Source organism: Gastrolobium bilobum, unplaced genomic scaffold (assembly GCF_033153095.1).
Source record: "Gastrolobium bilobum isolate Gb01-03AN ecotype WA unplaced genomic scaffold, APGP_CSIRO_Gbil_v1 utg26319, whole genome shotgun sequence".
NCBI lineage: Eukaryota > Viridiplantae > Streptophyta > Magnoliopsida > Fabales > Fabaceae > Gastrolobium > Gastrolobium bilobum.
Genome location: NW_026898644.1, coordinates 390238 through 462326, shown reverse-complemented (window position 1 = coordinate 462326; position 72089 = coordinate 390238). Strand labels below are relative to the sequence as shown.

The window sequence follows — 72089 nt, the reverse complement described above, 5'->3', positions numbered from 1 at the left end:
AGTTGTTGTGATACTGTTACGATAGTTTAGCAATAGTTTAGGCTTTCTTTGTTATTGGCTGTTATCAGCCTTTGCATCAGCCTTTGCTTTGTAACAGCAAGTCTTGTAACGTTAGCCTATTTAAAAGAGGCAGCGCACATATCTAAAAGAATATCAGTGTTAATATCAAGTTTATTTTGGTATCAGAACCATCCGTTTTTTGTTTTTTTTCCGCAAATACACAGAGCGTGAAAGCTAGCCATGGCTAACAGTGATGCTTCCTTGCCGCCGTCTGACCCCGATTCCCCTTACTATCTGGGAGGATCTGATAATCCAGGGGCTATGCTCACAACGGTGCTGCTTCGGGGGGAAGCCAATTACGACAATTGGTCTAAGTTAATGAAAAACGCGCTCAAGTCTAAAAATAAGCTCGTGTTTGTAACTGGAGCTATGAAAAAACCAGTCAACGAAACTGGAGCTGAATGGCGAGCATGGGAACGGTGTAATTCCATGATTAACGGGTGGATTCATAATACAATCGACCCCAAGCTTCAGCCGTTCATTAAGTGTTTTGATCAAGTGAAAGACCTATGGGAAGACCTGAAGGAAAGATATGCGGTGCAGAATTTTTCCAGACAGTATCAACTCAGGGCTAGTCTTGCTACTATCCGACAACAAGGCAGCAGTGTCAGTGACTACTATACCAAGCTACGCGCCATCTGGGACGAGCTTGAATCCAGTAAGACGTACCGGGCTTGTGTATACGCTGGTGATTGTCTGTATGCCAAGGAGGTTGACGATGATCGTGAGCATGTTCGGGTGTACCAATTCCTGATGGGATTGGATGAAAGTATGTTTGGCAATTTACGTTCGCAAATTTTGAATACTACACTGTTACCAAACGTGAACAAGGTGTATGCCATTGTCACTCAAGAGGAAACTCATCGCAGCATTTCTCGCGGTCAAGATGAACGTGGTCAGGTAGTGGGATATGCAGCCCAAACGGAGTCCATGCAGCGTCCAGAAGTTCCCTTGCAGCAACGTATGCATCCAGATAAACCACAAGAACGGAGTCCATGTCCTCATTGCGGTCGAACTAATCACGACCCTTCCAAATGCTGGAATATTCTTGGTTTTCCGCCCAACAGGTTTCCTTCTCGTGGTCGTGGAAGGGGCGGACGATCAGGAGGACGTAACACACAGGCTCATGCGACGCTGGCAGGCTCACATCCAGTCGTGGCTGGTTCGTTTTCGGCTGTTCCTCCTACAGGTTCTCAAGTTGCTGCACATTCTATCTTGACTCCGGATATTGTGAACAAGTTGTTGACATTGGTAGACCAGCCTCAGGCACATGAAAAATTATCTGGTAAGAGTATTCAATCTAAATGGCTTGTTGATAGTGGGGCCTCACGTCATATGACGGGTAATTTAGCTTTATTAGCTGAGGTTACATCTCTTTCTCCTCTACCTGTGACTCTACCAAATGGTTCTATTACTTATGCCACCAAACAAGGCTCGTTGGTGTTTGATGCAAATCTCAAATTATCAGAAGTTTTATATGTGCCCAATTTACGTTGCAATCTCATTTCTGTTTCCCAATTGCTCCGTTCCAAGAACAACAGTGTCATATTTACTAATAAAAATTGCATTTTGCAGGACCCAGTGCTGAGGAGGGAGATTGGTTTGGGTGAACTTCATGACGGAGTGTATGTGTTTCAGCCTTTAAGTATTTCTGCTTCAGCAGCTCAGGCAGAAGACTCAATCGAATTATGGCACAACAGGCTAGGGCATGCATCCTATGATATTTTGTCTTTAATTCCAGAATTTAAAGTCCTGAAGAATAAAGTTGCATGTAAGGCATGTGACGTTTGTCATCGTGCCAAGCAAACTAGATCGTTGTTTCCTGTAAGTTTTTCTCGTAGCAAAGAGTGCTTCGATTTAATCCATTGTGATACTTGGGGTCCATATAAAATTTCTTCTTCTTCTGGTGCACGTTATTTTTTAACTATTGTCGATGACTATAGTAGGCATGTGTGGGTATATATGTTGGCAGATAAAAGTGAAACTTATGATCGTATGTGCAAATTTATGGCCATGATTTTTAATCAATTCAGTAAGACCGTAAAGATAATAAGGTCTGATAATGGGACGGAATTCAAATCAAATAATATGATGAAGCTTTTGAATGAAAAAGGCATTTTGCAACAAACAACATGTGTTTATACGCCCGAACAGAATGGGAGAGTAGAAAGAAGACACAGGCACATCCTTAATGTGTCGCGTGCTTTGATGTTCCATGCAAACCTTCCGATTGATTTTTGGGAAGAAAGTATTCTTGCGGCTGTTCATGTAATTAATAAAACACCTACAAGAATCCTCCAAGGAAGGTCACCACATGAAGAATTATTTGGAGTTAAGCCGGATTATACATACTTGCGCACATTTGGTTGTCTATCTTTTGCTAACACCAGACCAAAACCGACCGACAAATTTGCCTCTCGTTCAAGAAAATGTGTGTTCATTGGTTATGCAATAGGGCAGAAAGGTTGGAAATTGTATGATATAGATGCGCACCAAAGTTTTGTATCCAGAGATGTAAAATTCTTTGAAAACATCCTCCCATTTCGTGAAAAATCTTTTCAGCCGATTCATGTACAAACCACTCATAGGCCAGGGACGCAAGAATTCTTCGATGTGGATGAATCTGGCCATAGTGCGCGTCCTGGTCAATATGTTCCTGCTCCTCCTGATGCACGTGACGTTATGAACGATAGGGGGAGTACTCTTGACTCCTCGTTGATGCAAACTCCTATGCTGGAACAGCGTCCTCCTATGTCGCAAATCGAGCAGCCCTCTTCGCTGGAAAATGACCAGCGCTCATTTCCGTCAAGTTCAACTGATGGTGTGTCTTCACAACAGCAGCAGGAACATAATCAAGGTAATGATCTTGTTCGAGTACAGCGCACCAGAAAGCCTCCAGGTTACTTGAAGGATTACGCATGCCAAGTAGCTGAAACACATACTCCTTCGTCTATCTCCACTCAAACCAATGTCACCTCAGGTACTCGGTATCCTATGTGCAATTATATTAGTTTTAATAATTTTTCTAAGCAACACCAAGAGTTTGTTGCAGCTATTGATGCAGGCAATGAGCCAAGAAAATTTCAAGACGCTATACGTGATCCACGATGGGTTGAAGCCATGAGGGCAGAAATTACAGCTCTAGAAGATAATCATACTTGGCGTATCATGGACTTGCCTCCAGGAAAGCATGTTCTTCCAAGTAAATGGGTGTTTAAAATAAAATATCGTTCAGATGGAACAGTAGAACGGTATAAGGCGAGACTAGTGATCGCAGGCAATTATCAGATAGCTGGAGAAGATTACGGTGAGACTTATGCACCAGTGGCAAAAATGGTGAGCGTACGCACATTATTAGCAGTAGCTGCAGCAAGAAACTGGGAGTTGCACCAACTTGACGTTCATAACGCATTTTTAAATGGAGAAATAAGTGAGGAAGTTTATATGCGTTTTCCTCCTGGATTCAGTAATGGTTCTAAAGATAAAGTGTGTCGTCTTACAAAGTCACTGTATGGTCTACGACAATCGCCAAGGAATTGGTTTTCCAAACTCAGTAGCTCATTGACAGCATATGGATTTATTCAGTCAAAAGCTGATTACACGCTTTTTACTATGCAGAAAGGTGATGAGTTCCTTGCACTTTTGGTTATGTAGACGACATCATTTTAACAGGTAATAATTCGCAAGCATGTTTTGCAGTCAAGGCATATTTGAACCAGTGTTTTAAAATAAAAGATCTGGGCAATCTGAAGTATTTTTTGGGGATTGAAATTGCTCGCAGTAAGAAAGGAATATTTTTGTGTCAACGAAAATATGCACTAGATATTCTTTCTGATTCTGGACTCAGTGGATGTAAACCTGCTATTTCTCCTATAGAACAAAATCATCATCTTGCATTGGATGAAGGACCAGAATATGAGAACCCGGAACGGTATAGAAGGTTAATTGGTAAGTTGATCTACCTCACTATCACAAGACCTGATCTAAGTTATGTTGTTCATATCTTGTCTCAATTCATGCACTCCCCACGCCTTGCTCACTATGAGGCTGTCCTTCGTGTTTTACGGTATATAAAAAGAGATCCTGGTCAAGGCCTTCTTCTCAAAGCAGATTGTGATCTAAAGATCCATGCCTATTGTGATTCAGATTGGGCATCTTGCCCTCTTACTCGACGTTCCCTCACTGGTTTCTTTGTTATGTTGGGTTCATCACCAGTGTCATGGAAGACTAAGAAACAAGTCACGGTGTCGCGCTCCTCAGCAGAAGCAGAGTATAGATCAATGGCTGCAGCTACAGCAGAGATTGTATGGCTTAAAACATTTCTCACTTCCCTTGGTGTCACGCATCTAAGTCCTATGGAGTTGTTTTGTGACAACCAAGCAGCGTTACACATTGCAGCAAATCCGGTGTTTCACGAGCGTACTAAGCACATTGAGTTAGATTGTCACTTTGTACGCGAACAAATCCAGTCCAATAATATTGCTACAGCTCACGTACCGTCTCGTTCCCAACTTGCAGACTTGTTCACTAAAGCCTTGGGACAACGTGAGCTCCTTGGTTTTCTTCCCAAGTTGGGCATTTCATCCTTACATGCTCCAACTTGAGGGGGAGTATTGGAGATTTATGTGTAACAAAATATTATTTATTCTGATTTGTTATTTGTATGTTAGTTGTTAGCTCCTAGTTGTTGTGATACTGTTACGATAGTTTAGCAATAGTTTAGGCTTTCTTTGTTATTGGCTGTTATCAGCCTTTGCTTTGTAACATCAAGTCTTGTAACGTTAGCCTATTTAAAAGAGGCAGCGCACATATCTAAAAGAATATCAGTGTTAATATCAAGTTTATTTCTAACAATTGTGCAGATTTTCTTGCACACTTTCCCTGTAACTTAGAGGATGGCTTGTTAATCCATCAATCCCCTCCCCCCACTATGGAGGGGATGCTGGCCCACGATTGTGGGAATTGCTATAGCTAGTTTCGTTTCTATTTTTTTTTTGGGCAGTTGCCCCTATTATCTACTAAAAAAAAAAGATTCAGAGTAGATAAGGCGCCAATCAACTCTTAGGTGCAGATTTTAGGTTTGCTTTTGTTGGTATGTTGATGTATATATCATTGTAATGAATTTCCTATAAATGATATGGACATGGGGTCCAGCGACATGATATTAAAATTTGTATTTGAGTTGATCTGCAAAAAAAACTTGTGTTGTGTTTAAAAAAATGATATGCAAAAAATTCACGTCATGTCACGTGTTGTGTCAATACGAATTTGACCTTTATTTTTTTTATTTTTTTTTCATTTTGACCCATTTTTTTGGTCAATTACTGTTTTGATCCATAGTTTGCGTGTTATTCCTGTCGTATCATGTCAACCTATAAAAAAAATTTGTCGTATTCATGTTAAAGATTCTGACACGAATAAAAATTTGTATAATATTCGTGTTACATATATTCGTGTTGTATCATGTTGTGTCGACCTATTTTGATACATTTATATGGGTTAAAGATTTGTGAAAGAGTCATTATGTGTGTCTCAAAAAAAAGATTGAGAGAGTGGAATAGTGTTAAGGGCACATTAAATATATATTTTTGCATATTAATATCTCATAAAAGTAATAAAAACAATATGTTCTTTCAATTATTGAAGAGGATATGTATAGGTGAGAAAATATTAATGACGAGAATAAAATCATTACTATTTTACCCAATAGGCCCAATTATTGGTTGTGCCCCAGATAGCACACTTCCAAACAATGTATGAGATGAGTTGGGTAAGAAGTGAAAGACTTTTTATAATGAGAGTCTAAAAATCTATTTTTTTAGGAAAAGAAAAACCCAAACCCGGAAATGAACCTACGTGGATCAGCCTATAAAATTGGGTTGACTAGGGTGGTTCGCAACACATCGATTATAATTTGACCAATTGGTAAGTCCCTCTGTCACACACAAGCACAAGCCGAATACGAATTCGACTCATTTTTTATTTTTTTTGTTAATTAATTTTTATCCATAGTTTACTTGTTATTCGTGTTATGTTATATTAATTCGTAAAAAATTTATGTCATATTTATTTTAAAAAATTTGACACATAAAAAATTATATGATATTCATGTTACCTATATTTATGTCATGTCAATTTCATATTGAGTGGCAAGTGACCCATTTTAACATCCTTAATTGCCCAATCCTATATATATTAGAGTAATACATCTTTATTTTATTTTTATTAAGAAAAGAAAAAATCAATATTGATGCGAGCAATTCTTTAATATAGAATCGCCGAGAAAAATGGCTTTATTTAAAGGATGGGCAGAAAGGCCATGTCTAGTTAACCAGATTGCTGAAGCATTAATGGTGTAAGTGGTAGGGTTGGTCAAAAGCTTCCACTTCTGCAGCAACGACTGAATGTTATTAATTGAAACAAACTTTAACAGAAAGAAAAACTGCGGCTTGATACATAAGGAATTTGTATAAAGAAACATTATTTCCTTCGTAGAAAATAGAAATAGACTAAGATTCGATATAACTGGAAATTGCAAGCTATGATGCACTGCCACTTTAAAATATCTAACGTATCATATCTGATGTTTTTTGACACTTTCTGATATTTTGATACTTTTCGACACTCGATCACACATTGCAGAGATTCAAAAAAAGGCTCGAAGGTTGCTATGTTGCGTTTTTAGTTTTAACTATTAGATTTGTTAGATTACGATTACCATTATATTGAGTTTAATATAAATATATGAGATATCTTATATTTATTTGTAAAATTAATAGATATTATAAGTTTAGCTTTATTTTTTGTTAAATTATTGAATATTAAATATAATATACACTACATAAATTAAAAATATTATGCAATATCAAAACGTGTCGAAATTTAGCATTTTTTAGAATTAACATGTCGGAATATCGTGTCGTGTCGTATCTTGTGTCCCGTGTCGGAGTCGGTGCAATATAGATTGCAACTATATTCGTATTCCACCCTCCTTGTTCCATTGCAATACTTGCCTCCATATAATTTTATAAATTACATATATATATGGGATTATCGTTTCTCAAGCTGCTTGAGATAATCTTATCTCCGGCTACTAAATCATAACCGTACAAAGATGGATCAATGGTGATAAAGGAAGAGAGAAAAAGGGAATAATAACCATTCAAAGGTGAATCAATTAATATAAGTAAATAAATAAATAAAACGACGTAGTTTTGGGATAGCCGGAGATAAACTTAGCTCAAGCTGCTTGAGAAATATTTTTCCCTATATATATATATATAAAGGCTTTAATATTTATACAGTGAATGTAGATAAGTTATCTACATTTGTTCCCAAAATGACGTCATTTTGGGCTGAAAAATGAAAAAAAAAATATAATGAAAAAGACTATTGTAATCATAAAATAAATTACAATTACAAAAATACTTTGATTTACGCCTCAAAATGATGTCGTTTTGTGCTCAATTTAAATAAATTATCTACATTGACTGTAGAAAAAGTGAACTTGTATATAAATATAGAAAAGATTCTTTGAAACCAAATCCTAATCATTGATTTTGATTAATCTAATGGGAATTTATCCTCTTAAATGACACAACTTATATCTTTTCACTCTCACAAAGAGGTGGACCCACACCTTTAATTTTTTTTGTCAACTCTCTTTTCTCCTTTATCTATCTCTTTCTCTCTCTTAAAATGACACAACTTTTGTTATCAAAAAAAAAAAAAAATGACACAACTTTACATCTTTTAGAATGATACACACTTTTCCCTAATCTAATAGTTATAATTTATTATATCATATAATATATTAATTGAGAAAACTTCACAAATCTTCCTGTAATTTTTTCTCATAATCATTTATCCCCTGATTTAAAGTGTTTTTTTATCATTTATCCCCTGAAGTGAGGGGGTAAGTGATAAAGATATTTTAAGTCATGGAGTAAGTGATAAAAAAAATTTAAATAAAGATATAAATGATTCAAAAAAATTGTGAGAGGGTAAGGGAAATTTTTGAAGTTTTCCCTTATTAATTAGGGTTTGTTTTTTGTAAAGTTATTTTAGATAACTTTATCTAATGTTCACTAAAATTGGGGCGAAAATCATGGTATATTTATAATTTTAATTTATTTCATGGTTATAATAGTCTTTATCATTCTAATTTTTTTTTTTTTCAACCCCAAACGACGTCGTTTCAATGAATATTAGACAAAGTTATCCAAAGTAACATTAAATATTTTTTTCCTATTAATTATTAATAAATTATAAGTTATAATAGTTAAATTAATAGAAATCAACGATTTAGATAATTATGCTATATAAGCTATATAGCATAATTAATTAATTAATAAATTATAATGTCAAATGGACAAAAATTAATGGTTTAGATATAAATTAAGATTTCTTAATATTATACCCAAGTCAAAATATCATCCCCATATCGCCCCTCTCTCTCTATAGTATTCATATAGAAAATTATGCCAAAGGCAGAAACTATTGTTTATACTTTTTTACGTCAATAATTTAAAAAATATTATTATTCTTATTATATATACATATTATTTAATTAAATCTTATTAATTTGGACAAATTTCTTAGTTACTTTATTTTGTATTGGGAGACTTCTTTTATATGGTTAATTAATTAACTCATACATATTTGGCGACGGTAATGAACCTGCAACTTGAAGGTTGCGTAGCTATTAAGCTCAGAAGCATTTTCTGTCAGAAACTTTGTGTATACACTAGACAATAAGTTTTCTTGTCTCTGACAAATGCCCTTTGGTTTGCTACGCTCAACTAAAAAGAATCCCTCAGCATCACTAACTGGGTTTGTTGAAAGAAAAATATTCTTCCACCTTGGGCACTTTGAAAAGGTTTCGCAAAAATTATCTGGAACAGGTTATATTTACAAATTTTTTTGTTTACAAACTCTTACAAATTACACTAAATACGACCGGTTATACTTTAATCATGCAGTGTACGATCGGTCGTACTTAATGTAATTTGTAAAAAAAAATTGTAAACGGATCTTATTCCAAATTATTTTACTCAACCACCAACGTATTAATTTTGTGACTATCATTAGAAAATAATATCTCTGATGGATTGAGTTTTTTATTCTATTACAAGGACAACCTGAAGAAAGAGATGATGGGTCTTTTATGGCAAAAAAATCACATTTTGAAAAGTTCAAATTCCCTGTTGGAACACTTGTTTCAAACTTTTGACCAAAATGAGAAAGTATTCTTCTTCACACAGTCCTTAAATCAGTCCTCCAGTACTTAACTCGCAGTTAACTTCTTTATTCTTTCCTTCGGCCAGCATTGAAAAGTCTTAATTATTTTATTTTTTGAAAAAAGGAAAAGAAATCTCACATTCCATTAGGAAAATTTTGAAGTTAAAATTGACACTTTTTTTAATTGATTGATTAATTATTCAACTAATTCGATTTGAGTTGAATAGGAATAAAATGGTAGTAAAACTCTTATATAGTTTTTAATAAATCTGGATACCCCGAATTTGAACTTGAAATCACTAGTAAAGCTTAGGACTAATGTCTAAATCAAAAGATTTGTGCATGTACGCGAATGTAGATTATTCAGAAAGAATAGAGACAAGTTAAAATTGGGCTATTCAAGTGTGATAGAGTTTTACATTTGGTTGGTAATGAGCTAAGTGAAGACTATATAAGTGAAATGACCCATAAACTCAATACCTTAAGATTTTGCGTTGAGCTTTTTTGTCGGACCCACTTGAATCTGAAATGAAAAAATATGACACTTGAGTTTACTTTCTTTTACTTTAATAAATAAGAAATGAACTAGATCTTCTTGTCAAAAAAAAGGCAAGAATTAGGGTTATTGAGATCAATTTTTTACGATCTGGAAGAGGAAGAAAGCTCTATTCTTTGAGGAGGAGGAAAAGGAAGGGACGAAGCTTCATCGTGGAGATCATCTTTCAAGTTCTTTTATGGATTTCTATTTTCTTTCATCTTTTACTTTAGTTTTCCTGACTATGTCAGTCTAGGTTTCTTTGTAGTTAGGTTTATATGGGACCTTTTGAATCTTGATGTTATTTTCTCATTCCTTTCAATTTAATATTCAATCTTTCATGTTATGCAATTATTCTGTCTTTCATTCTTAATTCTTTTGTGAACTGATCTTTCATATAAGGATACTTGAGTTATGTATGACAATAGAGATATTGATGTATGATTCTGATCTGATTAATTGCTAGATTTTATTTGATCTAAGGATAGACTTATGAAACCTATGACTCTTTTGTTCATTGTTCTTAATGCTTGCCCAAGGCGAGATCACTAAGGGATTAGGAATCTTAATAGATCAAAGAATTGAAATATCAAGGGGTTGAGTTTTAATTAATTTGAGAAGAATTGTCAATAACATTGGTTTGAATATTGATTGAGGGAAAATGTAGATTCATTGGGAGAAAATTGGGGGAATCGAAATCCTAGCTACGCTTTGCATTATTAGTTTTTATTCTGATCTTCAGTTTGCGTTATTGTTCTTGTTAATCATTCGTTAGCTTTAGGTTCAGTTTTATATCATAATCAGATTTTCAAAAACCCTTTACAATTAATCCAAATTTGATTGCGTAGTGAAATTAGTGTTTTATAGATCAATCCTCGTGGAAACGATACTCTACTCACTTACTTTATTACTCTATGATCGGTATACTTATTGTGATTGCAACAAATTTTTGGTGTCGTTGCCGGTGATTGAGCGCTACAACATTAAGAGTATCTATTACATCGTAGATTAGATCTTTTCTTTTTATTTTTGTAATTGAGTTGGACTCACTTTTCTTAGTTTCTTTGGTTTATAGTGATGCATTGTTGACGCCAACGCCTTACAGTATGAGCCAGAGTTAAGAAGACTTGAGAGGACCAACAGAAAGCGTGTTCACACTAAGAGGGAATAAGAGGCATCTACTTCTGATATTACAAAGCAATTAATTATGTTTGAAAATCTAAATCCTCTAGAGGAGCTGATGGGTCAATGTTTGAATCCTAATTTCTCTCATCCTGTTGCAAGCATCGTGAGACCATAGATTCATGCTAATAATTTTGAGATCAAGGCTTCATTTCTAAACTTGATTTAACATAGTCAATTTGAAGGGAGTCTGTCAGAAGATCCAAATCAGCATATCACGACTTTCTTGTAGATGTTTGATCTGATTAAGGCTAACAGGGTAACTCTTGAAGCAATCCGTGACATTATTTCCATTCTCTATGAAAGGAATGGCAATGAGTTGGCTAGATCTGCAACCCCAGGTAATATTGCTTAGTGGGATGACTTGATTGTTAAGTTTCAAAAGAAAATTTTTCCACTTTCCAGATTCTCCGAGCTGAAAGAACAGATTAACACCTTCAAACAACTGGAGGGAGAGTCTTTATATGTTGGTTAGGGGAGATTCAAAGAGTTGATAAGGAGATTCAAATGAGATGCGATAAACTAAACTAGTTTAACAGATTAACTAGCCTTAACAGAAAGTACACCTAATCACCAAAAACCTCGGAACTAATTAACTGAGTACACGTAAGCTACATGCATCTTATACAACTACATCACATACTCATCAGCCTTATGTTGATCACATATGTAATCACTTGTAAACTTTAACAACTCGCCACAAGTTAGGCTGTGGATATCTCGAAGCCCTAGCTTGGAAACAATAGCAAAAAAGGAAGAAGGATGCGATGCTTTGGTGAAGAGATCCGTGAGCTGGTTAGAGGAAGCAAAAGGGAACATGCGCAACAAACCAACTTGGAGCTTTTCTCTGGTAAGATGAATGTTGATCTCAATATGTTTAGATTGTTCACATACTGTGGGATTCTTGGCAAGATAAATTGCAGAAACATTATCACAATCAACGTGGGTAGCTGTGGAATAAGGCACATGAAGATCTCTAAGAAAAAAAATGATCCACTAAAGATCATAAGTCATAGAGGCAAAAGCCTTGTACTCCGCTTCACTAGATGATTGAGACACTGTTGTTTGCTTTTTGGAACACCAAGTAATGAGTGAAGAATCAAGAAACACACATAAACCGTTTACTAATCTCCTTGTATATGAGCAACAAGTCTAGTCAAAATCAATAAACTAACTCAATTGAAGAGAGTTCTGAGTGGAGAAGAAAAAACTAGCTACAAGAGAACCTTTAATGTTCCAAATATCACATGTTGCTACTGCATAGTGGTCCAAAGTAGAAGCATTGACAAACTGACTAAGCTGTTGAACGGGAAAACAAATGTCTGGGCGAGTAGTGGTTAAATATAGCAAACGACTAACGAGACGCTTATAAGAAGAAGTTTCTAACTCATAAAGATGAGCCCTACCATTGCGAGAAAGGAGAATAAAAGGAACCATAGGAGTTGAAGAAGGTTTAGCATCCAAAAAGCCAGTATCAGACAAAATCTCCAAAGCATATTTTCTTTGGTTGATAGCAATTCCGATCTTATTGCGTGAAATCTCAAGACCTAGAAAAAACCTCAACGGACCCAAATCTTTTATCCAGAATTGGCGATCCAAAGCAGCCTTCACACGTTGTATCTCAGCAGGACTATCTCCAGTTAGAACAATATTATCAACATATATAAGAAGCACTGTGAAAGAATCAGCACCACACTTAATAAACAAGGAATGATCAGTTGTGGATTGAGTATAGCCGAGAGACACCAATGAAGCAGATAGCTTGGAGTGTTAGCTTGCTTCAAGCCATAAAGAGATTTTTCTCAATTGACATACTTTTCGTGGAGAAGCTTGAACACCAGGGGGCAAAGCCATAAATGCTTCCTAAATTAAGTCCTTGTGCAAAAAAGCATTACTTACATCCAACTGCTTTAGCACCCAATTTTGAGTTGTTGCAATAAAAAAACACTAGTCTGGTGGTAGTCATTTTAGCAACCAGACTAAAAGAATCAAATAGACCACCTCTTTCAATTGGGTGTACACTTTGGCAACTAAACATGCCGTATAGTGTTCTATGGTCCTATATGCTTTATACTTCACCTTATAAACCCACTTACACCCTATAATATGTTTCTTAGGTGGTAGATCAACAAGATCCCATGTATGATTTTAAATCCAATACAGACAACTCAGTTGCCATAACATCCTGCCTGCAAGGAAGCTTAGAAGCTTTAGCATCTAACTTTGGTTCAACAGTATTGGTAAATTAAAATATAAACGACTATATGAAGGTGAACATGTTGTATATGACAAAAAATGATAAAAAGAAGAAGTAATGTGATCAGTTGTGCCAATATCGGTGATCCAACACAACTAATTACCTAGAACAATTTTATTTGCTTCTACACTTAGTGCGGATGTGAACACAAGGTTAGCATGAGTATTGGTTTCTGCATTTGTTGCCGATGTTGACACACGATTGGTATGAAAAGAATCTTTTGAGGATTGTAAGGCTTGCACAAGGTCACAGAACTGCTGAGTGGACAAAGTCATAGCTGAAGCATCTTTTCTCTTATATGTATATATGTTGGGACCTCACGGCAAGTGCACCGATCGTACAAGTAATAAAGTGTTCGAGTAAGAGATCGCTCCCACGAGAATTATATTTCAAGCACTAATTCACTATCTCCGCTTAAGTTGGACAATCAAAATAGAATTTGGAACACGATTTGAATTTGAAATTTAAAATATTAAAACTAATTAATCGCAAGAATTAAAAGTAAGAAATTAAAGATTTGAATTAACTAATGTAAAAGAAACGTAGCTAGGGTTTCGATTTCCTTCAATCTCTCTATTACGTTTGAATTCCTTCTTTACATTAATTGTCCTTAATATCAATCTATCAATTCCTTCTTATGTAATTAGGGCTAAATCCCTTGTTATCCTAAACCTTTACAATCTTGCAAGAACTCTAGTCCCCAGTTATTCCCCAAGAAAGTAAGCATTAAATTCAAGAATCATAAAGATTACGCAAACCCTATGTCTATCCCTAGAATCATAAAGTTTACGATAAAATTATCATATATGGATCACACACCAACATTCCTATTGTCATGCATTTACCTCAGATCAATATATAAGATTCAAACTCATATAAAGCATTAAAAAAATAGATAATTTAATTCATGATAAAAAGGAAAATTAACATAGCAAATTGTTCAAAACATAATAAATTGATTGCATTCCATCTAACCCTAACTACTTAAAGAATTAGTCGGACATAGCAAGATCAAGAATGAAAGAAAATAGAAAAGCTTCCCCAAACTCCATAGTTGATTGGTGAATCTTCAATATCTCCAGTGCAAACTTGATTTCGATCCGTCTCTGCCGTTCACGAACATGAAGTGTGGGTTTCTCTGCGTTCCCTCTGCCTCCAAGTACCAAGAACTCTCTAAGAATGTGAAAAAATTCTTAATTCTGACCCAAAATGTGTTTTTAAGGGCAAAGAATTTGTGACCAGGTGGATACTTCAAGTGGACCTAAGTTGGGTCTTTCGGGGTGCTTAAGCCTGCTGAGATTTGTATGCAGAATTAACATGGCGCACTTAAGCGCGCTCTTCGACTCAGAACTTTCTTCTTGCAACGCGCTTAAGCCCAAAATTGGGGGCTTAAGCTTCTAGAGGCAGTGGCTTTTGCTCTGTGATTGGGATTTCTGGAATTTTAGGGGGCTTAATCCTCAAAATGGGGGCTTAAGCCTCCTCTTTAACAACTTGATTATCTTTATTTTTTTTAGATAGATCATAATATCTTCTAGTTTTGATCTTCATCTATCCAATCTTCATCTTTGACTTCATTTATCATCAAATCCCTTCAAAATAGCAAATATAATTTATTTATTCATAAATCAAGAAGTTCATGTATTTTATATCAAAACCTTAGTTTTTACTCATTTAACTTGATAATTCATATTATTTTAGTCCATAAAAACAAGATAAACTAACGGTTTATCAATATTCAACTTGCATTGCACTATTAGCAGCTTGGACATTTGTTCCTTTGTAGCCTGAGGGAAAACCATGCTTAAAATAGCATGTTTCCACAATGTGTGGTTACCCATTTTGCAGTGAGTGCAAAATCTTGATTCATGTCCTTATCCTCTACCTCTTCTATAGTTGGAACATCCTCTGCCTTTGCCTGAAGTGAAATTTCTTCTACTCTCATCTGATTCACTAATGAAAACCTTCGAAGTTTCATCAACAACGAGATTAAGGTGAAATTCTCGTTCCTGCTAAGCTAGCATCGAACAAACATCAGGCAAGGAATTTATCAACATGATTTGAAATCGTATATGAGTATATTGCTCATTAATCCCTTCAAAAACCTTATTGTATGATCCTAATCTCTTTGGACTCGAATTTCAAGCAAGACAGGACAATTACATACCATAGCACATTGACATCTCAAGCTTTCTAACTCATCACACAAACTTTTCAAATGCATGAAGGATTCACTAATACTTTTGTCTCCTTGTCTCAGCTTGTAAATAGCTTCCTGCAAGTCTGATTCTAAAAGTATAAGCTTGTGAGAACCTCTCATTTAGATCTTTCCAAGCATCTTCTGCTTGATCTATCCAGAAAATCTATTGCATAATTGATGGAGAAATGGAGTGGTGGATCTAAGAAACACGGTAGTGTCACAACGTTGCCATGCAATAAATGAAGGATCTATGCTTCTAGGCGGTTGTAAACTTTCATTGATGAAACCAATTTTTTTCTTCAATAACAACGCCATAGACATGGCTCTTAACCAGGTGTGATAGTTTTTTCCATCAAGCAGCACAGAAACCAACACCTATGAAGGGCTCTCGCTTAGATGGAGAAAATACGAGTGAGAAGGATTTGTGATGAAATCAAACGCTAAGCTCTGATTCGCCATTGTTGAAATCAAAGAATGAAGAAAGGTATCTTTTGAAACGATGAAAAGAGAATGGAGAATCAGAGCTTCTTGAGAAGCTCTAATACCATCTAATGAGAGAGACTTTTCTTTTTTCTTTTTTTGTATAAATGAGAGAGAGAGAGACTTTTCTAATATTTCATATTATGTGAAAATCTAAGTTCATTGTTGTACATTAGCTACAACAAGCTAGTACATATATAGCTAATGAGAAATAAGGCGCAATGAACTAAACTAGCTTAACGTATTAACTAGCTTAATAAGTACACCTAATCACCGAAAATCTAGGAACTAATTAACTGAATACACATCAGCTACATGCATCTTATACAACTACATCTCAGACTCATCAGCCTTGGGTTGATCACGTGCGTTATTACTTGTACACTTTAACAGCAAGAGTTGTTAAAAGTTAAGAAATTCAGCTTCTTCTTTTCTTATTTGTCCATAAATAGGGATAATTTGAAAGGGTAGATTTGAAGAGCACATTTTCGTTTGTGGGATATATTGGTTATTGTCCAAACATACAATAACAAGATGTTTTCTAGTTTTAGATGCCATTTTGGCTATTATTTGAGTAAGTTTTGTCTTATTGGAATGAAATTTTTAAATAAATTTTTTTTGGAGTTAAACAAAAGGGGAAAAAGTATCTAATGTTACTGTAGATAACTTTGTCTAATGTTCATCAAAACGACGTCGTTTTGTGATTGAAAAATTAAAAAATTAGAATGATAAAGACTATTATAACCCTGAAATAAATTAAAATTACAAAAACACCATGATTTCTGTCCCAAAACGACGTCGTTTCGGTGAACATTAGATAAAGTTATCTAAAGTACTTTAGAAAACACAAACCCTAAACAAAATATATATGCAGGGATAAGGATACACATTAAAATTTAGTGTTAAAATAGCATATTTCATAATATCGTTATTATATCTTAGCCTATTTTAGAATATCTTACATTATCTCTTATGAGTATTTTTATATTTCATGATTTATTTCCCCGAGTAATTAAGATTTAAAGTCTGGTATTAATATAAAAAGAGTTAGTACTTGGCTTTTGTATCATATCTTATAACCTTATTCTACATATATAAAATAATATTATTTAGAGTCTTTATTTTATTTTATTTTACTTTCTCCTTCTACACTTAAAACCCTATAAATTCAACATGATATTCGAGTCATTGTATCCATAATGGTATCTCCTTATAGTTGTGTAGAGTTCATAGTACTACCAAACCAATATTTTGTGTTTTTATTTGCTCCGCATCTCTCCTTTGTGACTTTATTGTATTGAGTTTAGTCTCAAGTTCTTGTTTCATTACAAGTACCGTTTCAATTTTGTATTACAGTCCTCCCAATGCCTTTCTTCCGAAACCCTTGCCACATTTGGCTAACTTTTGGCGATCTTTTGCCCAGTCTTTGTCAATTGGATTCGCGGCTAAGCATGGTCCAGTGTATTTCTCCTTTAGTTCGCTCTCCTGCTCCTCCAAAGCCCTGCATCAAAGTATTTGTGAGAGCCCAATAATAATCAATGTAAAATAGTTTTCTCATTTTACATGAGAAAATTCTCATGCTACACTCTCATTACATGAGTGAGTCTCATCTAGACTTTTTTATCTTCTCATCTTTTTGTGGACCCTACTCATGTATTGTGAATGCAGCATGAGAAAATTTTCTCATGTAAAATAAGAAAATTAATTTCCATAATCAATTTAATTTGAAAACTTAAACGGGGCAAGTTATTTTCATATCGACGTAAGAAAAAGAAATCTTACACTCAATTTCAGTAATTAATTTATTTGCATCTAACGGCTCACTTATGTTTATAATAAACCAGAGCCGTCAGATATAAATAGAATCAATGATTAAAATTAAGAGTGTATCTTACATTGATATAAAATGATACTGATTAATTAATGTAATATTAATTTAAAAATATGCTAAAACTATATTAATATTGAGAATTAATCTTCTCATACAAATATTTCACATGATAAATTAAAAAATCGTCACAACTCACAAGAGAATGATGGTTAATAATACCTCTGAACATGCATATTGAGCTCAGTTTTAATGTTTTCAGGGTTGGGTATGTAGGACTTTAAAGCAATTTCGTGGGCAATGTCGGCTTGCTTTTTGAGAAAATCGTCAAAAACAGCAATGCCAGCCTCAAGGCATGGAATAGTAATGGCAAAAGTAACCAAGAGGACAAAGATAACCTTACTTCCTGCCATTATTTTTCCAATGCCTGTATGTCCTTTTTTGTTGTTGGAGTTTTTGCTGGTTTTGCTTGGGATTCTAAAACTTTTTTTTTTCTTGGTTTTCAAAGGCAAAGGTGGCCAAGGTCTTTGTGCTGATTGAGAATAAATGCACAAGGAAAAGACCTTAGCAAGCCAATACCAATAAAAACCAAGTACTATTGGCCCTCCCGCATATATAGTGCTTCGAGTGAGTTATTAGGATAAGCAGAGCTTATATGGTGATGGCAAACCTTGGAGATGGAAAGAATGTAGTTCTATATTTAGGAGCGAAAAATGTGGTCAACCGTTCTGTTTCGTCAGGTGTTTCTGTTACATTGGACATGGTTAAAAAAAGGATCTCACGGGTCTAAACTAGAAAATTGGCTTAAAAAAGCAATGACTTCGGCTTTGTTTGAACACTCTTTTCAAAAACAGTTTTTTAATTTTTAGAAAAAAAAAAAACAAAAAAACTCGTTTGGTAAGGTCTGTTTTGTAAACAAAGTTTTAAAAACTGTAACTGTTTTTTTGTTTTTAGAATCAAATTTAGAGAACATGTCTGAGTTGTTTTTGTTTTTTGTTTTGGTTTTTAACTTTCAAAATAAAAAAAATATAGAAAACAACTGTTTCCATAATTATTCTACAAAACAGTTTTAAAAAAAAAAAAATCAAAACACAATGAAATAGAACCTTCTACTCCGTTTACTTAGCCAGGACCTTCTCATCGACCACTATTAACTCGTGACTACATTATTTGCTTCAATTTTGTCCAAGTGAATAGCAATTTGTCAAATTTGCTAAGTCTGGCCGTACCTAAAAGTCAGCGTTATATATGGATCAACGTACATTTCAAGAAGGGTAGATCTTACTAGCCTTGTTTTAGCTGTATTTCAAAAATGGTACAATATGATTAAGGAGGGTTATATTGATAATTTTTTTTTTTATAAACTTATAAATTATATTATGTTTTATCGATAAGATTTCACTCAAGAATATTTTATTCATAAAATATAATATTATTTGTAAGAGTTTGTAAATAAAAAATTTGTAAATATAATTTTTCTGAATATGATAATATAAAATAGAGTTGTATATACATGTATCAATTTGTTCTAATTATAACGTGGTGAAAGTATTTATTTGTCTTTTTAAAAAAAAGTACTTAAAAAAATTCTCGGAATATGATAAGAAATTTTTGTCCTCGGATAAGTTACAAAAAGGTGTTTGGGAGGCAAAAAAATTTTCGGGAAAGTCAAGTTATTTTTACTAATGCTTTGTTTGGTTAATGGTAAAATATTGATAAGAATGTGTAATGAAATTACAAAATTATTCATTATAGACTTTTTCAGACAAGTTGTACTTGATATAGACTTTTTGAGGGCATTTTTGTCTACAAATAGTAAAAGGTGTTTCTCTATTCTTGGATTAAAAAAATATCACACTTCAAATGACAATTTTTTTCCATTGCGTAGTTCAAAACAAAAGTCATGAGAAAAACAATATACCAGTTTTTTATAACTTCAAGATATACCAAACATGATTAATATATTTTATCTACCCTACTTTTCTAACATTCCTATTAAATTCTCCCTAGCAATAAAAACTACTATAGCTAACCACACCTTCATATATATTCTCAAAAAAAAAAGCCACACCTTCATATGTATATATATATATATATATATATAGAGGTAGGATCCTTTGACACCAGTGTCAAATTTGAAATTTGACACCTCATCTGAGAGCCGTTAAATCAAAAAAGATCAATGGCTTTGATTTGTAAGCATGTGGCACCATTGATCTTTTTTGATCTAATGGCTCTCAGATGAAGTGTCAAATTTCAAATTTGACACTGGTGTCAAAGGATCCTACCTCATATATGGTTTTACCTCCATGTTTTGTTTTGGACAATAACACTTAATTTATTTTTATGAAATATTTTACTTCTAAAGGTATTTTAGTAACTTAGGATTTTCAAATTTTATGACAAAAGAAAATGTTGAAGGCCAACTTTAACGAAGAAAGAGAATGCTTAGTTTTAATGATGAGAGAGAATTTGATTATTCTCATTAAATTAAAGGAAGAAAACACTAATTTTTATAAATATAATTTTTAATAATTTACTTGAGCAATAAGTATAATGAAAATTAGCTAATATCTAACAAGTTATATTCTTTTAAATTTAAAGTGTTTTAATTATTTTATATTCTGTATTTTTTATCTTTTTTATTTGTATTGGTCACATTAATTTATATATTAAATATATAACTTGATTTTAATATATTATTAAATTTTTTAAAATTAACAAATGATAATAAACAGAGTTAATAATAAACTAAATTAACAAATGATAATAAACAGAGTTAATAATAAACTCATTTTCTTTGTCTTCATTAAAAGAAAACACAAGTATTTTATTTTCTTAATAAAACCATGCAAACACTTCTAAGTTTCATTTCACCGTAATCAGAGACAAAAATTAAAGTATTTATTGGTTTTATCTAATACGGAAGTATCATTCAAAGTTGTCCATATATTTTATGTTCAATTATAGAGTTTAATAATCAAAATATTATTTTACTTTTTGTGTTTTTTTATTTATTTAACATATATGCAATTTACTTGTAATTAATATGAGGTGACTTTATATTCAATTATATGTCGATTTAGTTGGTACAACATGACATCTCTGAACAATATTTATACGTATATATTACTTTTCACATAAAAATTATATTTCTAATTTCTTTATAATATATGAGTAATGTTTTATTAAAAGAAGGGAAAACTTTAAAAATTCCCCTACAAAAACCCTCAAAATCACTTAACCCCATCTCTGAAATTTTTAATCCTTTACACCTTTACTTAAAATTTCTTTATCACTTACCCCCTAATTTGATTTTCCATTCAAAATTTTGTTAACAGAGTTAATTTTTTTTAAAATACCAAAATTACCCTTAATAAAAAAAGGAAAAACACAATTTCCTCACAGATGCAGTTTTAGACGAACTCACGGAGTTTTTTTTTAAGGTAGCCTTGTTAGAATTAATAACTATTAAAATTGTTTCCTGCAAATCTCATTGCCATTAAACACCCACTCACAATTGTTGGTGTCGTTGTTCAAATAAAATGATTAAAGAGGCATCATCTCAGCAGGTTTAGATCTTCTCTTTTCTGTTATAAGTTTTTCTGCTATTATATGACCAACAAATCTGACTTTATAAATTTATTCAGAGCCGCGCTTTATTTTACTTGCACAACTACTGAAAAGCTTTGCGTTCTGTACTTCATATATGCCTTGTTTTTTCTTTAATCATATGATATTACCAAGCAAACATGCCGAAGGTGCTATTTCGTTGTTTTCTGTGTCGTTGAGAGTAGAGGGAGGATTCAATCGTTGATTTACATTCATGTCTTGCTTACGTGAGTTTATCTAAAACTGTGTTTGTGAGGAAATTATGTTTTTCTTTTTTCTATTAAGGGTAATTTTGGTATTTTTAAAAAAAAGTTAACTTTATTAACAAAATTTTGGATGGAAAATCAAATTGGAGGGATAAATGATAAAGAAATTTTAAGTAGAGGGATAAATGATTAAAAATTTCGAGGAGGGGGTTAAGTAATTTTGAAGAAACTTGTAGGGGGATTTTTGAAATTTTCCCTTAAAAGAATATGCGAGTAACGTTTTTTCGGTGAGAATCAAAGAGACGTTGCAAGTATAATATATCAACTAAAAGATATAGTATAAGCAATGAAAGAGAAGCAAATTATATAAAAGTTTGAACTTTGAATTGGCAAATCAATGTGTACCAAATCCAAGGAAGCACAGACACTTGTAAAAACAGGAAGAGTCGGGTCCGACACGCTCCGACACGGCGACACGCTCCGACACGCTCCGACACGGTGTCGGACACGCGGTTGACTTTTTCCAACACGTTGACCATTCCGACACGCGAATTTGACCGTGTCCGACACGGTCAAATGGCATTTTCGTAATTTTTTTTTAAATTTTTTAAAAAAAATTATTTTTTTTAAAAGTTAAAATATATTAATAAAGCTTCCACATGATCATATCAATTTTATCTTTTTGTCTTTTTTCCCCTTAAGTAGATAAGAGATCATCTCAGCATCATTGTTATCAATTCCTATCACGCTCTTGTTGTATCTTCTTCTCTCTGATCTCTCTCTAATATGATTAGATCTCTCTATCTGATATTATATCTCTCTCTCATCCCAGTTCTTTTTTTTTGATTAAAGCTTCCATCTTTATAACGTATTGATGGGTATTATTAATTCAGTTTCGTTTTTTTGTTAAATTATTAAATATTAAATGAAATATACACTATATAAATTAAAAATATTATTTAATATTAAAACGTGTCCCAACGTGTCGAAATCCATAATTTTTTAGGATTGACGTGTCGGAGTGTCGTGTCGTGTCACGTGTCGCGTGTCGTATCGGTGCTACATAGACCAAATCAACCATCAAAGTAGATAAGGCGCCAGCGTTTAGGTTAGTTTTTGTTGGTACTTGGTAGAGTGATGTATATATCGTTGTAACGGATTTCTTAAAGACAACGGTATAGATTAAAGCGAGCTATGGTATTCAAAAAAAAAAAAAAGATTAAAGCGAGTCATTATGTGTGTCTCAAAAAAATTGAGAGAGTGGGACGATGTTTAGGGCACACTAAATATATATTTTTGCAGATTAATATCTCATAAAAGTAATAGAAGCAAGATGTTCCTTGAATTATTGAAGAGGATAAGTATAAGTGAGAAAATATTAGCGATGAGAGAAAAATCCATAATTATTTTACCCAATAGGCCCTATTGTTGTGTCTGACATAGCACATTTGTTACGATTTCGACAAATGCATCTGTCGAGAAGAGTAAAATATCGTTTCCACAAGAATTGATTTACCAAGTAATAACTTATTTATATAACCAAAATTGGATTGATCTTGTAAGTTTTGGAGAATACAACTTTGAATTAATAAAAACGGAATTTAAAAATAATATTTTTTATTTTCAAGATTAATAACTACGAACAAGAATGCAAACAAGAACGAAACAACAACGAGTTTAAAATCAATATGCAAAAGCGTAGCTAGGGATTCGATTTCTCCAATGTTTTCTTAACAAATTTACCCTTTCATGCAATCAATTTTCAAGATTGGATTATCAACGATTCTTTCTAAACTAATTAAATCCCTCAATTCCTTGTTGATTTAATCATTTACTTTATCCAAAGTCCTAATCTCTTATAGCCTTTTTCTAGAGCAAGTATTAAGATCAAGAATATCTCACGCAATAGAATTTATAAGTCTATGTATAGATCATACAAATCATAGCAATTAATCAATCGGAATCAAGACACCAATATTCCTATTGACATACAAGACTCTAGTGTTTATCTATAAGTGCGGAAGTCATAAACAAAACTAATCATCAGTGAACAGATTAATTGCATAACTCAAATCATAAATATCAATTACAAGAAAGCATAAATAGTGTTCAAGAACTCATTGGTTCCATCTCACCCTAACTACATAAAAGAAATTAGCCTAACATGTACATGGAAACAAAAACAATAGATGAAAGAAAACTAAAGAACAACATAAAAAAAGGCTCTGTTTGATTATTGTTTTTAAAAACAATTTTTTTGTTTTTAGAACAAAAAAACTAAAAAAACTCGTTTGGTAGCACATGTTTTGTAAAAAATGTTTTGAAAACTATAACTGTTTTTTTGTTTTTAGAATCAAATTTAGAGAACATGTCTGAGTTGTTTTTGTTTTCTGTTTTGGTTTTTAACTTTCAAAAAGAAAAAATATAGAAAACAATTGTTTCCATAACTATTTTTCAAAACAGTTTTAAGAACAAAAAAATCTGAACACAATCAAACAGGCCCTTAGTCGTTGATCTCCACGATGAAATTTCGATCTCCTCCTCCGCTCCTCAGGTCTGGAATGGAGCTTTTTTGCCTCCTAGGTCCCTTGGACGTCTCTGGCCGCAGATTAATGAATGGAAAAACCTTAGGTCGCTCCCTTTTAATGAAAATATCCATGGCCTCGATTTACGACGTTGCTCACTCATTTGCTTGCTCGTTCGAGCATTCTGGAAAAGTAAATTGACTATCTAGCTCATTTGCTCGCTCGTTCCAGCATTCTGGCGAGGTGAATTAACCAGCTCGCTCATTTGCTTGCTCGTTTAAGCAAAATGGCAAGGTAATTCTGACAGCAAAAATATGATTTCTTATTTTGGGTACAACTTGAGCTATACTCGTGCAATTTATATGATTTTGGTCTCATTGAAAAGATAAAAGAGAGATCCACAACATTTATGGAGAACACGAGATCCAAATCAATCATATTGGATACTAAAAATTGGCCAAAATACATCTCCAGAGAGATTTACACTAAATCATTTATCTTCCTTTATCGCTTTAGTTCTTCTAACTTACCCATTGCTCAAATGCTCAAATTTAACAATTTAAACTTGAAACCAATACATTTTTAAGTCGAAATATTGTCCAATCATGAAAACTCGAAAGTCTTTTGCATTTGATAATATACACTATGCATTTTAACCATATTATCGTCATTTAATCTATTTTTTATCCTAGAAACATATCAACACCTTCAAACATGTATGAGATGAGTTGGGTAGGAAGTGAAAGACCTTTTAGGATGAGAGTCTAAAAATCTCATTTTTTTTAGAAAAAAAAAACCCTTAGTTGAACCTCTGTGGATCAGCCTATAAAATTGGGTTGACCGGGGTGGTACATATAAAACATATTGATTATTATTGGTAAGTCCCTCCCTCTCTCACACACACAAGCCGAAAACAAGAAAAGAACAAAAATCCTTAAATTGTGGGTTAGCTCAATGCTCAATTGGTTGAAGAAATAGTTTCAAATAATTATCACAGTTTTCAATTGCATGAGTTAAAATTTTCTCTTGGTCGGTAATTTTCTTGGGGGGTTATAATTTCTCCCCATAAAGATCCCCTAATACTAAGGGCTAGGGTAATTAAGTTGTTTATTTCTGACTGAATCTGATTATCCTTTGAAATCTTATGCATATTGTTAGTGTCCTATCCAGTATATATTAGAGTGATACATCCTTAATTTTATTAAGAAAAGAAAAAACCAATATTGATGCGAGCAATTCTTTAATATAAAACACCAGGAAAAATAGGTTTATTTAAAGGATAGATAGAAAGGCCATATCTAGTGAACTGTTAGCGATGTATGAGAATCAAGTATGTACCCTCAAGGGGTGAAGTAAGTCATTATAGGGGTGTCCTTGACAGTAATGATATAGACCAAGGCTGTGCAAAGATTTCCCATATGCTATATATAACAATAGGGGGTGTTAGCGGCTAAAATGACTCTTAATATTGACAGCTCATGAAGATGGTGAATATTGTGTGTTTATAGTGAGAAAGTAGGGGATATTTATAGTTAGGATTAGGCTTCGCCCTTGTGGGAGAGTGGGCTAAATCAACGAGTATGGGGGAGGGAGCCATAACAGCTTGCAGGGACAATGCACTTTGCAACAGCTGCCATCATTGTAGTGACTGATATGCAGGGGAAGGAAATTGGGGGACATTCCAAGTATGACATTTTGGTGTCTTACGTTAGAATGTCTGATAGGTAGCACTGAGATGGCAATGCTATCATGGGAGGCCTGATGGGGGTGGTATAGCTGGGGTGACGTGGGCCTCCAATGTTAGGCCAGTGTTATTGGGCTGGCCGAAATATCTAGTTGACCGGACTATTATATACGCTTAAACATACTAATTAACAGATCTAATACAAGACTTTTATTTTTTAAATATAGGCCAAATTAGACTTATAATTTGAGCCTACATAAACTAACAGACCATATCAGATCTAAAATATTTTACGTAAGTCCAACTTTTAAATCGAAGCCTAGCCTGACTCAGCCTATTACCTCTAGTCAAAAGCTTCCACTTCTGCTATAACGGCTGTATGTTATTAATTGAAACAAACTTTAACTTTAGCAGAAAGAAAAACTGCGGCTTGATACATAAGGGATTTATATAAATAAACATTATTTCCTTTGTAGAAATAGACTAATATTCGAGATAACTAGGTAATTGCAACTATATTCGTATTCTATGAGAATTTCTTCGGTGCTATCATTTTACTGAATTTTTAGTGCTATTGACACTCATAATATGATACGTGTTTTACTTTTGTCAAATCACTTTCTTTTCAGATATTAAAATAAATTATTTATTAATGATTTGATAAAAGTAAAATGTGTGTCATATTATAAGTGAAAGTAGCACTGTAAACAATTAAACATAGTACAACTGTTGCACTTAAGAAATTCTCGTATTCCATGCTCCCTTGTTCCATGGCAATACTTGTCTCTATATAATTTTATATGAAAAATACGAATTACATGTATATATATAAGGGTTTATCGTTTTTCCTATTACAGGGATAAAATTATCTCCTACAACTCTAAAACTACGCCGTTTTGAGAGCTAGAGAAATTAATAAAGACTGTTTTGGTAAAATTTATATAATAAAGAAATAAATAAAATTACAAAAATACTCTTCTTTAACTCTCAAAACAATGTAATTTTAAGGTTACATAAAATAATTTTATCTACTATGACAAGAGAGATATTTTTCATATATATATATATATATATATATATATATATATATATATATATATATGTTTTTCTCATGTTACATGAGAAAAAACATATTTCTTACACACTCATCAAAAGATGCCCTCCTTGAAATTTTTTATTTAAAAAAAAATAGGTGGGTCTCACATATTTTGTGTCTATAACATGAGAAAAATTATTTTACGTGACACGAGAGTCATTTTTCACATATTTTGTGTCTACAATATAAGAGAAGTTATCTTGTGTGACATGAGAGTCATTTTTTCATATATGGGATCTATTAATCTCATGTTGCATGAGATAATTATCTCATGCAACAGAGACAAGATGGTGGGTTCTATCATTTGTAAACAAAAAAGAAAAAAGAAAAAATAATATGAACCCCTCTACTTTATCTTTGTTGCATATGAGATAATTATTTTCCTTCCTTTATATGGTTAATTAATTAACTCAAACTTATTTGGCAACGGTAATGAACCTGCAACTTGAAGGTTGCGTAGCTATTAAGAAGCATTTTCTGTCAGAAACTTTGTGTAGACAATAAGTTTTCTTGTCTCTGATAAATGCCCTTTGGTTTGTTACGCTCAACTAAATAGAATCCCTCAGCACCACTAACTGGGTTTGTTGAAAGAAAAATGTACTTACCAGCTTGTGCACTTTGAAATAATGAAAAGGTTTCGCCAAAATTATTTTGATCAACCACCAACGTAACGTATTAGTTTTGTGACTATCATTAGAAAAGAATATCTCTGATGGATTGAGTTTTTTATTCTCTTACAAAGACAACCTCATGAAAGAGATGATGGGTCTTTTATGGCAAATAAATCACATTTTGAAAAGCAAATTCCCTGTTGGAACACTTGTTTTCACACTTTTGACCAAAATTAGAAAGGATTCTTCTTCACACAGTCCATAAATCAGTCCTTCGTTACTTAACTCGCAATTAACTTTTTTATTCTTCCTTTCGGCCAGTATTGAAAAGTTTTAATTATTTTATTTTTCGGAAAAAGGAAAAGAAATCTCACATTCCATTAGGAAAATTTTGAAGTCAAAATTTATTTATTTTTTAATTGATTCATTGATTACTTAACTAATTCGATTTGAGTTGGATAGGACTAAAATGGTGGTAAAACTCTTCTTACCGAGTTTTGAATACATTGTGAATTTAAACTCAAGATCACTAGTTAAATTTAGAATTAATGTCTAAATCGAAAGATTTGTACATGTATTTGAATGGAGATTGTTCAAAAAAAATAAAGACAAAAGTTAAAATTGGATTATTCAAATATAATGAAGTTCCATATTTAGGTAGTAAGGAGTTAAGTAAAGACTATATAACGAAAATAACTCATAAGTTCAATACTGTAAGATTTTGAGTTAAGATTTTTTGTTAGACCCATTTGCTATGGTTTTATAACTTAACTTATTAATAATCATCCCTTGTCATGAGTTTCCTCTCACCCACCTAATATTATTTTTTTGTTGATAAACCACATGTATTTTTTAGGGAAGACAATTTTATTCAAGGCGGATCCAGAATCAAGAATTTTAATTCCTCCTAAAAATAATACTAAAAAATTGAACAAATATTCTCACCCCACCGGCTCAACTCTTATGGAGTGACCCCACTTGATATAGATTAGGCTTAGGTTAAGTGAATATTTGACTAGAGGCAGGTTAACTATTTAAAGCGGCAGGAGTTGGCGGATTGAGGCCCGCCTGACAGTTAGGACCTCTGATACACGGACACAGGTTTTTTTTGAAAATGTGCGTGTCGGACACGTGTCCGACACAGACACGCTCCGACACGTTCTGACATGCGTTCGACACGCGGTTAACATTTTGGGACACGTGGTCAACTCTCCGACACGTTTTTTCGACACGCAGTCAACTTTTTCCGTCACGTGGTCAACGCTCGGACACGTTTTTTTTTTTTAGTTTTTTTATTAACTAAAAATAAAAAAAATCATTTATAAATCAATTTTTTTATGTTATAAAATTTGACATGAAAAATTAACAATGTACGAAATTTATTTTTTTTATATTTATGTTATAAAATTTGACTATTTGATTGATTATATGACTCATTATAGACTGTTATATGTATTAGATATAAATTATATTATATATATTAAAAATATTATTTAATATCAAAACGTGTCCTAACGTGTCAAAAAATGTCATTTTTAAAAATTAACGTGTCGGTGTGTCGTGTCGTGTCAGTGTCCGTACATCATAAGTTAGGACACTAGAGTTTACTTTCTTTTACTTTAATAAATAAGAAATGAACTATATCATGATTTTCTGTTCTTATAGGGTTTTGAATGCTTGCATGGGTTAGCTTGCAGAGGTCTTGTCTAGGTCTGCTTTGCAAAAGAACCTATGTACCAAAAGACTATTGCAAGTACAAATTTGGAATATATCTTTTCACCTCGTGTGGACTTAACTGCCCTCACTTTATTAATTGATAATTAAGCTCCTTTTTGATCCCATAATTATCAAATCATGATATATTCACCAAAATATCATCAGATTCATTTTACAGGGAAATAACTTATATGCATGTTAACAGTTTAAGAGAATAATGAAACGACTTTAACGCACATTGTTGAGATATATAGTCTCACATTGGTTGTATGTGTAACTAATGTGGAGTTTATAAGACCTTGGGCACTTCCACCCTTTGAGCTAACTTTTGGGGTGGTGTATCCCAAGGTTCTTTACATGGTATCAGAGCCTCGCCGCCCCCCACTTTCTCTTGTGGCGTTTCTTAGCACAGGTAGGCTGGGCCTGTTGCATTGTCCACTCTTCAAGCTCAATGGGCTCTCGTGTGAGGGGGCATGTTGAGATATATAGTCCCACATTGATTGTATGTGCAACTAATGTGGAGTTTATAAGACCTTGGGCACTCTCACCCTTTGAGCTAGCTTTTGGGGTGGTATATCCCAAGGTTCTTTACATGATATCAGAGCCTCACTGTCCCCCGCTTTAAAAAGTGGAATTAAAATAAAATAAAAAAGCACAAAAGGTAAACCAAAAATTGGGCCTGTGCAATTCCACGCTTCTAGCCCAAAGGGCTCTTGCGTGAGGGGGCGAGATATATAGTCCCACATTGATTGGAATGGGAAAATAATATGACCTTTATAAGGCCTTGGGCACTCCCACCCTTTGAGCTAGCTTTTGGGGTGGTGTATCCCAAAGTTCTTTACACACGTTGCAAAAACAAAGAAAGTAATTCCAAATGTATAATAACCTGCAGCTCAAGGGGGAAAAGAAGAAAGCCTCTGAAGAAGCTTCTTAAACCAATTATTCTATCTTAGTCCTACAATATTTTCAACAATAAACTAAGCATCCTTAAAAGCATGTGATATACCTTGATAAGCTGTAGGTGATCCTAAAGTTTCCAACATCTAGCCATCATGATTTCCTTAGAAGATGTCTATCAAGTAGTGACAGGCACTGTCCCATTATATGTGACCATGATACTAGCCTATGTCTCTGTGAAATGGTGGAAGATCTTCACACCAGATCAATGTTCAGGCATAAACAAATTTGTGGCAAAGTTCTCAGTCCCACTTTTGTCATTTCAAACCATTTCTTCTAACAACCTCTATGAAATGAGCCTGAAACTCATATATGCTGACTTTGTTCAGAAATTGCTTGCATATATAGTCTTAATAGCAATCACTAAGATCACTGCCCGAGGAGGCTTAAAGTGGATCATTACTGGGTTGTCATTATCAACACTTCCTAACACTTTGATTCTGGGAATCCCACTCGTGAAGGCTATGTATAAGGATAAAGCAGTTGTTTTCCTAGCACAGGTTATTTTCTTGCAGAGTATGATCTGGTACAATTTGTTACTGTTTCTTTATGAGCTTGATGCTGCCAAGACCAGGCTTGCTTCACAACCATCACAAGGCACAGGTAGGCATTTATAATTGGTCAAATATCAATTTAGATACATCCCTCATTTTCATTTTCCAATTTCTTCTTTGATATCATGCATTTGACATTTGATATTCCCTATATTCAGTTTTAAATTATGTAATAATATATAACTTTCGATCAATTAATCTTGTTTAGCCAAATAAAGTAATCTGAGACAGTTAAAGTGGGGCCACAACATATATATTTTAACAATCTGTTATATGCTCCTTGAATATTTATTGCTCTGAAACACAATTTTGTTTTATGAATTATATCCTAGTTCTTCAGCAACATATAAGTAAAACTAACACCTCTGCTAAATCTAGATGCCCAAAAAACATAGATAGTTAGATAGATAGATATATTGAATTCAGAAATAGAATGGTGTCATTTCTATTTTCTCACATCTCAGTTCTTGATGTGTGTTTAAAGGAGAAACTGATACGGCTCGTGAAGTACAATTAAAAGGAGAAGAAGATGCAGAACCTAGAACAAAAAGGAAATGTAAGATCTTGCCCATTCTTGTCACAGTGGGGAAGAAGCTAATCAGAAATCCTAATACCTTTGCAACTTTAATTGGTATTATTTGGTCAAGCATACAGTTCAGGTGAGAGTCCACAAGAGGGTTGCAGAGGCACTACCAAGTCTTAAACATGTTCATCTCATTCAAGTCAATCCAAGAGATTAATGTATTTCCTGATCATAATTAAGGAGATAACTAAGGTTAATTAACCTGTTGCAGGTGGGGGGTACATATTCCTGAAGTGGTTAATCAGTCAATAGAAATATTGTCCAATGGAGGTCTTGGTATGGCAATGTTTAGCTTAGGTAAAAGAAATGATCAATATGGTTTCTTGTTATGAACTTCTGAAAATTAATAACAATCAAATTCTAGAGTTTGATTAAAAGGTCTTTTTTCTATTTCTTGGTCAACATTTATCAGGTTTATTTATGGCATCACAGTCCAGCATTATAGCATGTGGGCCAAGGATAACAATGGTGGCAATAGGACTAAAATTTGTGTTCGGACCTGCCCTGATGGCTGTAGCCTCCATTGTCATTGGATTAAGAGACACATTGTTAAAAGTGGCAATTGTTCAGGTGATCTTTTCTTTTTCTTTTTTAATATTACTACACTTTTCAGATCATTTAAAGGTACATATATAGTATGATTTTGCATGTGGCAGGCAGCACTACCCCAAGGAATCGTTCCTTTTGTTTTTGCCAAAGAATATAATGTTCATCCAGCCATTTTAAGCACTGGGTTAGTAACTAATGCCAAAGCATCTGTTTGATAACTTTTTTTATATATATCTTGCTTAAGATTCTATATATGATGTTCTTGTTTTTAACTACAGGATCTTGTTAGGAATGCTTATTGCCTTGCCGGTGGAATTGGCCTTCTACTTCCTCTTAGAATTATGAAGGGCTGTGTTAAATATATGGCTACGAACATTGCTGTAAAATAACAGTTTACATAGTTGTAAATTTACACTATTCATTCATTAGTAAGAAAATCTCCCTACCAATAGTGCTATATATGTTGTTTAAGTACATTTGTGGCATAAGTTAAAAGGCAAGAGTTAATCAATGTACCAAAAAAAAAAGGCTAGAGTTGTTAATAGTTAAAAAATTTACTTCTTTTATTTACTTGTCCCTAAATGGGGATATTTTTAAAGGGTAGATTTGAAGAGCACATTTTCGTTTGTGGGATATATTGGTTCCAAAAATACAATAACAAGATGTTTTCTACTCTTAGACGCGATTTTGGCTGTTGTTTGAGTAAGTTTTGTCTGATTAGAATAAATTTTGACATTGAAAATTTTGGAGTTATATAAAATATATGTGTAGGGATAAAGATACTTGGCTTTAAGATTTAAAGTTTAGTATTAATATAAAGAAAGTTAGTACTTGGCTTTTGTATCACATCTTTTCACATTATTATACAATAAAAGAATATTATTTAGAGTCTTTATTTATTTTATTTACTCCTTCTACACTTAAAACCCTATAAATTCAACAGGATATTCGAGTCATTGTATTTGTATCCATAATGGTATCTCATTATGGTTGTATACTTGTATTGAGTTCATGGTACTGCCAAACCTATATTTTGTGTTTTTATTTGCTCCCCATGTCTCTTGTGACATTATTGTATTGAATTTTTAGTCTCAAGCTCTTGTTTCATTACAAGTACCTTTCAACTTTGTATTAGAGTCATAGTATCCACCTGGCGAATTTGTTTCTTCTTGCCACTGTGTTAAGTTACTCCTCACTGTTGTTCTATTTATTTATTTTTTAATATAGATTAACTCCATTATAATATTTTAAAAAATATAATATATTTATTATGTCTTAAAATATTTATATATTTAAAATTATCTTTAAATATTATTTTTCATATTTCATTATATTTTTATAAATGTTTTTAAATAATTAAAATTAAGAGTATAATATTAATATAAATAGAGGATGTTGTAAATAAGCAGGCCTAGGACGGTTTGAACATCGGATCTGAGCTCTTGCTTATTGGGCCGATTATGAACCCATAATTCTTCTACGGATTTGTGAGTTTACTTGCTTATTGGGCCGACAATAAACAGTACCTTTTCGCTTTATATTTTCATTATAAAAAAGTCTCTTCATATTATAAGAGTTTTTATAAAAATTTGTTTGACTTAACTTTTTCTGAGAAAAGAAGTTTAAAAAAAAAAAAACATCCAAATAGATGCCAAAACTTAAAAGAGAGAGAGAGAGAGGAGAGAGAATCGATGAGCCCAATAATGAGTTTTTTAATGGAAAATGGACATTCAAGGTGGGAACTATACGCTCCTGTAAATTCAACCGAAGCAAACTTAGGATTTTGCATTGTACAATTATACGCTAGAGTGTTTCTTAGCATAACCAGCAAACTTAGAGCAAATGAAATAAGTGGGAATTATTAAGGGTAATATTTCTCTCAAGTTGCATAAGAGAGAAATATTTTTCCACACTTACATAGTCATATTGATAATTGAGCTATTATTATTTTTTTTTCCTTTCTTGATGTGAGAGTAGGAAAATATTTCTCTCTTATACAACTTGAGAGAAATATTACCCAATTATTAATATTGTGAAAGTTACCACACGAAAATAAATACAAATGACATTATATGAAATGTAAAAAATATTTTGAATTGTCGCTACAATTTGGTATATAACACCATCTATATCCTAATTTCCTAGAATATCAAGGTGAGATGTATTTATTGTGAACAATTTCTTTCAAATATTTTTTTTCCGGTAAACTTCTTTCAAATATTTAAATTACTACGTAGATGTTCTATGTTTTGGACAGGCTTTCTTAGGCTTTTTGACTCTTTTACTATTCATTAATTAATTAATAATTATTTTGTCTCTTATTCAAAATTATCTACTAATCTGCTCATCTTTAATCGATTAATTTGAAGATTTAATCGATTAAATGGTCAAAACTGGAAAAAATAGTTGATTTGAAGATTTAATCGATTAACTTGATTAAATCTCCCAACATGCAACAAAGGCCAAATCTTCAAGTCAACCATTTTTTTTTTCAGTTTTGACCATTTAATCGATTAAATTTTCAAGGTAATAGATTAAAGAGAGGCAGATTGGTAGATAATTTTGAATAAGGGATAAAATGATTATTAATTAATTAATGAAGGGCAAAAAGATAAAAAGGCCAAAAAGCCGGCTTTCTTAACCCAATGCATATAGATTGGCCTGTAAAAGTTACTACCCATGGTGAACACATAGATCTCGAGAGGAATTATTGTGGTCCGAGTGTAAATAAGAGGATAAAATTGAAAAAGAAGAAAAATAACAAGGGTAAAAAAAAAAAAAAAAAATTAGTGTTGTGAGAAAGAACACCAAATCATTATGTGATCCTGGAGGATAACTTATAGAAAATATTTCCATAGATCTCAATATAGAAAATCTCTTATTTCCTTGCATGACTCATAACTTATCATTTCTTTTGTACCCGATAGTGGTGCAATTTCTCGTATACATCACTGAGGTAGTGGGTAAAATGGTTAGACTTTTTCTTTTTTATTAAAATTTTAATATTATAATATTAAAAAAAAGCAGGTAAAAATAAGCATAAAAATAAATAGATATAATATTCCATCTCCTTCTCTTATGTAATAAATTTTTCCAAAATACTTTTTATCTTTTATTCTAAACCCCAAAATAATAGAGAAAGTTTTATTTTCTCTAACAAGAGAAATTATTTTCTTTGAGAAATTTATTTATCATTTTAGATAATATAATTTGTGTCATTTTCATTGTTGTTAAAATCTTAATTTATCACTATGATTTTACATTTTTATGATTTTTTTTTACCAAAATAATTTTACTAATATTCCAAACATTTTTATGTTTTTACAATATTTTTACATTATGATTTTACATTTTACGATTTTTTAATCCACTTCCAATTTTACGTAAGATTTCAATTTTAACAACTTTGGTTATTTCACTCTCATAAAAGAGTGAGACTCGCATTTTTATTTTTATTTTTGTCCACTCTCTCCAAGATCTACTTTTTTTTCTCTGAGTTAAAATGACCTACATATATTTTTTTCTAGAATTAAAACTCAATGGAAATTCCAAATGGGCAAACGACAACATTTCCAGATCGAACGGTGGGGATATTGTTTTCAGGTATCTTGAGAAAAAAGTGAGATGTATTAAAAAAAAAAAAGAAGGTAAAAAACCTCACCGAAAAGAAAGCTGAAATTAGGGTTTGAGGTATTTATTTATCTGCACAAAGGCACTGTTTGGGTGTTCACTCATTCAGGTCAGAGCTCATCTCACAAGATTTCTTTGAGATCCCCATTTTCTCCGAAGCAAGCAAATGGCTAAGGGTCCTGGTCTCTACTCTGACATCGGCAAGAAAGCCAAGGGTACTCTCTCTCTCTATATATATATATATGCTTGTGGTGTTGGATTTTTTAATTTAATTTTTTTTTGTGGGCTTTTATTTAACTTGACAGAAATTTTTATGGGTTTTTTTGTTTTTGCTGTAGATCTTCTGTTCAAGGACTACCACAGTGACCAGAAGTTCACCATCACCACCTACTCACCCACTGGAGTTGTGAGTTTTTTTTTTTTAATTTTTTTTCCATTTTTATTAAATTTTTGCAGCACAATGCATGACATGGGTATTATAATGTTGGTAAAATCAAGGAGCCACTTGAAGTAAGCTCGAGGGTTTTGTTGGAAGATTCGTAAGCTCTCTTATGTATATCTTGACTGCGAGAAAAAAAAAATTTATTAATTTTTAAAATAACAAAATTTGTTTTGGGTATGTATTATGACAACAATGTATGTTCTGGTTTTCTGGGTTTTCTTTCAACTGCAAAATGTTGGCTTTACTTAATTATAATAGAAAAATAGCTTCTTAGCCGGAAGCTTTCTTAGCTGCATTTTGTTTTGGATAAAGAAAAAACGATAATCCAAATAAGCAGATCCTGTTATTTAAAAACGAGAAAACAGATTATGATTCATATTCCTTGGTTATTGTTTTGTTTTGGGTTTCTTAACCTTTTACTGATAGTTTTGCTTTCTGTCATATTTTGGTTTCCTCATTTACTGATTGTTGGACTGTAGTTTTCTATAGGCTTCGCTTTTCCTAAATGTTCTTTTAGTTGCTTTGTGGGAATACTCTAGATGTAGCAATCTAATTACATGATTATATAAAGTACTATGAATTAGAAGTTAATTTATGCTTTGACCTTTTTCAGAATTGGATTTTCCTAATCTAGTTTTTTTTATGTAAGTGCACAGAGCCTGGTTGTGTATGTTATCAGGCTTGTGTATACTTTATCAATAGTGGCCAGAGATACTGCTATTGCATTAGAGGGGAGAAGAGCCCATCCACTCCCAAGTGCTCTAGCTCTGGGGTGCTGCACTTTGCGGCAAAAATCAGGTTTTCTAGGTTTTGATTGGGGTTTTTCTGAAGTTTTCAATGCAGCAGAGCCAATGAGCCTCCTTGTTTGGGTTTTGGTTTAATTCACATGACCCCTTTCTGTTTTACTCTCAACTATCCTCCCCTTTGGGCCATCTACCATTTTGGCAATAGGCACCCTCAGTTTCACGTGCTTGTATCTTCTGGCCATTTTGCCTGCAGCTTTTTGCCATTTTGCCGGCAGCCTCTATAGCTTCATCTTTCTGTACACACTGCCATCTTTTTCTGATGCTGTTGTCTTTCTATCCTCCAACCCAAGTCCACATAGACAGGTTGTTAAAAAGTAAAAGACATCACCGTTCTGGTTTTTTACCTTTGATGATTTACGTTACTGTCTTTTTGTTTTTGGTGATTGATGTAACTATTCATTTTTTGATAATTGACATCACTGTCTCTTTTAAATATTACATTTTTAGTTTAGTTACGTATGCTTGTTAGACATTTGTTATTTGCATTTTAACTTTTTAATAGCACTTTTCTAAGTTAGTTGATAAATTCTCCTTAAAATTTGAGTTTAAACTCTGTTTATTGTTCATTTCTTAATGGTTTAAAATTTTAACTTTTAAAACTATTAGGATTATCAATCATGTGTGTTTGACAAATTTTCTTATTTTTTCCATTACAGCCACTATCTTTGTTGTAGCGGTCACTATGGGATCTGCTTTGTTGCTATAGCATTTATGATTGTAGCCACTCTTCCCTGCATACTGCCATGATTTAATTTCTATACTATTTAATGTTTTAACTTGTAATATGTAGTATGAAAGTTGTAGCATATGTATAGTAAAAAGGTATAGTGTAACCTGCATCATCTAACTACCCATGATGAAAGGTAGTATATCAGATGCAGTTATACATGCTTAAACTGATCCTGTGTAACCCATCTGATAAAATTGACATCCATGATTTCAGTACCATTTTAACCTCTGTTTAGCAATTTATGTCTTATGTTTTTATCTTGTACTGCAGGCTATAACATCAACAGGAACCAGGAAAGGTGAACTGTTTGTGGCTGATGTTAACACCAAGTTGAAGAAGAACAACATCACTACTGATATCAAAGTAGATACAGATTCTAATGTAAGTTTGACATTCCTTTTCGAGGATATTTGTTAATCTCTGTTCTTAAGCTTCAACTGAAACCTATACTGCCTTGTTTCTGATTTATTAAACCAACTTTGATTTTGATCTTTATTTTAATACCCTTGGAAGGTGTCTTACCAGAAGATTCATTTGTTGGTTTATCAGATTTTAGTGTGGGTGGCTAAGGGACTATTGTGGTCCAGTGCATGTGTGCATATTGCACAATTGAAGTTTTGGATTTACTAAAATATGGATACAACTATGCTTATATTTAATTCTTGCATAAGCAATGCAAAATGGAATATGGTGGTTGTTGATTGAGAAATTTGATTTGTTTGCTTGTAGCATCTTAACCTCTCTTTTTTTACATGTAAGAACAGTACCATATATAAACCAAAATCTTATACTCATTGCAGTTTATATTAATTTGATTTTTTCTTGAGTTACTCTGACCTATTCATGACTTCTATACTCCTATAGTCCTATGATCATTTCACTAAAGTTGATTAATGCTTGTGCTTGTGCATTCCAGCTCTTCACAACTATTACCGTCAATGAGCCTGCTCCTGGTTTGAAGGCTATTTTTAGCTTCAAAGTTCCTGATCAAAGGTCTGGAAAGGTAAGATATTCAACCATTTTGCATTATAAGCATTCAAAATACAAAGGAAATCCAGGTGTCTGTAGAGTAAATTACATAGTTTGAGAAAACAGCCTCATTAAAACTGTGTAAAACCTAGAGCTCTTGCATCCTGTTCCTTCATGTCAGTAATTGGCGATGTCTGTTTTATGGAACAGGTGGAAGTTCAGTACTTGCATGACTATGCTGGAATTAACACCAGCATTGGGTTGACAGCAAATCCAATTGTCAACTTCTCTGGTGTTATAGGAACTAATGTTCTTGCTCTTGGTGCTGATGTTTCTTTTGATACCAAAATTGGGGAGCTAACAAAATCCAATGCTGGATTGAGCTTCACCAAAGATGACTTAATTGCCTCACTGACTCTGTGAGTAATTGTTCCTCCTCTCTGAGGCAGTGTTTGTAGTTAACTGTGCATTTATTTCACTCCAACCTGAATCTTAGCCATTACACGTGGGACCTATGAAATTTTTAAATTAATCTTATTTAAAATGAATGATGAATCTCAAACTTGTTTTGCTTGTAAAATCCTGGAGAAAAGGCCATACACATTTTTTTTGTTCATGGCAGTAGAGCCGATCAGTGAACCTTCTGAAGCTCCATTTTGTTTTGGTCCCCCCCGTTCTCTCTCTCTCTCTGTGTCTCTCTTTTCTTTTCTCCTCTCCTCTTGAGATATGCCTGTTTACATATTCTGTCCAAACTATCCCTCAGCCCTGTGCGTGTGCTGATTGATAGTATGAGGTTGTATGTTCTATATGTGACGAGTTCTTGTGTGCAGGAATGACAAAGGTGATGCTCTGAATGCTTCTTATTACCATGTAGTCAACCCCTTGACTAGCACTGCTGTTGGTGCTGAGGTGACTCACAGATTCTCGACTAATGAGAACACCCTCACCCTTGGAAGTCGGCATGCATTGGATCCATTGACCACATTGAAGGCTCGTGTCAACAACTTTGGCAAGGCAAATGCTCTCATCCAGCATGAGTGGCGTCCCAAATCATTCTTTACCATTTCTGGGGAGGTTGACACCAGGGCCATTGAAAAGAGTGCTAAGGTTGGATTGGCTTTGGCTCTCAAACCCTAAGATTTTGATCCATCCTGGCAACAGCATTGAGGTAGACATTAGGACTTATTAAGCCTGTCAGACTGAATTATTTTCTTAAAGTTGGTTCTCTTCTTGGGCAAGAAGTTGGTATTTTATTTGCATTTGAGCAATTCAACCGTGTAAAAATAAATAGGTTTTCTATAAACCAAATGTTACTCTTAAATGACTACAAGCTCAGCAAGCCTTTTTTGTTGAACTGAGGATTGGTACTCTTTATTGAGGTTTTGGCTTGCGAAATTTTATACCTTCTGATTTGATGGTTATTTTCCGCAATTTCCCCTTACACACATATCTTCTGATAAGATGATTGTTTTCCGCAATATCCCCTTACATTCATGTGTCCTTTCAGGTCTTGGATGCTATCGGCGTTAAATACTTGGTTGTTCGTGTTTTAAATTTCTTTGTAGTCAGCTGTTGTTTGCATTTTGGATAACCACATTCATAATTGGGTTAGATCTTTTTCTTATTCCTGTCAAACCTGCCATCCACCCTGTATCCCTTCTTTTCCATCCCTACATTAAGGAAGCCTCTTTTTTTTTTTTTAGAGGTTACAAGGAATTGAACACAACACCCTACATTACACACACACCCCACACCACTAGGCTAACCCTAGTGGTGCACATTAAGGAAGCCTCTAAATGCTGCTAGTTTGTCTAATTTTTACCTGTCCTTGATTGAGGTAATCGTGTCAGTGTAAGTCTTTAGGAAGAGGCCTTCGATTGCTCCTTTCCTAACTCAATTTCACTTAACTGAGTAATCAGTTTGGTTGCTATGAGGTATGCTATTTGAACATCTAAATATATAGACATACTTATCACACATGTACCTAAATGTCATTGAGATACACCTAAAAACTTGAATAGATTGATGATTTTGATCTTGCACCACGAAATTTTGTATGCAGAGAGTTCCTCTTTGCTTATGTCTTCTGGGAAGCATAACTATCACGTTAATTCGGGGTTTTCGTTTTGACTGCTTACATGCACTATTTTTTGAACTAGAGAAATAGAACTTAGTTCATGGTCGTTTTCTTTAGAAGTAGGTTGACATTTATCGAGATCAAACAATTATTTAGTTGTTTTCAATTTCAATTATGTCATGAATACTTGAAGTTGTACGAGTTCAGAATACACAATGGCTTTCCAGCACATTGACCTGGATTGTGATTCCAATATTGAGGTATCATCAAACCGTGACGAATGTTAAAAGTTAAGAGGAGACACTAGAAGAAGTTAGAGATGCAAATGAGGTTTCCAAGAAACAAGGAACCAGCTACGGTGCTTCAAGCAATAGCACGGATGGAGTTCCTTTAGCCATTACGTGATACTTCCCTGACCCTTCAGGTTATTGAAGAAATTCCTATTCATGAAGCCTTCTTGAACTAAAAAACTCGGATAGCTGATTCAGGGCATAGTACGGTTAATGCGGCTTAACACGAACGAACACGTAGGCAAACATCCTCTTGTATAATCCAGTTTAAGATTGATAACACGGACTTAAGAAAAACCTAGTAGGAAGTAATTCTTACGGAAAGCCTTTTAATTATGTTACTGACATGCAACTTGTCTTATGATTGTCCTCAACTAACGATAAACATTGCAAATAAATAATTAGAACATAAAACTGGAAATTATGCTACTCATTCCGACGGTATGACAAGAGGGAAGAAGCAACTATTTAAGGTTAAATAAGCATTCTCATGATCCAATTAGTCTCCATATTAAGCACCAATTCACCACAAATCCTCAAACAAAACCAAGCATAATATAAAATAAAAAGAGCAACATGATGCCATAAAGCTCACGTCTTGCACGCGCAGGGTCCAAGAAAAGGTAAAACTTATTATGTGGGTCTATAGATAGTCTAAATTTGCATTTGCAAGGGCTGATGACATGATTTGAACCTATAACTCCGTGTTCAGATGGTGACAACACCTACTAAGGCTCCCCTTAAAAAACAAAGCATAATATTTTAACCAAAACAAAAAACAAAAAACTTATGTGTTATTTACTATTCCAGAAAGGCTTGATTTATTAGATTGTGGAAGCATTGGCCTGAAGGAGACCATCCCGGATCTGAACAGCAATGTCCTTCACAGCACCAGGGCCATGTGGTATGAAAACAGATGAGGACTTTGAAGATGCCCCAATCTCCTTTATTGTGTCAAAGTATTGAGTCACAAGCACCATATCCATGACATCTTTAGCTGTTGTCCCAGGTACATTCTCAGAGAATGCAAGCACACTGTCCCTTAGTCCATCCACAATGGCCTGACGCTGGCGAGCTATTCCAAGTCCTGACAGATATTTGGACTCTGCTTCTCCCTCAGCTTTCTTTATTTGTAATATTTTCTCTGCTTCAGCTTTGTCAGTAGCAGCCATCCTCAGTCTAGCAGCTATCGAGGTCACAATGATAAATCAAAATTACAATTACAATCACAAAATGGATTTAAAGAACAAGACAGAAAATATACTAGTTTATCCCAATGTAGTACTAGCTAGTACCACAATACATCTGGGGCCAAAATTGAAATAAAAAAATATATAAGTCCAAAGTTATATTATCATAGAAGCTATGATTCTTTTGATTTGAAACAGTGAAGGTAAAAGTAGAGAGCTACAAAGCAAGTACATATTGTAAACATGCTTGCTTATATATATAGAAGCATCTGATGCATTCAGACCAAAGTGAAAACAAAGAGTTAAAAGCGGCATGTGCACACACTTATGCATGTTATTGATAAAGTAAACTGACACCATTTTTTTTCACGAGACACTAGAAGAGGTTACCTGCATTGATCTCGTTCATAGCTCTCTTGACATTACGATCAGGCTCTATATCAACAATGAGGGTCTGGACTATCTCATACCCGTAAGTTGACATGGCCTAAAACATTAAGGTTGACTTGATTAATTAATCTTAAAATAATTAACAAGTACGATAAGCTTTAATGATTTAGAAAGAGTAATATTTGTACATGAAGAAAGATAAACACAAATAAAAGAGATTATAGATTTAAATAACACCTTTCCAAGCTCCTGTTCGACAGCTCTTGCTATCTCATTCTTCTGCTCAAAGGCAGCATCCAACTCCAACTTTGGCACACTGGCCCTGATAACTGAAGAAATACAAAAAATTATCAGCTTTTAAAGAAGTACACCAATCCATAATCAATTATGCCATAACACAATACACAAAATGTAATTGCTCCACAAACTGGAACCATGAATGCAATTTTATAACAGAATTATGTACAACAATCACTCTACATACCGTCAAAAACGTATGACTGGATTTGTTCCCTCGTGTTGCTGAGCCTATAGAAGGCATCAGCTGCTTTCTCAGCCATGGCACGATATTGCACAGATGCAACCACATTAACAAACACATTATCCTAAAAAAATAATGAGTCAAACAATAACAAGAGATCGTAATAAACTATAAAAAAATAGGGCTTTACTTCTCTCATGTTGTTATAGGAGAGAAGTTATCTTATGTTGTGAGATAAATTAAGGGGGCCCACCAATTTTTAAGAAAAGAAAAAAAAGTGAGACACATCTTTTTATGTGAGTGTAACATAAGAGATGAATTTTATGTAACATAAGAGTATAATTTCCCAAAAAAAATATACATCCACCTTAACCTTAAATTATTAGAGCTGAATATATCCTCCTTAACCTTAAATTATTAGAAAACTTAATTCATAAATCATAATGCAAAACAATGATAACCACTAGCAGTATATGATCAGCAAAATGTACTCAGCTCAAGTCTTAAAAAAAATGAAAAAGTTTAAAATACACATAATCTTAGAGGCAAATTGTTATTTTGACAACCAAGTATAAATTGCTGTAATGCTAAGAATATAATATTCTCAAGATTTTATAACAAAGTAATTACAAATCATATTTATTTTTTTGGGTATAACCTGGAGGTATCCCCATTCAATCTCCTCTGGTCACCTTGTTCTCGGAGTATGGCCCGAAGACTACCTCCCAAAGATTTTTCAAAAATGTGCTTGAGACAGGGTTTGAACTACTGACCCAAGCAAATCTTTGGAAGTTCAGTTGCCAATTGACAGAACCTCTGCCGCACGCCCAACTGAGATATTACTCTCTCAAAATTGCCTATCCAAGGTGTACACACGCCCAACAGAAGGTGGCACTGCAGGTGCCGAAATAACAAAGACATTTTGATATTCTCACTACTAAAATTTTTTACTACCAACTTATTACCTATCTAATCACCATTAGATTAATATTTTCTCTCTCTTCAAAAACTTTTTAACATTCTCTCTCTTTGATCCAATGATGATGTGATGGGTAGTAAGTTAGTAGTAAGAATTGTTGATAGTTAGAATATCCTCAATCTCTTTAAAATTGTAAAACATGAAGAACAAACAGAAAGCTAGCACAACATTTTTATTTTTGTTTTTTTCCCTCTCTTTTTTTATCTTCAGTTTCTGTTAGAGAACAAAATAAAAGCGTTAAAAAGTCTATTAACTTATGGCTTAAGATTTTGGGTTGAAGTGACACTTATCATGATATCAGAGCTTCAGTGAGGTCACGAGTTCGATCCTCACCGTCCCCACTTTCAGGTGGAATTAAGAAAAAAACACAAGATAGACCAAAAATAAAAATGGGCTTGTGTAGCACAAGACATACCAAAAATGGACTTGTGTCATATCCACGCTTCAAACTCAATGAACTTACGTGAGCAGGTGTGTTAGAGAACAAAATAAAAGCATTAAAAAAATTATCACCTAAAAATTAAAGTTTTGGGTTGAAATAACAGTTATCGTTATAATTGCTACTTGACTTTATTATAATGGAAAGTGGGAAATTGCTTTACGCTCCCTGTTCATATAAATCTCGTATATCATACTCTTCAGGATCTAGGACGTGCAAGATCTTCTTCTCTTGCAGAATATTCTCAAGATGATGGGGAGTATTTGGTACATTTTTATATATTTAAATTGAGCACACTTTTTTTAAGTGATTAAATCTTAGTCTATTTTTTCTTAATTAACGAGGTACAATACTTATTGATTTTATTACAATAATACTGGGGAAAGGACACGAATTTGTTATATATATATATATATATATATTTTTTTTTTTTTTTTTTAAATTCTAAATATAGTCAAAGACAAAAGTGTAATGAATTTGAGGAGCCAACCATGACCATCCCTCCTAGCCCCTCCCTACAAAACACACTGTTAGGGACTTTTGCTGCAAGGCTTAGCCTCAAGCTTACAATAAAGCAACATGCTGCCATGCTGGTAAGATAACCAACACTCCTGGTTAATAAACATCTAACTCCAAAAAGACAAAGGCGTATTTATTATCAATTACTTCATAAAAGCATTTCTATGTCTCGACAACATGACACACGAGTTACACAATATCACTACTTGATTTCAGTACACACACAATCCATATTACAAAGCAACAAAGATCTTTTGCTGAACAAGCAGCAACTCAATTAACAAACCAAAATTAACCTGCGTATAACCAAAAGAGAAAATGTCCAGAACTTTTAAGTCATTCCAAACTCTAGCATCAAGCATGTTTCTCGTACAAGTATAACATTTAATTACATTAGTAAGTATTTACTGAAAAGTATATTGACGAATGAGTATGTAAATATCTATGAATAAACATGAGTTAACACCACCACCTGTTTTCTTTACAAAAATACACTCTGGAAAGAAGGAAGACTAAGGAAAGGTGGAGAAAGTATAACAACTTCACTATATCAAATTCCCCACATGAAAGCTGTGCTGTGTATGCTTCTTTTCTTTTCACCTTCTATCAACAAGGTCGTCACGATATAACAGTAAACTGTCTTACGGCTCCCCCACCTTGTTTGAGATAATATAATGACAGAAAACTTTAATGATTCCTCAAGTTTTAAAGCAATTCTCAAAACACAACAGTTTCTGTTCAGCTGATGAGTCTAAGTTGAGGGAACTGAATGAATAGAAAAGCAAATTAAAGAGAGTGGACTTTGATTCTCATCCACTAGGTTTTGGTGACTTGACATAATGATGATAAGGAGAAGCATGTGGACCATTTGGACTAGACAAGATCCTTACAGGTTGACCCTTCCTCGATAAAGATGATGCTAACTGTGTTTGCATACCATTTTTAGAATTTGGCATGGACATGGTACGATCTACACGCACAACCTGGAAGTGATAAGAAGAGATAGCCATATCCTTGAGGTTTTGCAAAGGCTTTAGAGCTTGAACAACTTCACTCATCATAGGTCTGGATTTCGGATCACGGCAAAGGCATTGAGCAGCCAGCTGGGCAGCCTTCTGAGCCCCTTTAACAGAGAAGTGACCTTCAAGGCGAGGATCAATTATTCGGAAGAATTTCCTCCGGTCTACAAGTAGAGGTCTTGTCCACTCCACAAGATTGTGTTCCCCATTTGGTCTATTCTTATCGATGGATCGCCTGCCAGTGAGCATTTCAAGTAGCACTACTCCGAAACTATAGACATCACTTTTTGATGTCAAATGTCCTAATCAGAATTGGCAGTTTAGGTCAAAACTAATACCGCAAGTGTTACAGCAAAAAAAGGATATCAATTGAAAAAACAATTTCTTGTTATAGCAAAACCATATGGAGCTTTCTCACATTTTATTTCATCCCCAGCTCGATTTGAAGATACAGATCATGCACTCAAAAGGAATATCTATAATATGTATTGAAGAAAAAGCATATTTAATAATCTAAATTTATGCAACTTTTAAAGTTTAAAAGTCCTATGGCTCCCTTTCCCTGCTTTTAAGGATGAACCATGTATTTGGTTCTGATACTTGATGATTTGAAGTAGTTGATGCATATCCAACTTTCAAATGTCAGTGTCATGAACCAAACAATCCCAGAAGTTGAAGTTGTAGGGTAAAGGCTCAAATGGTTTTATATCTAACACTCCCCTTTATGCAAAAGCCCTTTAAACTTGAAGCATATACAATGCACAGTCCAATTTATCTTGTGCTGAAATTCAACTTTTATTTTGAAGAGACGGAATGCTAGAAAGTAGCAACACACAAGTAGGCCAAAGTTTTTTTAGTGAGACCTATATGAAATTCACCCAATACTAAAGAGCGTGTTAAAAAAAATGTTTGCTAGCATTTCACATGGTCATAGATAATTTCATATCATATCATAAACTAACTATCCCAAAAGTTTGAGCTGTTAGATGAAAACACATGAATTATTTTATATTTAGCAGTCAACATAATATTTTTAATTTTGTTTGTTATGGATTACAGAAGTAGATATCCCAATCTTTTGTATGGCTTATGCTGGAAAATGGAGATTGGGAACAGGAACTGTTTCTTTCTTTAGCATTTAAAAGATGTCTAGTATAATGATTCATTATGTATAATAGTTATTTATTATGGTTATTTCTTTGTCATTAAATCCATAATGATATCTCAAACAATATCCAGATATACGTAAACAGTGAACAGCTTAGAAATCAAAGAATAATATCAAAGTATAAAGAACAAATCCATATTTAACCCAATTTTCATTTAAAGCAGCAGCCATTCATGAGTTTATTCGTAATGCAGAGTATTTTACAATTATTATTCAGAGATGCACCTACACTGTAGAGATGCAAAACCCTCATTAATATTTTCATAATTCCTAATATTCCATCCTTTAACAGGATCATTTACTTCTGATTTATTTTATAACAAACAGTTCTTCTAACTAGTAAAACTAGGTGAGTAATTAACAGAACAATCTAGTAGATGAAAGGACAAATGCATATAAAGCAATTTGCAAATATTTAACATTTATTATTTGAACTCTTTACAAGCAAACAAAATCTTAAATTTGTAATGGAAAAAAAAAAAAAAAAAAACTTACATTTATAAAAGGTCAAAGAATTATAACAAAAAGGAATTTAGCTTATATCTAATATTAATGCAACAAAAGCAGCAAGTTAAACATTTGGTTCCATAATATCACAAGACCTAGAGACCAATAATATAAACAATCCCAGATACCATTAGCAATCTAGAGCCTGAATCACGTAGTTAAGTCTAAAGTTCATGAAACACAAATTAACATTCAAAAAGAAATAAAAAAGGATCAAAACTCACCAGTCATCACATACTCGGGAGCTGCATAACCATATGTTCCCATAACTCTTGTTGATATGTGTGTCTTTTCCCCTTCAGGAGCATCTTTGGCAAGACCAAAATCAGAGAGCTTCGCATTGTATTCCTAAAAATAATTTTGCTTTTATGATTTTAAGTAGGAGGATGAATAGCAAATAATTAAAAAACCTTTTGCCTAGTTAACTCACATACCGCATCTAGTAGAATATTAGATGTCTTGAAATCGCGATAGATTATGGGCCTTTGAGCTTCTTCATGGAGAAAATTAAGACCTTTTGCAGCACCAAGTGCAATTTTCATTCTGATAGACCACGGAAGAGGCAAGGACCCTTCTGCACGATTCATGGTTTTTACCAGAAAACAATAAACTTCCTTATGCATACAAAATTCTAAAAGCATGGTGCTAAGCAGAAAGAATAATGCCTTATAGGAAGAGAATCATTTTGTTCTTGTTTTTGTTTTCTTCAAGCATGAAAGCCTATGAATTAACTAGCAATCTACGATTCCAAGAATTAGTTGTGAATCAAATACTGTAGTGAATAGGAACGCAGCATTAATGTTTGTCTTATGGAAAGTAGTAACTTCAGTAATGATCAAGCTCATTTTCACCCAAACTTTATCTCGAGTGTAGTGTGACAAATTTTGATTTAATATGTGTGTCAAGAACATCCAAATTTACTGCAATTACAAGCGACTACAGATATAAACAAGCAGTAGTAAAGACATGCAATAGAAATAAAACAGGTTTGTAGAATACTTCTGAAGAGATGGTTCTCCAAACTTCCACGGGGCATAAACTCATAAACCAACAATCTTTGGTGATCTTCAATACAGAAACCAACCAATTTAACCAGATTTTGATGGACAAGATCACCGAGAATATTTAACTCAGCCTGGGAAGGGAAAATAAAACTGTGAATGTTAACAAAGAGGGATTGTAAAAAGAAAGAAAAAAATTCATAGAAGGAAAAAAGTTGAGAAGAAGGATATATAAGTTTCGTACAAGCCACTCTTTGTGACCCTGAAGTCCATCGTGGTTGAGGGTCTTGACTGCAACGGTAAGCCCAGTACCCGGTTTCACAGGTGCAGTTCCATTCTCCTCAATCCAACCCTTGAAGACACAACCAAACCCTCCCTCGCCAAGAAGACTCTCTGGTCTGAAATTCCTAGTTGCCGACTTAAGCTCATTGAATGTGAATTTTCTCAAACGAGAAGAAACCTTCAACTCCTCACTTACTTTTGGAGTGGAAGGGATACTTTCTGCATTACTAGTAGTTGTAGAGGACTCTGGAGGAGCACTTGCTTCCTTTTTGCTTTTCTCACGTGCAGGTGTTTTTTCCACTGATTAAAAAAGCCATAGTTAAACTCAATTATCACTTCTTAGTATCATCACATATATTCAGGATTTAAGAATTAATAAACACTATTACATGACGTGATCCTTACATGCTACACTTTATTCAGCTTCATTACGGGGTCAGTAATACTGTACAGTAACTAAGTACAATCAAACAGAGTGGTACTACAGCATAAAGAATTTGTCCATGGCAGTTCAAAGAAAAACAAGGGTTAAGTTTTCATTATTTTATATGATTCAATAATGACCTCTAAATGTAAATACTATGCTTTGAACCATAATATGTTCTTTCTTATTAGGATGAATCAACAAAAATCTTTTTTTCTTTATACTTTTCTGGTTTAGGAATTGAAGCTATGAAGTTATGACACTACTGAAATTCCATCCCACAATTACCACTTTCCCAAGTTGCTATTATAATTGTAATAACAATTAGACACCTTCCTCTGCCATTTGGGTAAGATCAAATGGAGATAGCACTACTACTAATGCTTACAAAAAGATTATGTAGCTCTCCACTGGTAATGCACAACAAATCATTATTTTGAAACTTAATTGTTTGCCCAAAAAAAAAAGGTAGACCTCCAACTTCCGTAGGAGTAAAAGTCAATAAATCACTTTAACTCTGAATTTGTATTGTTCCTTAAAGCTAAAATTAGCTGCTCAAAGATAAAAAGGTATGGATAGAACCAAAAGAAGTAAAGATAAAAAAGAAAAAAAAAAACTTTCCACCTAAAAATTAATGTTAAATAGAAATTATTTCCTGAAACTAAAGAAATAGGACATATAAGGAAAGAAAATTACCACTGTGAGCACTAGTGCCACTTATGGAGTTATCAACCTTTGATCTTGAAGGTATGCAGCTCCCAATTAAACTGAATTTACCGCAACATCCAATCTTCTTTTCATCACTATCCTTCTCCATCCTTCCCTTTGACTTTCCCACATCCAAACTCCCTGCCTGAATTGCATTATTCTTAAACCCCATCTTCCACAAACTCTTACCAAGAAGTTTCCATACTCAAAAGTTCCCCAAAGTTTCAAACTTCATGAAAAATAAATAAATAAAAATAAAAAGCCACTTCAAGCAACCTCACCTCCAATAATTGAAGACTTTGAAACCCAACATCATAAATTGAACCAAAAGAACAATATCATAGATTTCAATGAAAACAACAAAAGGATCAACACAAGAACATAAGTAAATGACTAAAAGCAACAAAAACCCAGTTCTGAAATTCAGTCCAAAGGGGCTGTAGGTTGAGGAGAGAATCAGTGGGAGATTATTGCATGTGAAAGAGAAAGTTTTTCAACAACGGGCAGGCTTGAAATGTGAAAGTAGGCAACCGGGCAGGGTGGGCAAGAGAGAGAAAGGGACAGCCATTTTCTTTTTGCTTTCTTTGAGAACAGCACTTGCTCCTTTCCAACTTACAATATCTCATTTTTCTCTTTAATTGTTTGACTTTCATTTTGCACTCTGAATTATTTCACAAAAGATAATGTTCTTTTTTCATGGAAAATCAATATAAAAAAACCTAATCATTAAATGAAAATCATAATTGTATATATATATATATTAATTTTCCGTTATATATATATTAATTTCAGTTGCATATAATTGTTGTAATATATTAATAAGCGATTAAAATTAGATGTAAATGTTAAATTTAAGTTATGTATATAGTTCTAAGGTAATGAACGACTTAATAATTAGCAGCAGCACTGTTATTCATGGAAGTGGATTTTGTTATCTGAAAAAGTGATTATGTGATCATATTATTTGATCACAATTATTTATTTAAAAATTGTACATTTTCCTCTTATTTCATCATGAATGATTTGGTTGTAATCAAATAAAATGATGACGTGATATTTTTTTATATATAAGAGGATCCACTATCATTATTCATTCACAATCTGACACGTTATTCTCATTAAAGTGGTTATTTTATGCAATATTTATTTACCCATTTTTCGTGTACTGGGATGTGACAACTCATGACTCGTGAACAATAAATAGAATAGTACCTAACTTTTGGAACATTTTATTAGCCAATTCGTGAACGAAAAGACAATGGAATCCATCATTTTCAATGTGCCCGCCAGGCCTTTAAAAAGGTTGGGTTCTGGGACTGTGTGGCCCAGTCCCGGAGAAAATTTTTGATATACCGAAAGCATTGAATTCGATATTTTTTTAATTAAAAAGGATTAAAAAAAAATTCACCTAATTTTTTTTAATATTAATTTATTTTTTTAATGAACTATCTATCTACAACACTACAACAGTTTTTCTCCAGTCCTGATATCCTTGAAATATTTTCTATAATTGCACTCCTAGCTTTTTTTTTTTAATCTCGTGCAATAAAAAAATGAAAGTGGAAATGGGAGAAAGGATGGGACAAAAGAAAATGAAGAGATGAAACGGAATATTTAATTAAGTGTTAATAAAAAAAAACATGAAGGACAAATCAAGTTGGAAATAAAAGTATGCTTACATACAACATATCAAACAGAGAAAAGGACTAAAAAGGTTTGTTGGAACACGTATAAACAAAGCTATAAGGTACATGACAAAAATAGTAGCACAGAGGAATAAATAAAAAAATAAAAAACCAAACTGATTATATAATTTATTTATTTTTTGGCATGGTTTGATCTAAATACTTCTCGTCCAAGTTATTTATTTAGATCTTCACTAAGCAATGAGTATTCGTTAGTTTATCTTGGTCTCTCTAAATAAGTTACACACATTTGTTACTTAAAATTTATCGTTGAATTACACGGTATATCTATATATTTTTTTGAAGAAATTTAAAGAGATTCTTTTATATTAAAAAGTTTATAATTAAGTTTTTATAGTTTCAAAAATTTTAATTGAATCCCACGTGTTATTAGAGCACCCTTACAAGGACCAAGTAACATGATTTTAAAATATAAGGACTTATATGAACATTTCTAAAAATATATAAAAAAAACTTACAGATATTGAAATTTTTAATTATTTGTTTTTAACATATTAAAATAAAATAATATTTGGCTAATTCATACAAGCTTAGTTAAAATTACAAGTAATATTAATATCAGAGATTGTAACTTATGCTATAATATACAATAATAGGTTAAATAAATAAAGCAACCCAATTAAAAAACTTTAAACTTCTATAGATTTGATCATTAAAATGTAAATCTAGTTGGAGTTTTTCTAAAAGGTATTAGGACTAATTTAACCAAAATTTATATATGCGGTGCACCGACATCAACACGAGATACGACACGACATGATATTCTGACACGTTAATTCTAAAAAATGTTAAATTTTGACACGTTAAGACACGTTTTGATATTATATAATGTTTTTAATTTATATAATGTATATTATATTTAGTATTCAATAATTTAACAAAAAAATAAAGCTAAACTTATAATACCCATCAATTTTGCAAAGAAACATAATATATCCCAAATGTTTATATTAAACTCAATAAAATCGTAATCGTAATTTAACAAATCTAATAGTTGGAACTCAAAATGCAACGTAACGTAACATTTGAACATTTTTTGAGTCTTTGCAAAGAATATTGGAGTATCGAGAAGTGTCGGAGTGTCGAAAAAAATCGGATACGACACGTTAAAATTTTTAAAGTATCGGTACTTCATAGATGCGATCCACTCACAAACTAATAGAGATTCGAGCAACACAAGCCTTAAAATGTTGTATCAGAATGATGAAAGCACATAAGGGTTCTCAAATTTGCGTATTTGTCAATGAAAAAAATACACGGTATTTTTTTTAGAGGACGTTTGGTACGCGATATTTTTCAGGATTTTCGGGAAACTAAATTTTTTTAAATTTTTAATTTTTGGATATTATCGTAAACTGAATGTAAAAAATTATATTTTTGAAAATCGAGATTCTCGAATAAAAAAAATTCTCCTATGCTAAACGCTCCCTTAGATTTTTCTTTTTCCTTTTTCCAGGCTATATATATATATATATATATATATATATATATATATATATATATATATATATATATATATATATAGCTCTACGGCTTCTGGCCACCTATATTAAATCTAAAATGTTAAAAAAATGGTATATTTTGAACAATTGGTCGATTCGATTGACTACTAGTGCTCAACATTAAAAAAGGAAAATTAAAAATCACTGATGAATTATATAACATGGAAGAATATCATACTCAATTTCAACCAAGGTATGAACAATCAAGTTTTGAACTAGTTGAGAGGCATAAGTGGAAAGGGGATTGTTAAACTGTATTTTCTAAATCATGTTGGTACCTGTTTGTTTGCTATTGGGCCTAAAATATATCCTACTGTGTTTATTGGTAAGGCCCACATATATTGATATTTGTTATATCAGCTGCATTACAAATACGCTGCCGTTTTTGGTTAAGTTGAAATTGGTTGATATTATAATACCTATGCTTTCATTTAACGCTGAGGCTCAGATTTTTCAGGGATAACGTGGCATTCATTTTGTGATTCCTTGAGTTCTTTCTCTCTCTCTCTCTCTCTCTCGGTTCATTTTCTTTTTCTCTGAACAAAAAAGGGGAAACTTAGGGTTTGTGTCAAAACCTGTGAGGACGATTTGAGTGTGAAAACTTGTGAATCTCATCTCAAGGCTGTTGAGAAAGTTGTTCCTATTACAAAGATACATAGTTTGATCGGTTTACTTTCTGGAGATTCTTGCAAACGTTGGTGAGGAGGTGTTGCATCGTGGAGCTTTTCTTGGTTGCAGAAGAGGTTGTGAGCTCCCATGAAGTAATCCACGGTTTAGGTGGAGCTGGATGCATGATTGGTGAAATCTTTCCTTTACACGTCTTTAGTTTGCAAGTTCTTGTTTTTATATGTACTGTGATAGTGTACATGTGATGTATCTTTGTAGTTCTATTTTTCTTTCTCTGTTATATGCCTTGTATATGCTGTATTGGTAGAGTTACAAGTTTAGTATCTTGAACTCTTTGTACCTATTATCTGTTTCTGAATAAGAGTGCATGCTAGAGGGCGTTTGACCCTCACTGGCCAACTTGGATGTAGGAAATTCTTTTATAAAGAATTTCTGAACCAAGTATAAATTTCTGGTGTTGTTCTTTATGTTTTCCGTTTCTGTGAGTCGGTTTTCTGGGGTGATTCTTGGTAGCTCTATACCAAGAATTGTAACAAGTGGTATCAAGAGCTTAGGTTCTTGGTTCCTTTTTTCTTCTGGTCAGTATCTGTTTCTGTTCCGTGTTCTCTGTCTTTTTCCCTCTGGTCCTCGTGCTATCTGTTGTTGGAAGCTGAAGAGGATGGGTATCACCAAGGTTGAGGTGGAGAAGTTTGATGGGAGGGGTGACTTTAACATGTGGAAGATCAAGATGATGGCTGTCTTGGTCCAACAGAAGTGTGAGGATGTTGTTGGTCCTGAAAAGGATCTTCCTAATTCCCTGACACCTAAGAAACTAAAAGACTTAATGGCTTTAGCTCATAGTCTAATTGTTGTAAATCTGTCTGATAGTGTCCTTAGGCGTGTTTGTAAGATAACTAATCCTAGAGAGCTCTGGGAAAAGCTTAAGGCTCTCTATCAAACTAAATCTGCCCCAAACAAGATGTTTTTGAAGGAGAAATTCTTTTCCTTCAAGATGGATCCTTCTAAGTGCCTGGAGGACAATCTTGATGAGTTTAACAAACTCACCTTAGATCTGGATAATGCTGGGGCAACTGCCTCAAATGAGGATCAAATTTTGATCCTCTTGAATTCTGTTCCAGATTCTTATAGGGGTGTAAAAGATGCTATAAAATATAGCAAAGGGGGAATGGACTTAGATGAGATAACTGAAGCTTTGAAAGCAAGGGAGGTTGAAATACTCTCCCATAAAAAGTCTCATGCTGAGGGGCTGGTTGTGAAGGGTAAATGGAACAAGAAAGGGAAATTTAAAAATAAATGGAAGGGAAACAATAATGTATCCCAACCTAACCAGAACACACAAGGTAATAAAAATAAGGAGAAGCCAAAAGGTAAACTTACCTGCTGGTTGTGTCATAAAGAAGGGCATATCAAGAAGAATTGCCCTGAAAATAATAAGGGAGCTGAAAAGGCAGCAACTAAAACTGAGTATGCAAATTTACTTAGTGGGTGTGAGGGTGCTGAAGTCCTTATGGTGTCTAATAAGGGCTTTGAGGCTGAATGGGTTATGGATTCAGGTTGCACTTTTCACATGACTCCTAGGAAGGAGTGGCTTGCTGGTTTAAGGTTCCAAAAGGGTGGAAAGGTCCTTATGGGGAATGACCAGATCTGTCAAATAGAAGGGATTGGGGCTGTCAAGTTTCTAATGGCTGATGGCAGCCATAAAATCCTCAAAGAAGTGAGGTATGTCCCTGACTTGAGGAGAAATTTAATTTCTCTAGGTATGCTTGACTCAAGTGGGCTGTTATTCAAGAGTGAGCAAGGTTCACTCACTGTTCTTAAGGGTAGTGAGATTCTAATGGAAGGGAGGTTAATTAATGGCCTGTACATATTACAGGGCCATGCTGTTTCATCTGAAAGTTGTATAACAGCAGCCAAGGATGATGAATCTGTTCTCTGGCATAAGAGAATGGGTCATATCAGCAACCAGGGTCTGTCTGAGTTATGTAAACAAGGTATTTTAAGTCCTAAGAAAGTAACTTGTGTTGATTTCTGTGAAAATTGCATTTTAGGGAAAACACACAAGTTACCCTTTCCTAGTTCTTCAAATTTTTCTAAATCAGTCCTTGATTACATACACTCTGATTTGTGGGGATCTCCTAATGTTCCCCCTTCTCTCTCTGGTTGCCATTACTTCCTTTCTATTGTGGATTCATATTCTAGAAGAGTATGGATCATGTTCTTGAAGCAAAAAGATCAAGCCTTTGATAACTTCAAGAATTGGAAGACCCTTGTAGAGAATGAAACTGATAAGAAAGTCAAGGTCCTAAGGACTGATAATGGGCTTGAGTTTTGCAATAATCAATTTTTTTATTTTTGCAATGAGCATGGTATTAAGAGGCACATAACTTGTGCTGAAACACCCCAACAAAATGGGGTGGCTGAAAGGATGAATAGAACCATCCTAAATAAGGTCAGATGTATGCTGGCTGAATCTGGTCTCCCTAAATCTTTTTGGGCTGAGGCTGTTTCCACAGCCTGTTACCTTATAAATAGGAGCCCATCCACAGTTATAGGTCTTAAAACCCCTATGGAGCTTTGGTCTAGTAAGCCACCAAGTCTAGGACACTTAAAACCATTTGGTTGTCTTGCATACATGCATGTAAAACAAGATAAGTTGAGTCCTAGAGTTGTTAAATCTGTCTTTGTTGGTTATCCTTCAGGTGTTAAGGGATATAAGCTATGGCTCATAGCTGAAAGGAAGTGTGTCATAAGTAGAGATGTGATTTTCGAAGAAAACACATTCTATAAAGACATATCCGAACTGAGTGACAAAGAGCATCCTCCTAGGACTGTTGAGTTGGAGGTGGAGCTGCCCAACAACACTGGGCAGCAACCTAATGTGGCTGAAAATGAACAACAACACACTGTTGCTGAAGTTCAAGATGATGGGAATGACATTCCCATTGAGGAGCATGATGTGGAACTGGATAGAGATAATCTAGAGGATTATTTGCTATCCAGAGATAGGACTAGGAGGAATATAAGACCTCCAAGTCGTTTTGCACATGCAGATGTCATAGCATTTGCACTCCAAGTTGGAGATGTGCTGGAGTTTAATGAACCCAGCTCATACCAAGAGGCTATGAAGCTGGATTCTAAAATTCATTGGCTAAAAGCCATGAAGGAAGAGATGGAGTCTCTTGAGAAAAATAAGACTTGGGTTTTGGTGGAGCATCCAAAGAACAAGAAGGTGATTGGATGCAAATGGATTTTTAAAAGGAAGCCATAAATCCCAGGTGTTGAAGCTGCCAGGTTTAAGGCAAGGGTTGTTGCTAAGGGTTTTTCACAAGTTGAGGGGGTTGATTACAATGAAATATTCTCCCCTGTTGTGAAACATGTTTCAATTAGGCTCATACTTTCAGTTGTTGCAATTCATGATTTAGAATTGGAACAATTGGATGTCAAGACTGCCTTCTTGCATGGCAGCCTTGAAGAGCTCATATTCATGGAGCAACCCGAAGGGTTTATAAAAAAGGGGCTGAGAACAAAGTGTGCCTTTTGAAAAGGTCCATTTATGGGTTAAAACAAGCCCCTAGGCAGTGGTATAAGAGATTCGATGACTTTGTTTTGTCCAAAGGCTTTAATAGGAGTAGTTTTGATCATTGTGTGTACTTTAAACAACTGCATGATGACTGTTTTATCTACTTGTTGATTTATGTTGATGACATGTTAATTGCATCTAAGGACATAAATGAAATTAATAATCTGAAATCATTGTTGAAAAAGGAATTTGAGATGAAGTTCCTTGGTCCAGCCAAAAGGATACTTGGCATTGACATTACAAGAAAAAGAGATGAGAGGATATTGACTCTCTCAATCTGAGTATGTGAAAAAGGTCTTAAAGACCTTTGACATGTACCTGGCCAAACCTGTAAGTGTTCCCCTTGCTGGTCACTTCAGGTTAAAGGCTGTAGATGGTGAGTTAGCCTCGGATGAGGCTTCTTTTATGTGCAATATTCCATATTCTAATGCTGTTGGATGCCTAATGTATGCCATGATAGGATCTAGGCTTGATATTGCTTATAGTGTTAGTGTAGTAAGTAGATACATGAGTAAACCATCTAAGGAACATTGGAATGCTGTGAAATGGTTGCTTAGATACCTTAGTGGCTCTGTTGATTGCTGCATTCATTATACTGCTCAAAACTCAGTTAATTGTGATATTACTGGGTATTGTGATTCTGACTATGCTGCTGATCTTGACAAAAGAAGATCTCTAACTGGTTTTGTTTTCTGTGTGGGAGGAAATGTGGTGAGCTGGAAAGCAAGCTTGCAACACATTGTGGCACTCTCCACAACTGAAGCAGATTATGTGGCTCTCACAGAAGCTGTCAAGGAGGCAATGTGGCTACATGGAATTGTCTCTGAGTTGGGTCTAGGTAAGGACCCTCCTAAGGTATTTTCTGATTCTCAATCTGCCATACACCTGTCCAAAAATGGTGCATACCATGAAAGGACCAAGCATATAGATGTTAGGTTGCATTTCATAAGGGAAATAATTAGTAATGGTCAGGTTAGTGTGAATAAAATACCAACTGAAATTAATCCTGCAGATATTTTGACTAAGACTGTTCCTCTTAGTAAATTTAGGGAGGCTCTAAATTTGCTAAAAATAAAACCTCCCTAAATTGCATGCATAGCATAGGCCTTGGGTTAAACGTCAGAAAACTCTGGTGTGCACTGTGTTCTGTTGTATGTTTAGTAAATAGGTGGAGATTTGTTAAACTGTATTTTCTAAATCATGTTGGTACCTGTTTGTTTGCTATTGGGCCTAAAATATATCCTACTGTGTTTATTGGTAAGGCCCATATATATTGATATTTTTTATATCAGCTGCATTACAAATACGCTGCCGTTTTTGGTTAAGTTGAAATTGGTTGATATTATAATACCTATGCTTTCATTTAACGCTGAGGCTCAGATTTTTCAGGGATAACGTGGCATTCATTTTGTGATTCCTTGAGTTCTTTCTCTCTCTCTCTCTCTCTCGGTTCATTTTCTTTTTCTCTGAACAAAAAAGGGGAAACTTAGGGTTTGTGTCAAAACCTGTGAGGACGATTTGAGTGTGAAAACTTGTGAATCTCATCTCAAGGCTGTTGAGAAAGTTGTTCCTATTACAAAGATACATAGTTTGATCGGTTTACTTTCTGGAGATTCTTGCAAACGTTGGTGAGGAGGTGTTGCATCGTGGAGCTTTTCTTGGTTGCAGAAGAGGTTGTGAGCTCCCATGGAGTAATCCACGGTTTAGGTGGAGCTGGATGCCTGATTGGTGAAATCTTTCCTTTACACGTCTTTAGTTTGCAAGTTCTTGTTTTTATATGTACTGTGATAGTGTACATGTGATGTATCTTTGTAGTTCTATTTTTCTTTCTCTGTTATATGCCTTGTATATGCTGTATTGGTAGAGTTACAAGTTTAGTATCTTGAACTCTTTGTACCTATTATCTGTTTCTGAATAAGAGTGCATGCTACAGGGCGTTTGACCCTCACTGGCCAACTTGGATGTAGGAAATTCTTTTATAAAGAATTTCTGAACCAAGTATAAATTTCTGGTGTTGTTCTTTATGTTTTCCGTTTCTGTGAGTCGGTTTTCTGGGGTGATTCTTGGTAGCTCTATACCAAGAATTGTAACAGGGATCTAAACAGTGTAAATTTCCCACTTCATTTTAATTTTACCATCCTCTATTGAGATGGGAAATTGGGAATGTAAACACCCTGTGTCTGGTTCACTGGTCATCATGCCATTGAACGTCAAGATGTGTTTATGTTTTTTGGATTTTATATTTGGATAATTGTGATTCTTCTATTTCCTCTTTTATAGTTGGCATATAAATTATCTTCAATCCTTGATCATAATCTCAATTTTTAGTTTTTTTACTCAATGATTATAAATTCGAATTTATTTTCTAAAGTATGGTTCTAATTTAAAAAAAGCCAAATTCTTAAAATTTATATATAAAAAGAATCCTCTATTCTTATGTCATTGGATTCTATTTATACACATTTAATTCAAAAATACTCAAGTAGAAATAAAATTATGTCATATATATATATATATATATATATATATATATATATATATATATATATATATATATATATAAAAAACTATGTGAGACTAATATCTCCTACAAACATCAAACCCTTTATTTGATGTGAAACTAAAACAAGGCATAGCAAGCCAGCAATGTATAATTATATTATAGGATCTACTCTTTCTTATTTTATAGGAGATAAATTTAGGGTTTTATATTTCTCAATGTTCTCATGTTATACAAGATGAGCCTTCTTATGCCATTGAGACAAAAGTCATATGAGGCTCCTATATTAGAAAAAGTTATCTGTGGGACTCATATTAACAAGGAAATCGAAGGGGGTGTAAATTTTTTTTTTTCTCATAAATTTATCTCCTACACAAATAAAAATGTGTGGAGACCATGCGATTTATGTGGGAAAAGAAAGAGAAAGAGAAAATATGGGTCCAATATACTTTAACCTATATGTAAAAAATAAATTTATATCCTATAACATAAAAAATAATGATAAAATTATTTAGGGAAAAGTTCACCAATGCTCCTATGATTTGATTCATAATCACCTATGCCCCTGCGATTTTTTTTATCACATATGCCCCTGTGCTTTGTAAAAGATAAAAAATCACAGGAGCATATGTGATAAAAAACATACCCTTTTACAAATCACAGAGGCATATGTGATAAAAAAAAATCACAGGAGCATAAATGATTCTGAAGAAAACTACAGGGGCATTGATGAAGTTTTCCCAATTATTTATCCAACTACTAGACATCTAACAATAAATCTTATATCATTGATTAGTTATGATTCTTCACATATAATATTTTCACCCATTTTTATATGATTATGATTCTTTAAATTTATTTGCCGAAGGAAAATAAAGCATAAATAATAAGAGATTATCTAATGCAACATAGATAAAATTGTGGGGTCTACTATTTTTTCAAAAAAAGAAAAAAAAAATAATGGACTCCATTATTTTGTCTCTGTTGCATGAGATAATTATCTCATGCAACATGAGATAATTATTTCCCAAATAATAAACCCTATATTATATTGAATTTTATAAGAGTTATGTTGTAGGAAAATTGATTATGTAATGTTATAGAGATTTGTTTTGCATGCCTTAGTTTTTTTTGTTTTGCTTCAAAAAATGTAAGCCCCACGAAATATTGTGTGTAGAAAATTTTTTGTGTCATGTAATATGATACATACAAACCCCTATTATATTTATAAAGAAAAAAAAAAGGTAGAAAGTATGGATGATTATGTGGAATCAACATGTTGAGAATATATAAAGAATGCGTAGTGTGTAAGTCCAGCATAGCAAATACCATTAAACAAAAGCAATGGGGGCTTTTCTCTCTTCCATCTTTGGTGGCGGCGGCGGCGACGCACACGCGGCGTCGTCTTCGGCGGAGAATTCTCGCGTCGAAACCTTCCACTCTTCGGCGCGCTGGCAGCTTCACTTCAACGACATCAAGGACTCCTCTAACCTCGTAATCGCCATCTCTCTCTCTCTCTCTCATCGGATCTCAATTTTCCCCCTTTTGTTTATGATGTGGTGGAGATCTGAGTCTTTTTTTCTCTCTCCTTTTCCTTAGGTTGTTATAGATTTCTCTGCTTCGTGGTGTGGACCATGCAAATTCATAGAGCCAGCAATTCACGCCATGGCCGAAAACTTCACCGATGTTGAATTCATCAAGATCGACGTCGACGAATTATCTGTCATATTCCTTTCTCTCTCTCTCTCTCTAACTCAATCTGATTATCTGAATTATTTTGTTTATTTTATTTTTATTATTATTATTATTTAACTGACAATGTTTGATTTATGGGGGAAACGAACAATAGGATGTGGCGAAGGAGTTTGAGGTGCAGGCGATGCCGACATTCGTGTTGGTGAAGAAAGGGAAAGAGATTGAGAGGGTTGTTGGCGCCAAAAAGGATGAGCTTGAGAAGAAGATTCAGAAACACCGAGCTTCCCAATCTTAATTAGAAGTTAGAACCACCCATCTCTCTCTTCATTATTCAGCTATGTATCTTTCTTTTTCCTTTTCTTTTTCTCTTTAATTAAAGAAAATATACTGAGTGAGCATAAGTGGTTGGATTTGGCTATGATGTTATGTTATGACGATGATGAGTGAAATTTAAACTCATTGGGTTGCTTCTGGAAGATAATGCCTACTTGGACCATGTCTATGATAACATACATTGTCTTGCTTTTTCGAAAATTACTGGATTTCCTTGCCACATATACAATGTTGGCAGAAATTCTGGTGTGGGTTTTTCAACATGACTAGGTCATATGCCATAGCTATTTATGATGGTATCAATGGTGATGAATTGATGATTTTATTATTTTCTATCCTAATATATTTTTCTCTGTTTATTTGACCATGAATGATAACAATCATCTTACATGATAAATAAGACGATGATTATATTGTTTACAAATTTATAATTTTTTTTGTTTAAACTTGTAAACTTTGTAAATATAAACCTTATTCTATAAATAACATGTGAGGCAATTCATTCCCAATTTTTCCCTGCCCCTAGATTTCCTCCAGGATCATTGATTTAGAGGTGATAAGGATAGGCTTGGCAAAATTGAGCGGGTTGGCTCGTAACTCAGTTAAAATGAGTTGGGTTGGGTTAGGAAAAATGAGTTAGTAACTTGAGTCAGTCTGACTCATTTCAGCTCGAAAAAAATTGAGCTAATCCACGGGTCAAACGGGTTGGCTTGGTTTTTTTTTAATATAAAAGTATAAAAATTAACGAAGGTAAAGTGGAAAGCTAAAACCTAAAAATCCAATTCCAAAAATCCCAACAAAAATATCCTGCAGCTGTCAATAAGTCCAAAACCGTGTATTAAAAACCTTTTTTATAGTATGTGTGACAGTGTGAATGTGGTGCCAACTGTCAACAAGTCCAAGTCCAAATAAAAAAATTTCTTTGGTTTATCTGTATAATGTCTTTGTATTGAATGAATTAATAATTTAGGAAAAAAAATTAGAAGTTATAGCATCAATGAAATTTTATTTTATTTTTCATTTTTTCGAGCCAACCCGCGAGCCAATCCTAACCCGACTCGGGTCGCGTTGGGTTGAGTTTTCTGACTCGTTTATTTTTCGAGCCAACTCTAACCCGGTTTGTTTTTTCTGGGTTGAGTCGGATTGACCCATTTTGCCAACCCTAAATAAGGAGAGAGAATAAGAATGAGAGAGAACTTCACGTTACGATTGGATAAATTTTCTTAAAAATGTCGTTTGCAATTTTATTTTCTTCTTATTTTCTTCATAAATTATTTAGAAAAGCATTAAAATTGATTTCGGTTGCGCTAACCACGTCAAACATTTCGGTTGCTCCAAATTTGGAGATTGAGATCTTAGGAAATTTCCACGACCACGAGCGGTGGGTATGCAATCACTTAAAGAGCCTTCAGTTTCCAGTTTGTTGATTGTGATTTGTGAGAACTGACACCTTACAAATAAGCTATTAGAAGTAATATTTTGTGGGTGATGATTTCAGTGCCACTATAATCTGTTATCCAAATTCATTTGACGTCCATTTCATATGTGCCACAATTAAATATAGTTTCCCCCATTAATTCCTTTATAGAAGGGATTAATTGAAAAGAAAAACGATTGTTAAGTAACTCCGAATATGCAAATATTGTTATGTGAGACTAACACTGCTGTATCTCTTAATAGTCATACTGGATGTTGCTAGTTTAGGAATCAATGTGTTTAATACTTTTGTGGCAAAAGAAAACGTGACAAGAAGCACTTAAATTAACTGTAAAGCAGAGTTGAGAACTATAAGTCTATTATTAGTTCGCGAAACTAAATGAGATTTCAACCCTTGTAGTTTTCCTCACATTTTGAACAACTGGTGAAAATACTTTGGATCTGCATATGTTTTGTCTACTTGGATACCCAAGTATTTGCTCAACTTTGGTTCATGTCAAATGCCATAAATACCTGAAAATAACAGCTTAAAAGTGAGAGAGTGTTAAGGATTAAAATTGGGTTATGATTTTATCTTGTTTATCTGTCGTCCTGCAACTATTGAGCTGTATTTCTTCAGGGCGACTTTGATCGTGTTCCAGATGTTAGGTGCAGCTATAGTCTTTACTTTTACAATAGTGAGATAGGTCAGATGAAACAATTTAAATAACTTTAAATTTGTTATGTTTACATTTTTTATTAAGAATTAACGAAGAGATTATCTTGTGGAAAAGTAAATAAATGATCATAGTGCCTTCACGATGCAACTCATCTCTAGAGACGCTCATATTCACCTTTACGTTCAACTAGACATTTATAAAAATCCTTTTAGAGAACCTCAAAGGATTAGCCAAGGAAGCAATTGATTTAGTGGTGTAGGATTTGGGTAAATCATAGATTCAAACTTTAATCCCATCATTGTACATATACAAAAAAAGAAAAGAAAAGAATCAACCAAGAAGAAAGCGTCATCTCATCACTCTATAAATAGCTTCAATAGTCTAAATTCAACTCTTGTCTAAACAAAATTTTATTATTACAAAAAAGAAATATTATTTAAATAAAAAGGAAATACATTTGTGCAAGATTATAATCATCATACACATGAAATATAGAATTATCTTTCGAGTCTGCAGAACACGGAAATGATCGACTAGAAATTGTATCAAACCTCCATCATGGAGGTGGCACGCGAGGTTTCACCAAGATTACAACTTTGTCTTTCACCTTATTATCTTATCTGATTAGATTAGTTTGAAGGTGAGAAAGGTGAGGTTGCGTGAAAAAGATACGAAGAAAAAGAATCATAAAGATAAAAATAGTATAAATAATTGTTTTTTTCAAATTTAATAAAAATTATGCCGAGTGATTGGTAAATCCTTAATATTGAAAATATTTTTCAGACTTAAAAGCTTTATTTGATATAAAATTTCGTCTGACATCGTGGACAGATATACTCAATGAATATGACCAATATTGTTATAATCGAGATCTTAAATAAAATCGGAAGGAGATTAAAAAATCACAAAACGTAAAATCGTAATGTAAGAAAATCGTAAAAGCGTTTGGAATATTAGTAAAATTGTTTTGTTGAAAAAAAATCGTAAAAGCGTAAAATCGTAGTGATAAATCGAGATTTTAACAACAATAAATATGACTATCAAGTTTATCCAAGGTTTGAGAACTAGACCCGGTCATTCAACCAATAAAAAGATTGATTCATGGCTTAATGATTTGACCCTAGTTGAAGGAAAAAATTAATATGCTCCAGCCTCACTCCCGTCTCGAGCTGGTCCAATTAGCATACATATGATACAAACAGAAACAGCGGAATACTTAACTTACGAAAATACGAGCTAACTTTTTCTTTTTCTTTAATCCTTTTTCACATGACATAACACATTGCATACTTCTTATAATTTAATTCTTATTTGACGGAGACAAAAATCGGACAGAGTAACCTCTGTAAATCGGACAACTGGGGATTTGCAAATCCCACTCTCAAGGTATCCCGAAAGACAATTTATACAGTATATACTTTCAGACATACCAGATATCCATATAGGATCATATACCCATCCATGGGCGCATGCATAACTTGGCTTCGTGCCACTAGGTCTAACATCATGCAATCCAACACATAAGCATAAACTAAATACTACATCATCATATCAACATGCCTGAATACTCAAATGTACATGCATCCAACTGAAAGACATGTACAAAACATATACATGCTACATACAAAATAAAGGATCAGACATCATGATCACCAAATGAATAGAACACTATACAACAGTACATGTTCTCCCAAAATAATATCTATAATAAATAGTAGCCTCCGGCTACCCAGAACTCCATATCCTCATACTAGTACCTCTAGCCACGGGTAGTTTCCTTGTCCCATAAGGGCTCTTCAATTAACTGTGTTCCTGAAATCATATCCCCTAACGGGGTTAGAGACGAATCTCTAGTAAGCTTCAGGTTTATAGAGAACTCTCCATACCCTGGGCTCACTTCCTGCATGACAGTCAGATACATAATATACAAAACATCATATATCATACTATACTGAACATATCTCATATAACATATCATATAATCAAATATCTTAACTAAACAAAGCATATACATAAATCTTATCAGAGACGTACACAGTCATTCCCAAGGGATTACCCCAAGCGAAAATCAACGCACGTAACAAATATCATATACAAAAATCATCACAATAATCACATCAGAACAAAGCATATCATATCAGAGATGTACGTAGTCATTCCCAAGGGATGACCCCAAGCAGAAATCAACGTACATGTTCCCAGAGAGGACCCCAAGCGGAACCAAAAACATATCAGAGATGTACACTATCAGTCTAGAGGGATGACCCCAAGCAGACATCAGTGCACATAGGATCAATGGCCAAAGATCATCACATAACAGAGTGTACACAATCAATCCCAAAGGAGGACCCCAAGCGAAAATCAGTGCACAGGTTCCCAAGGGAGGACCCCAAACGGAACTCAACATATAACAGATATATACACAGTCAGTCCCAAGGGAGGACCCCAAGCGGACATCAGTGCATAAACAAATCAATGTCCAGAAATCATTACAGAAATCATATCGAAACATATCAAAGTAAACACATCAAAAGATATCAAAGTAAACACATCAAAACATATCAAATTAAACACATCAAAACATATCAAATTTAACACATCAAAACATATCATATCACATCATCATATGGCTCTATATGAATGCATCTATATCATATATCTCATACATATCATGCAACCTGACCACAGTCCGTACACTATGGCGGAACACAAAGTAGGAGCGAACCCCATAAACATAGAGCTTACCTCTCAAAGCTGTATAGATGGCCTACCCAATAACCGAGTTACCAAGCCTCCTCTGATGTAGGATCCTCAACAAGACTCTAAGGCACACCTAGAATAGGGAATCCATACAAATATTAATAAAATGGTTCAAAGCCAAGTAGTTAACCAGACACGCCATTTATTGATTTCATCTTTTACTTATCAAATATTTCTTAACTATTCATACATACGGTACTGTTCATCTCTACGGTACTATTCATGTATACATCACTATTCACGTATACGGTACTATTCATATACGTCACTATTCAAAAATACGGTATCTCAATTTTTCCAAATACATTTTCACCGTTAAAATCTTCATCTGAACACTTTTCTCAACATGAGTCAAGCCTCAATCAAGCTCTAACATGCTCAATCAAACCAAACTTTCAAAATAAAAACCTAAATTCAATCTTCCTCAAAACTCAAAGAAAACCAGGATTTATCAACATAAACTTACCTAGAACGAAGAGGAAGGCTTACTTCAAGCTCCCATGGCTTCAAGCTCCATCAAAATCCCCATTATCCATGAAATCCAAAATCTTAGATGAGGAAGATTTAATTTCAAACTTCCATTTTCCTTCTCTCCGCCACTGTCGTCCGCGAGGAGAAATAAGAATGAATCGTAAGTTTTTTAGAAATTTCACTTATATAGGTCAAGTTAAATTCAACTGGGTAAAGGTTTATCTAACTACACACCTCCAGTCATTACCAAACTTTACCCAATGGACTAGAATATTTTTCTAATCATATTTTTAACTTTACTTTCACTTTTTGGGTAACTTTGTTTACCCGCATTTTTATCCCTTAACTGTCATTTTAACTCTTTTTTCACCAAAGGTGACTATTTCTTTTACTTCTAATTATTCTTCAACATTAAATCCACAACTACTAGTGAGGGCTATTATATTTACCCCACCTTTTAAGAATTTTGCCCACAAAATCAAACATAAGACATAACACATACCTGACGTCAAACTCAGGATAACGTTGGAGAATATCATTCTCTCGCTCCCAAGTAGCGTCTTCAGAAGTTAAACCTTCCCATTGTACCTTGATCATGAAATTAACCCTGTTTCTCAATACTTTCTCATCGCGAGCCAGAAGCTTCAGTAGTCCCACAACAAATTTCAAATCTTTCTTCACCTCAATATCGTCCTGCTGGACAATGTGGGACGCATTAGATACCTATCTACGAAGCTGACTCACGTGAAAAATACTATGCAAATTTGACAAATGTGGAGGTCAGACAAACTGATACGCCACAAGTCTGACCCTCTTTATTATCTGGTAGGGCCCTATGAACCTAGGACTCAACTTACTCACCCCGAGAGCACGCCCAACTCCTGTAGTCGGAGGCAAACTAATAAACACATGATTCCTTTCATAAAATTCAAGGGGTTTATGTTTCACAATCTTTTTTACATATAATCGAGCCAATTGCTCAGTAGAGAAACTCATCTTGACTGGAATTAAATGTGCAGACTTAATCAATCTGTCTACCACAACCATATAAAATCAAAACCTGCCTGAGTTCTCGGCAATGCTACTACAAAATCCATAGAAATACTATCCCACTTCCATTCCGGAATATTCAAGGGCTGCAGTAATCCATAGGGCTTCTCATTCTCAAACTTATATTCGTCATTTTATTTCTCCGAGCTCATTTAAGTTCACTTTTATTCCCTAAGGAACAGTATTAACAATTCAGAGTTGGGTTTCTGCACCGTTTTTAACGAAATGCACTGTGAATTACTAACTGTGCACTGTTTGCACGCAAAATCGTAAAACTTCTAAACTTATTATTTTTGGTCTAAACATGAATTGTTTAGCATATACTGGACTTACTTATTATATCCATCTTCTTACTGAAAATATAATTCCACTGAAACATCAATGTATCAGTCTTTCTACTGATAATATAATTCACAATTTATTGTACATCAGTCCTTGCACTGATAATACAATTTACAATTTCATTGTACACCGGTCTTTCCACTGATAATACAATTTACAATTTCATTGTATATCAGTCCTTACACTAATAATACAATTTACAAATTCTACGGGCCAGAGAAACTGCACTCTATGAATTACACAAGGAATCTCCTTGATACATACCAAATGCAAAACATAACATCATAACTAATACTCTGGTTAACTATTCAAGAGCTCTCCCCAAGAATAGCTAACTGACATGTCTCACATGTCTAGTGTGACTCCCAGAGTCAAGCCATAGGCAATCAACACAAACTGTAGTATGAAAATAACTCCCAGAGTCAAAGCCAAAGGCAGTCTACATACCAAAGTCACTGGCCAGGATTCTCATAACATACATCATCATTGCATCATCATAACATCAAAAATCATATAATATTTATATGAATGTGAATGAATGCACATATACAACATATCAAACACTTATTCATAAACTGAGCAATATCTTTCTTCATACCAGACCACCAGAAATTTGGTTTCATGGCCTGATACATCTTGGTAGCAATAGGATGGATAGTGTACTTACCCATATGGGCCTCAGTTAACACCTCATCCACTATCTGACATTTCGGAACAATGATTCGATCTTATTATACTTAACACCAAGCTTATCAGTGAATACAAAATCATTTTCTTTCATAGACTGAACTCTTTTATCAAATAATTGAGCCTTTTTAATCCGCTCTATTAACGAGTTCAGTACTACAACAGAAGTCAACAAATATGTATTATCCTCTGAACTGGCAGGAGTGTTGAAATCTCTAAACTTTTTAATCAAATCATACTCTGAAATCATCAAATTAGCCATACAGACCGCCTTCTTACTTAAGGCATCGGCTACCACATTGGCTTTACCTGGGTGATATTACAATTCAAAATCATTATATTTTAGAAATTTCACCCATTGGCTTTGCCTTATATTAAACTATTTCTAATCAAACATATACTTTAAACTTTTGTGGTCACTGTAGACAACAAAATCGGCACCGTATAGAAAGTGTCGCCAGATTTTCAATGCGAACACTAAGGCCGCCAACTCAAGATCATGTGTTGAATGATTCTCTTCATGCAGCTTTAACTGCCGAAAAACATAATCAACCATCTAACGTTGCTGCATCAATACACAGCCTAATCCTAACTTAGAAACATTACAATATATTTCAAATTTACCTGCAAGATCAAGCAAAATTAATACCGGAGTGTTACTTAACTTCCTTTTTAATTCCTGAAAACTCACTTCACATTCTTCGGTCCACACAAATGGGTTCCCTTTACGGTTAACTGCGTTAAAGGTAGTACCATCAGTGAAAATCCCTCAATATAACGCCTATTATATCCAGCCAAACCAAAAAAATTCCCGATCTTTGTAATATTTTTAGGACATTCCCAATCTAACACTGCTTCAATCTTACTCGGGCACTGCCACGCCTTCAGACGAGATGACATGACCCAGAAATTGTTTCTCAGAAAGCCAAAAATCACACTTTAACGGTTTAGCATACAACTGATGCTCTCTCAGAATCTGCAAAACAACTTTCAAATGCTCAGAATGCTCTTCTTTGCTATTTGGATATATTAGTATGTCATCAATAAAGACAACCACAAACTGATTCAGATAGGCTTTAAAGATCCGATTCATATAACTCATGAAAATGGCCGGTGCATTTGTACGCACCTCAACAAACATAAGTCTCTTCATCTCAAGATTAGCCAACCTATTGGCCTCCAAAATATCCTGATTCACCTTAATCATTAATTTAAATTCCTGCTGCCAAGATGCAGCCAAAGTCTGCTGCAGTGCAGTCAAAGCTGTCACCATAGGATCCGGTGGTGGATCATCATTATTAAATGTCCTACGAGTCCTACTTGGAGGAACCATATCTCTGCATATATTACACTAAGGAATGAGTTAGCTACGCTCACACTCAGTGATCACACATGCATTATACAGCACTCCAAGAAAACACTCAAGAACTTCCAACTTCAAATATCTTATGCCATATATCATGTAACTCCCTAGAGCAACTGCTCTAATACCATAAATGTAACATCCCCGTCTCGAGCCGGTTCAATTAACATACATATGATACAAACAGAAACAGCGGAAGACTTAACTTACGAAAATACGAGCTAACTTTTTCTTTTTCTTTAATCCTTTTTCACATGACATATCACATCGCATACTTCTTCTAATTTAATTCTTATTTGACGGAGACAAAAATCGGACAGAGTAACCTCTGTAAATCGGACAACTGGGATTTGCAAATCCCACTCTCAAGGTACGCTGATAGATAATTTATACAGGATATACTTTCAGACATACCAGATATCTATATAGGATCATATACCCATCCATGGGCGCATGCATAACTTGGCTCCGTGCCACAATGTCTAACATCATGCAATCCAACACAAACATAAACTGAATACTACATCATCATATCAACATGCCTGAATACTCAAATGTACATGCATCCAACTGAAAGACATGTACAAAACATATACAGGCCAGATACAAAATAAAGGATCAGACATCATGATCACCAAATGAATAGGACACTATACAACAGTACATGTTCTCCCAAAATAATATCTATAATAAATAGTAGCCTCAGGCTACCCAGAACTCCATATCCTCACACTGGTACCTCTAGCCACGGGTAGTGTCCTTGTCCCATAAGGGCTCTTCAATTAACTGTGTTCATGAAATCATATCCTCAAACGGGGTTAGAGACGAATCTCTAGTAAGCTTCAGGTTTATAGAGAACTCTCCATACCCTGGGCTCACTTCCTGCATGACAGTCAGATACATAATATACAAAACATCATATATCATACTATACTGAACATATCTCATATAACATATCATATAATCAAATATCTTAACTAAACAAAGCATATACATAAATCTTATCAGAGACGTACGCAGTCATTCCCAAGGGATTACCCCAAGCGAAAATCAACGCACGTAACAAATATCATATACAAAAATCATCATAATAATCACATCAGAACAAAGCATATCATATCAGAGATGTACGTAGTCATTCCCAAGGGATGACCCCAAGCAGAAATCAACGTACATGTTCCCAGAGAGGACCCCAAGCGGAACCAAAAACATATCAGAGATGTACACTATTAGTCCAAAGGGATGACCCCAAGCAGACATCAGTGCACATAGGATCAATGGCCAAAGATCATCACATAACAGAGTGTACACAATCAATCCCAAAGGAGGACCCCAAGCGAAAATCAGCGCACAGGTTCCCAAGGGAGGACCCCAAGCGGAACTCAACATATAACAGATATATACACAGTCAGTCCCAAGGGAGGACCCCAAGCGGACATCAGTGCATAAACAAA

At 33.9% G+C, this 72089-nt stretch overlaps 5 protein-coding genes across 7 annotated transcripts; 3 read left to right on the top strand and 2 right to left on the bottom strand.

Annotated features, from left to right (window-relative positions):
- Positions 1-30281: 30281 nt before the first annotated feature.
- LOC133317999 (probable auxin efflux carrier component 8) lies at positions 30282-32217 on the top strand. The gene is made up of 6 exons (XM_061519921.1): positions 30282-30789; positions 31225-31399; positions 31535-31620; positions 31736-31893; positions 31980-32056; positions 32151-32217. Exons 1-6 carry the CDS (start codon positions 30282-30284, stop codon positions 32215-32217), a joined length of 1071 nt encoding a protein of 356 aa, XP_061375905.1.
- A 3332-nt stretch (positions 32218-35549) lies between these two features.
- Positions 35550-39861, top strand: LOC133317975 (outer plastidial membrane protein porin-like). The gene is made up of 6 exons (XM_061519894.1): positions 35550-35717; positions 35841-35908; positions 37751-37861; positions 38397-38483; positions 38660-38868; positions 39280-39861. Exons 1-6 carry the CDS (start codon positions 35669-35671, stop codon positions 39584-39586), a joined length of 831 nt encoding a protein of 276 aa, XP_061375878.1. The 5' UTR covers positions 35550-35668; the 3' UTR covers positions 39587-39861.
- Positions 39862-41640: 1779 nt separating this feature from the next.
- LOC133317990 (hypersensitive-induced response protein-like protein 2) lies at positions 41641-45176 on the bottom strand. Its single transcript, XM_061519913.1, has 5 exons — positions 45111-45176; positions 42881-43001; positions 42634-42725; positions 42397-42493; positions 41641-42002 (listed from the first exon to the last, which is right to left on the bottom strand). The coding sequence occupies exons 1-5, from the start codon at positions 45174-45176 to the stop codon at positions 41641-41643; spliced, it is 738 nt and encodes a 245-aa protein (XP_061375897.1).
- LOC133317974 (serine/threonine-protein kinase PBL34-like) lies at positions 45141-50500 on the bottom strand. Of its 3 annotated transcripts, none has more exons than XM_061519891.1 (6): positions 49912-50500; positions 48754-49091; positions 48508-48643; positions 47943-48082; positions 47733-47856; positions 45141-46135 (listed from the first exon to the last, which is right to left on the bottom strand). In XM_061519891.1, exons 1-6 carry the CDS (start codon positions 50093-50095, stop codon positions 45624-45626), a joined length of 1434 nt encoding a protein of 477 aa, XP_061375875.1. In that variant the 5' UTR covers positions 50096-50500; the 3' UTR covers positions 45141-45623. The 3 variants fall into 3 exon arrangements, with proteins under 3 accessions (XP_061375875.1, XP_061375876.1, XP_061375877.1); XM_061519892.1 differs by having other exon boundaries at positions 47943-48079; XM_061519893.1 differs by having other exon boundaries at positions 47943-48079; positions 49915-50500.
- A 10646-nt stretch (positions 50501-61146) lies between these two features.
- On the top strand, positions 61147-62128 carry LOC133317978 (thioredoxin H2). The gene is made up of 3 exons (XM_061519898.1): positions 61147-61332; positions 61438-61560; positions 61688-62128. The coding sequence occupies exons 1-3, from the start codon at positions 61183-61185 to the stop codon at positions 61826-61828; spliced, it is 414 nt and encodes a 137-aa protein (XP_061375882.1). The 5' UTR covers positions 61147-61182; the 3' UTR covers positions 61829-62128.
- The last annotated feature ends 9961 nt before the right edge of the window (positions 62129-72089 follow it).

What these genes read in the sequence shown, in the direction of transcription:
- LOC133317978 (XM_061519898.1), top strand. Translation starts at nt 61,183, where the DNA reads ATGGGGGCTTTTCTCTCTTCCATCTTTGGTGGCGGCGGCGGCGACGCA. An exon ending in TCAAGGACTCCTCTAACCTC is followed by an intron (nt 61,333 to 61,437) that starts GTAATCGCCATC and finishes CCTTTTCCTTAG; the next exon opens with GTTGTTATAGATTTCTCTGC. An exon ending in TCGACGTCGACGAATTATCT is followed by an intron (nt 61,561 to 61,687) that starts GTCATATTCCTT and finishes AACGAACAATAG; the next exon opens with GATGTGGCGAAGGAGTTTGA.
- LOC133317975 (XM_061519894.1), top strand. Translation starts at nt 35,669, where the DNA reads ATGGCTAAGGGTCCTGGTCTCTACTCTGACATCGGCAAGAAAGCCAAG. An exon ending in CCTACTCACCCACTGGAGTT is followed by an intron (nt 35,909 to 37,750) that starts GTGAGTTTTTTT and finishes CTTGTACTGCAG; the next exon opens with GCTATAACATCAACAGGAAC. An exon ending in CTGATCAAAGGTCTGGAAAG is followed by an intron (nt 38,484 to 38,659) that starts GTAAGATATTCA and finishes TTTATGGAACAG; the next exon opens with GTGGAAGTTCAGTACTTGCA.
- LOC133317990 (XM_061519913.1), bottom strand. Translation starts at nt 45,176, where the DNA reads ATGCTTGATGCTAGAGTTTGGAATGACTTAAAAGTTCTGGACATTTTC. An exon ending in TCTCTTTTGGTTATACGCAG is followed by an intron (nt 43,002 to 45,110) that starts GTTAATTTTGGT and finishes TTATTTTTTTAG; the next exon opens with GATAATGTGTTTGTTAATGT. An exon ending in CCAGTCATACGTTTTTGACG is followed by an intron (nt 42,726 to 42,880) that starts GTATGTAGAGTG and finishes GTATTTCTTCAG; the next exon opens with TTATCAGGGCCAGTGTGCCA.
- LOC133317974 (XM_061519891.1), bottom strand. Translation starts at nt 50,095, where the DNA reads ATGGGGTTTAAGAATAATGCAATTCAGGCAGGGAGTTTGGATGTGGGA. An exon ending in CTAATATTCTACTAGATGCG is followed by an intron (nt 47,857 to 47,942) that starts GTATGTGAGTTA and finishes AATTATTTTTAG; the next exon opens with GAATACAATGCGAAGCTCTC. An exon ending in TCCCGAGTATGTGATGACTG is followed by an intron (nt 46,136 to 47,732) that starts GTGAGTTTTGAT and finishes AATTCTGATTAG; the next exon opens with GACATTTGACATCAAAAAGT.
- LOC133317999 (XM_061519921.1), top strand. Translation starts at nt 30,282, where the DNA reads ATGATTTCCTTAGAAGATGTCTATCAAGTAGTGACAGGCACTGTCCCA. An exon ending in ACAACCATCACAAGGCACAG is followed by an intron (nt 30,790 to 31,224) that starts GTAGGCATTTAT and finishes GTGTGTTTAAAG; the next exon opens with GAGAAACTGATACGGCTCGT. An exon ending in TAAAAGTGGCAATTGTTCAG is followed by an intron (nt 31,894 to 31,979) that starts GTGATCTTTTCT and finishes TGCATGTGGCAG; the next exon opens with GCAGCACTACCCCAAGGAAT.